The 72,089-nt window shown below is 36.6% G+C and overlaps 1 protein-coding gene across 1 annotated transcript; it reads right to left on the bottom strand.

Moving 5' to 3' along the window:
• Positions 1–22,577: 22,577 nt before the first annotated feature.
• On the bottom strand, positions 22,578–48,123 carry LOC131030831 (uncharacterized). The gene is made up of 6 exons (XM_057961751.2): positions 47,455–48,123; positions 43,946–44,145; positions 23,838–23,978; positions 23,671–23,751; positions 23,071–23,195; positions 22,578–22,912 (listed from the first exon to the last, which is right to left on the bottom strand). Exons 1-6 carry the CDS (start codon positions 47,684–47,686, stop codon positions 22,864–22,866), a joined length of 828 nt encoding a protein of 275 aa, XP_057817734.1. The 5' UTR covers positions 47,687–48,123; the 3' UTR covers positions 22,578–22,863.
• Between the last annotated feature and the right edge of the window lie 23,966 nt (positions 48,124–72,089).

Below are 72,089 nucleotides of genomic sequence, written 5' to 3' on the forward strand. Positions count from 1 at the left end.
TTATCTCCTTTGCATCCATTAGCTAGCATTCGTATCTCCTTTGTATACATTCAATGTTGGCCTTACCTATTTCGACATCCAAAAGCACCTTCACAATTTGCATATTTCCTTTTCTCCCTATATGGGAGGAAATTTGTCACCTCAAAAATGATGAATCTTGGAGGACAAATTAATCTGTCACTACCTCACTCGAACAAGCTCTAAGATGAGCTCGGGGATAACAAAACTAGACTAGTATCTATGTGAAGGAAAATAATAGATTAAAATGTAGAAACAACAAGATATAAGAAAATTGAATCTACAAAATAACACAAGATTGAAAGTAAAATATACCACTGAAGTGGGAAGCTCTCGAGTCATGGATGTCAGCACAAGGTGCAAACTACAATGCGACACGCTATCGTTTGTATGACCCATGAACACAGAAAGCTCTAGAAACTCTATTGTAACTTCCCTTCGACATGCAGAACTTGTTCGCCGCCTACACACATAGAGACGGGAAAAATGTTGGGGGTGTATAGGGGCTTGTCTCAATAAAATCCTCGTTTACATGTTTCCACTGCCACAGACGGCCGGATAGATAAATTAGAAGATAAATTGGTAAATTGGTAAAATGCAAATAGAAACTATACTCCACTTAATGGAAGCAAACCCCTATTGCAAATGATATAAAATTGGTAAAATTTGGTAAGATGAATGCACCTAGATAATAGATACACCCACAATGTAACAAGATAAATTGCATGCAATGATAAAGTGGAAAATAAGATAAACAGAAGACAAAGCATGTAGCCAAACCCCTCCTTTTGAGTTGCGAGCATGATGAAGCTCAAGATACGTGCATGTTGGTAAAATCTTTGCAAGATAGTTATAGCTTGGTAGTGTTGATAGAGCCTTCAAGAGAACATCAAGAGATTGAGAACCAAATGAGAGCTATGAGAACCAAAATGCAAATAGAACCCAAAAAGGGAACCTCTTCAAATGAGCAAAGAGGGGTTTTTAAACTCAAAACAGGCCTCGGGGGCTTCACTGGCCAGGCAATATTATATCACATGCATTCATGTTGGGGGAATTAATATCTCAAAAATGAGGGTACAATATATTGCATATTAGTGAAAATAGGGGATTTTTTAATTCAGGCTATGAAAAAATACAATATTTGGTGAAAATAGGGGAGCTTTTAATTGAAGCTATGTATTGGGACGGGTTGACAAAAAAGGAATTTGGGGCAATATTTTTTGAAAATAGGGGGATTCTTTAGTATGCCATGAACGTGCGTGCTATATCCTAGGTTCACTAAGTGAAGCCCCGTGAAATAGGTGCTGAGAGTTGTTACGACCAAATAAGAATCAAAAGCGTGTCGGCTAGTATTTGAGTCCCCACTAGATTCAAGATTCTATGAGCTTATCAGGACGTTAGCATGACGTGCGGACGTTGGCGTAGCGCGCTATCATCCCGTCAAAGATAAGCCCTAATGGGGTCTTAGGCTAAACCGAGACACTTTGTCTTTGGAGCTCATGATGTCAAAATGATGGGATGTTGGTCATGAGTTCACCATTAATGCACTAGGTGCCATGTATAAGTGTCATAAATGCACTAAGCATAATTTAGGATGCTATATTTTGCCCCCACTTAAGTGGACTAATCTCGCACACTAAAGGTAGTTTCAGAAAGATAGATTCATTAAGCTCATGTAGTACAATAAATGATTAGCCCAAAAAGGATATTGTCGAGGCCGCAAAGGTCGAGTAAACAATCATGGACAATGCCCCCAAGTCTCTGCAAGAAACCACAACGTTCAATGTGATGAATTTCATATTGCAAAATTAAAAAATTTATCAGCACGAAAAAACAAAAGAAACTAATTTAGCGACAAGAATGGTTAAGGAGCATTAGTATGGATAGAAGGGAAAATTTTGATAGAGGAGAGTATATTCCCCCTCGTGTTTTCCCCAACGAGGTGGGGAAAACACGAAGGAAAATGAGCCAAAATTATCCCAAAATGATCAAGAAAAATTTTGGGCAAAAATTAGGCTATATACTCGAGGATGGGCCCCAAGGACCTGGTCATTTTCACTATTCACTATGGGCATTGGAGATGAGATTTGAATAGACTTTAAGAAAAAATGTCACACAAACGAGAGCACAAAGCGAGTAGGATCGAGAAGTTACAGACCACAGTAGAGCAGGTTGATGAGCCCAACCAGGTACGGCTCGAATCGTACTCTAGCTTTTATTTTATGCATTTTTTTATGTTTTACCATGAACACTTGCATAGGCGTTAAGGAGACGTACAACAATCTAGACACCACATTGTCATCTCTGACTCGTGCTAATGTCTAGACTTCGTGTTAGGGTCCTCCATGGACATTGTCATCCATAAGATGCACTGGAGTCTTATGGGCACACAAGAATCGTGAGATAAAATGATGGGGACTAATTGAACTCTAATTTTGCATGCAGACATTGCTTGAGATGCGGAAGCATACTTTGAGACATCTATTGCAAACACTACGGGACCGAGCAAAGGAGTTGTCATCAACAGATAGGAAACTTCTTAGGAAGCGGGCCTATGGTGGACATTTCATCTACTATAGTTCCAGTTCCATACCTCAATGTTGTGAGCGCTCATGGAGAGGTGGGATACAGACACCATGTCATTTCATCTACTGATAGGGGAGATGAAAGTGACACTGGTCAACGTGTACCACATTCTCTAACTACCCATTCAAGAGGAGCGGGTGTCACCATGATACTATATGTCACAGAGTTGGGCAGCCAACAGGAGTGGGCCCTAGGACAGAGGGTCGACGCCACAAGACATGTGTACTTACAAGCATTGGGCCAAGGGTAGTTGTCGATTCCCCTATTACGGTGCATCATGATAGAGACCATCACACGGTGGGTATTGAGAGACGATTGAAGCTCAAAGCTCACTGTAGGGTTCATGCACCTGATTTGGGAGATGGAGGAGAGGTAAAAAATGTATGAATGGAGACACAACATGCTCACCCACCTATATCATGAGTTGTCGCGATATGTACATCATGAGTATCAAAACCTAACAGTGTGCAAATTGCTACAAGTTTGGGCTTTTGAGCACATCACCTACATGTTGCCAGTCAAGTTCCCAGTTTTGATGCCCTTAGACATGCTACAAGCACATGCGTATCCACTATGATGTGGCAGATGGCGCACAAGAGATCTGACCTATTGGAGGGTCACCCTGGACGAGCTTAGGATCAGGGATGTCATATGGTAGGCATACTGAGATGTAGGAGTCTGGGTCACAGATCGCACATAGTTCTCGTGGTTGCAGCGTGATCGCTTCCTACTCAATTGATAGGACCATATATGTGATGTCGTTCCACCTGGTGGTGATGCATACGACAGTTTGGAAAGGTGCAAGCTATTCCACCTATCACACCAACGTACAGGAGCGTAGTGACGCCACAAGATCTACCCCGCCCCACCCTAGGAGATGTGCAAGACAGCTCCAAGGGTAGTGACAATGATGACATCGCCCCGTAGCTGGACATTGACGATGTCAGAATCACCCCAAACTTTTGAGACTGGTGGGGTAGGGTAGGTCCTGCGTCGATATTTTCATTGGACGTAGTAGGAGGACACGTCGAAGCCCAAGGAGGTGATAGTGACGATGTGGCCTTCTCGAGTAATGAGGGAGAGAATCCCACACAGAGGTAGTGAAGGGAGAGTGTGATCCCAAAGAGATGATTTCCTGCATCTAGGAGGATCCCTCCATGATCTGTCACACCACCATCTGTACCGCAACACAACCATTGGCACTAACGACGGTCATGGAGGGATCCACTAGTGGGGTGCCTCCGCGAGATCCAGACTCATAGAGGGTCAATCCCGATATGTGCTTTGATTTTAGTTGATGTACTTCAATCTTTCTTGTACATATTATGAACTTATAGATGTAGAGATTTTGATGTTATGGATAATGATATAGAAATATTTTTTGTTTGCAGGGGGTGTCATCGAGTGGCTGCACTTCATTCATCAGGAACTCGCGGAGATTATCCTCATCGTACAGACTAAAGGTCATGTACTTGACATCTATCAGCCTCTCCAGACTACAGGTAGATATGTCCAGTTGTTTGAGCCTGTAGCACGACTACGAACAACATTTGAGGAAGGTCGGGTGGATCTATTATAGGGAGAAACACAGGTGGCCACTATGACAAGGCAACAGGATCAGGCCTTACTGGAGGTTCGCACTATTCTCGGAGAGAGAGACCAATTCATGATGCAAGCCGAGAGTTCCAAGAGAGCATGTGATGCTCTATAGAGAAAGTTTGATGGCCTTCATCAATAAGTCGATGTTGCCCAGCAAAGTGCAACTGGTCAGCTTGACCACCCCCGAGTGCGCTAGTTGATGGCGAATCTAGAGACGGCTCACTAGAGAGAGATGGTAGAACATGAGGAGCTCATGATGCAATGGGAGACCGTGGTAGAGCTATGAGGGGAGCTAAGGGGTTCACAGTCATAGAGAAACATTGTTGCAATATCGCAATCCACCTGATTAAGGTAGCCCTCATGCCGAGACCATGACCCTCCAACACCTCTGGCATTAGGGACCCATCCACTACAGGGGTCATGAGGCATTTTTTATCTATCATATGTACAACATTCTTTTGATATATATACAGATGTATTTATGTATTTCAGAGACACGTGTGATTGCATCATGTTTTTGTAGTGATGCAATACATGTACATTGATATTGACATTACACATTCACATATATATATATATATGAGATTCATTGTTCTGATCTTATCTTGTGTTATCATGGATAGATGTGCTTGTTATTCTGCATGCTCATTGTGTATGCTCATGTGATTGATGATTTAGATTAGATGCATATCATGATTTAATTTATATATTGTGATATATATGTGCATGATTAAATTTCATGATGGTCATCATATAGATGTTTGGAGATGTAGATGGAAAATATGCACACGTGCACACACATGTGCAGATATAGATATACATGGTCACTTCATAACACAAAAATGGGCAGATATCATGTTGATGAAGATATATATATACCACGATGTGATCACCATATAAATCTAGGTATCATGCATAGAGTGTATACATACAGCCTATTTTCTATGCATAGTATCGACACAACTATGTTGCTTTAACAGGCTCTTGAAGAGGTGTGTCATCCATATAAGATAAACCATAAGCACATGAACTATAAACAAAGGTAGCAATGTATAGACCTAACCAATTCAGACTAAATTTTCCTCTGGTCAAGTGGCGCACTCACATTTCTCTAATTCTCATAAAGAACCAAGTCACCTACCTTAAAAGTTCAAAGTAGTACACTTTGATTATATTGTTTAGATAATGATTTTTTATAAGCTTGAAGATGTTGAAGGGTCTTCAAACATCACTCATCCAAATATTCAAGTCGCTTGAGACGAAGAGTATGATAAGAATCATCATCAATCACCCCTTTTAGGGACACGCGCAATGATGGGATCTCCAACTCAAGAGGCATAATAGCATTGACACCATACACGAGGTTGCAGGGCCTTGTTCCTATATCCATACGAACACTCGTGAGATAGGCCCATAATGTGTATACCAAATGAATGTGCCAATCATTTCCATGCTTGATAACTGTCTTACTTAAGATCTACTCAATGGTTTTGTTAGATGCTTCCACTTGACCATTAGATTGAGGGTAGTAAGGAGTAGATAAACAATGTTGAATGTGAAAATTTTTGAGGAACTTCTTAACCTCTTTGTTCTTAAACCGTGTACCATTGTAGGAAACAAGGGTAGTAAGTAAGCCAAATGAGATATAATGTTATCCATGACAAAACCACAAATCATGTCAGCAGAAGTGGATCTTAGTGGTATAGCTTCAACCCACTTTGTGAACTAATTAGTAGCAATGATAATAAAGACATGAGCCTTAGATGAAGGGGGAGATATCTTGCCAATCATATGCAATCCCCATGTCTGGAAAGGCCATGAGAAATTTGAGTTCAGAGCTCTTGTGCGGAGGCTTGAATCAAGTGGTTGTGTTGTTGACATTGGGGGAATTTATTGACAAAGGCAAAGGAATCTTGTTCCATTGTTTGCTAATAATACCCCATGTGGATCAATTTATGGATCAAGGATTTCCCCCCAAAATGCCCACCTCCAAAGCCAAAATGAGCCTCCTGGAGGGAAAGGGGTATCTCAACTTTTGTTAAGAAATGCAAGAGGAGACCACTATATGATCTTTGATAAACAACATTAGATAAAAGGATATATTTAGCGGCTAGCTTTCGAATTAACACATGCGAACTTTTGCTAGCATCATCGGGAAAGCTTTCGATTTTTAGGCAATTATAGATATGTGCAAACCATTCTCCTGAATTAATATGAGCACACATGAAGTTGTCAATTTGGATTTGGTCAGTCACAATCAGAGAGCGGATGAATTGTACCACAAAACAATACTCGTCCTATCCAAAGTTTGATCCTACAATGGAAGAAGTGCTTGCCATTGCATCTGCATGATAATTTTCTCTTGGGTAAATAGTGTCAATCGTGTAAGTAGAAAAATGCCTCGGTATGGTGACAACCAGATCTTTATACTGAGATAATTTAAGCTACTTCACACGATAAGCACCTATGACCTGATTTACAATAAGCTCGAAATCTCCATGGATGCAGATATTCTTTATCCCTATGGAAATTGTGTCATGTAGCCCTACAATTAAGGCTTCGTACTCAATGATGTTCTTAGTACAATGGAATTCCAAACAGAATGAGAGAGGGGTTGTCTTTCCTTCAAGTGAGACCAAAACTACACCTACTCCCGAACCAGTCTGACATCTCAATCCGTTGAAATACATGTCCCATATAGATTCTTGATCAATGGCCAATACATCTTCAGCAGGAAAAAGATCTAAAGTAGGAAAATATTTTTCAGATGGGGCATTAGCCAATTGATCCACGATGACCTCCCCTTTGATCAATTTCTGAGTTATAAATTTTAGTTCAATCTAAGAGAGCAACATGACCTACTTAGCTAATTTTCTTGAGAGATCGGATTTTGAAAAGAGATGTTTAGGGATATCATTTTTAGGTATATCTCATGTCTCTACATGAAGGATATAATGCCTTAACTTTTGTGTCGCGAAGACGAGAGCTAGGCATTTCTTCTCCACAATGGAATATAGGGTCTTGTATTCTATCAAAGTGTGACTAACATAATAGACTACTCATTCTCGACCTTCATCATCGCACAAGGCTAACAAGGCTACTAGCGCATAAGATGAGGCAGAGATGTACAGAAAGAAAGGTCTATCAAACATAGCTAGCATTAAAATGGGAGGATTAGCTAAGTAATTCTTGATAGAATCAAAAGATTCATAGCATTCCTCATTCCACTTAAAATGAACATCTTTCTTCAATAGTCATGTAAAGGGAAGGGTACGATCAGCCAATTATGTCATAAAGCAGTAAATGGATAGAATCTTCCCTTGCATACTACGAAGCTAAGAGATGTTTCTAGGTGGAGGCATGTTCACAATTGCATCAATTTCACCAGTGTTTATCTTGTTTACTCAACGAGAGAATGAAACCCAAAAAAAATTAACATCGATGAATCTTTTCAATATGTGCTTGGCGAACAACGCATTTTATTAGGATCTTATGGATGAAATCATGAAATTTAAGGTCATGGCCTGTTGATAGGTTTCTCCTGCATTTTTCAACCCAAATAGAATGACAACATAACAAAAAGTTCCCCAAGGGGTTGTAAAGGCAGTCTTATATTGATCTTCTAGATTAATATGAATTTGATTCTAACCTGAAAAGTTGACCATGAAAGAGAGTAAAGAATAACCTATGGTTGAATCTATGATCATGTCAATGTTCAGGAGTGGAAAGTCATCCTTGAGGGACGCTTTATTCACATCCTGAAAAATCAATGCAGATGTGGATTCAACCATGGGCTTACTCACCGGAACAATGTTCAAGATCCAAGGCAAATATTCAATGGGATAGATAAAACTATATTTAAAAATCTTTTCTATCTCTGTCTTGACTAATAAGGCCACCTTAGGATTATTCTTTTAAATCTTTACCAGCTTAGCGTCGGGACTAAGAACAATGTTATGCACAACAATTGACTCATCAATGTTGGGCATTTTTTTGTAAGACCAAGCAAAGATGTCAGGGAATTGACGTAAAAGATTGGAATATTCCTTAAATTCTTCGAAAGATAGACATTTCCCAACTTTAATAGCCTTGTCAAGAATCTTATCACTCATGATGACATTAGTAGTCTCTCCACTAAGGAGTGCACTATAGTCTTCTAGATGAGATATAGATATTTGTTCTTCATTACAAGATAGAGGTTCTCCCTACACAATAGATTCCTTGAAATACACTTAGGTATTCAAACAATAAGGGAATCAACATTTATGATGATAAGAGGTAAATTCATCATACACGCCTAGAAATTCCTTCAAGGATTCTTCCGAAGGAAAAATACCCAGGGGAATTTCATTAAGCAATGCATTAATATCAATGAGTTTTGGATGAACGAGCTCCAGAGGAAGAGGATCGATCGAAATCATGTTAACGGTTAGCCATGGTTTTATTTTTTGACCTGTATGACGATATCGTAATCTGATGTTGTGGTGACGAGGTTTGACTTCCAAAGGGATTCAAATACCTTATTCATTAGGCCCATAACCCAACATACGAGTTCATATTTAGGACCATAGATGTCCTGTAATTCTTTAGATGAAAGAGGTTTCGTATAGAAAAGGTGATCAACATGATAAGCATCACCCGACTTTATGGATGCATAATCATCTTTTGTGATCGAAGTGAAAGAAATTTTAGGAAAACTCAAATGGACAGGGTAAACATTTTATTCTCCAACATGAGAGTCACAACAAATTTATTCACCACCTTCTCAACCTAGTCTCCTTTTCAACCTATTCACTTGAATTGGTACTAAGATGAGCCAAGGGATAATGAAACTAGACTAGTATCTATCTAAAAGTAAATAACATATTAAAATGCGGAAACAACAAGTTATAAGAAAATTGAATCTACAAAATAGCACATAATTGAAAGTAAAATATACCACTGAAGTGGGAAGCTCTCAAGTCTTGGACGCTAGAGCGGGACGCGAACTACAGCATGACGCGTTGTTGTCTGTATATCTTGAGAACATGGAAAGCTCTAGAAACTCTATTATAATTTCCCTTTGACGTGAGGAACCTGTTCGCCCCCTGCACACATAGAGACGGGAAAAATGTTGGGGCTTGTATAGGGGCTTGCCTTAGTCAGACCCCCATTTAGGTGTTTCCACTACCACGGACAACCAGATAGATAAATTGGAAGATAAATTGGTAAATTGATAAAATACAAATAGAAACTATACTCCACTTAATGGAATAAAACCCCTATTGCAAAATGATATAAAATTGGTAAAATTGGTAAGATGAATGCACCTAGATAATAGATACACCCACAATGTAACAAGATAAATTGTATGCAATGATAAAATGGAAAATAAGATAAAGAGAAGACAAGGCATGTGGCAAAACCCCTCCTTTTGAGTTGTAAGTGTGACGAAGCTTAAGATATGTGTGTTTTGGTAAAATCTGTGTAAGATAGTTGTAGCTTGGTAGTGTTGATAGAGCCTTCAAGAGAACATCAAGAGATTGAGAGCCAAATGAGAGCTATGAGAACCAAAACAAGAGCATAGAGCATACAATCTGAAAAGGGAACCCCTTCAAATGAGAAAAGAGGGGTTTTTTAAACCGAAATAGGCACTGAGAGCCATTATAGCCAAATAGGAGCCAGAAAACACGCATTGGCCAGCTTCTAACTCCCCACTAGATTCAAGATTTTGTGGTCTTATTGGGATGTTAGCGCAGTGCGATGTCGTCCCATCAAGATAAGTCCAAATGGGGTCTTATGCTAAATGGATACACTTTGTCTTCAAGGCTCATGATGTCAAAATGATGGGGTTTTGATCGTGAGTTCACCATTAATGTACTAGGTGCCATGTATAAGTGTCATAAATGCACTACGCACAATTTAGGACACTACACTCCCATAACGAAATGCAAACCAATCTTTGGGTATGAGTAGTTTCTATTTTTATTTTTATTTTATTTCATGAGATAAGTAAGGACCTCCCATCTTAGCAAATGTAGCAAACACATTTAACATAATATACAAACAACTATCTATTGTATCTCTTTTTTTATGCAAGTACTAGTATTAGTGTTATCAATAATTACTATATTAATTATCACGTTACATAATTATTAAAATGTTATATATAATATATTAATAAAACTATAATATTACATTATTTATTATAATATCGATATAATTGTAGTGTCATAAAATTGCAACCCTTACAATTTTTTACCACATTAGGGTCCTCAAATTGGCGAATTGGATCCCCAAGCCTAATCGGAGACCCAAGAGTTGCTCATCTTCAAAACTACACCTTTCATGCCCTCCCTCCCCCTGCATGGCATGAACCTGCTTCTTGTCCTAACAAAAGGGCAAGATAGGGGTGTGGCCAAGGACAAGGGTGTGTTACTCTTTTCCTTTCCCTATCTTAGGGCCTCTCCTTTCAAATTGTGCATTAGGCTTTACAATTTGAGCAGGAAACCTTCCCTATGTCGGCCTATGACAAAAAATCAGTCCAGTAACCCTAATTGATGAATATATAAGTCGCTTTTAACCTCTCATTTTTGTAAGTAAGAATTCAATTGATCACGCTCTCAAGCATTCAAGCATCCCTTTCAAGCATTGATCATCTCAAGTCTCCCTTCAAGGCTAGGTGTTGCATTCAAGTCAAGGATTCAACCATTAAAGAGAATATACCTTTCAACATTCACCTACACAAAAGAAATTCTATCTTCATTCCTATTGTAACCTTCCTTCAGGTGATTTACATTTCAGTCTTTCATTTACATTTACTTGCAAGTACTTTCTTTCATCATTTGGTTAATTCCAAAACTGGGGTTTGACCTAAAGGCAAACCCCCACTCCCAACCCCTTTTCCTCTCTTTTATGTGTGTAGGTTGCAGGTGTGCAGCTATATTTGCAGATTTGAACTCCATTCACAGAGGCAGAAAAACCCTTTTCATTTCGCGGATTTTTTGAAGGACTGTGTGCACTTTCAACACGGTCCCGATAACTTTTCCTCAAATTCGCAAGGTAGCTTTGTCTCGACATATTATATCCAGATCCAGATGCACGACTTCATCACACTCTTCTATCTCGAGATATAATCAGTTCTTTGCCACTTTTACACTTAGTCTCAATCTACACATAATTCAACCATCTTCCATTCTAAAAGAGGGGTTAACTTATTCAATCCATTTAGTATTTAATCTCTCTCCTTAGAGATTAGATCTAGTGAATTCTCCCCCACTCTTTTAAATGTAATGTGGGTAAAGTGTTTGAAGGTAAATCCATAGTGAAGCTTTCATCTCTCCTTGGAGGGAAGAAAAGCTTTCCTCTTGATCTCTCCATCATTCACTTTTCCCCACATTACAATAATATAATATAATATAATGTAGTATATGAATATTAATTATCTTATAATCTAGTATAATATAATTAATTATTATAGCACTAATTAATATAGAATAATTATAATATAATATAGTTATTTTTTATAACATTAATTATATTATATAACTGTTGTCACGAAGGATTGCACCTAATGCCAAACTTATGAGTTCAGCAATCTTGTGCAACATGGGATGACTTTCAAGCCTATGGGTTGCCCATAGTGGAAATCAACCTCTAGATGAAGGGGTGGTTCCATGCAAAAACACCTCCAAAAACTACTAACTTTGTTGGAAAAGGGATAGAAAGCTTGATAAAAACTGAAATTCTAAACTAACAGGAAGTGATTGCACCAAAAAATGATTTAAAGTAACCTATTTTGATTCACAACCAGCTTCAAAAGAACCCAAATTTGGTTCACAACTCAACATAGATCATACAGTGCATAAACATTTCACATGAAGGTTTAGATTTCAATCTTTGTTTGAAGGAAAATCAAGTTTTCACAACTACGATTGATTGGAAATCTGATAACACAACATATAACCTACCCTATCATGAAATATCTTATTCAACATAGAAAAAATGAGACATAAATAGAGCATTTATAGAAGGAATCACGATATTAAATCAACCACAATGAAGAAACAAGATAGTACTGAGAAGGAAATTTTCTATCTTTATTGAATGTTGAAAGGAAAAAATGTTGTTACAATGCTTGAAATCTGAAAATAAATGAGCTACAAAGCTTTCAACTTGTTGAAATGCAAGAAGAAAGAAAGAACCCCTTCGAATGGAGGAGAAAATTAGACTTATAGAGGAACTCTTGAATAGAAGTCAATATTGCACTACTTGTGCCTCTTTCCTTTTCTCTCTCTTCAAAATTGCATGATCTTTACTCGTTGGGTCGAATTTGGAGGAAAGTCATGAAAAAATTGACTCCAAACTACCTCAAACAAAAAGTTTGTGGGCTCAAACTACCTCTTGGCTCGTGTACTATCCATATGGGGTCTTGAGTTGAGCTAAGAGTGTTGCATTCACCTTGTATGTTCCATATTTTCAAGTCCAAACAAATGCATGAGTTGTTTGATACCTCCAAGGTTGATGAGTTAAATTTGGAGGAAAAGGTGCCATAACTGCTGGAAACTAAGAGTTTGTGGGCTCAAACTTCTCCTTGACTTATGTATGACCCATGTGGGGTCTTAACTTGTGTAGAACTATTGCAATCTCCTTGGAAACTCCTTTCCATGGCTTCCTTTGATTGCATAATACTAAGAAAATTATTAAAAATTAATGCTTAAACATTTATAAACACCCTCAAGGAATTTAATACAACCTTTGTTATAGCTTAAACTTTAAACCTTCCCAAAACTCATAATAAAACATAAGGCATCTAATAAAGCTATTTTTTGTCCTTAGAGTCAAAAAAATGGTAACATTTTGGTGACTTCTCAAAGGTGTTTTCTTGCTAAACATATAGAACTAGTAGCCTTTTACATCCATTAGGCATAGAGTCATCGCAAACCTTGAACAAACTCTAATTAGACTTGCAACCCGATTGTTAGAAGCATTGAACATCAACAAACCACCTGAATACTACACTAGAAACATGTGCAACTAGCACTTAAGAAAGCAAAACTTAGAAAACAATGTGCAAACAACAATTATCGAAATGAGAAAAACTTATTCTACTATGTACAAGGTAGTTCATTCATGTCAATAGCAAAGATTGAGATGAATCCCATTGGCAGGGAGTGGTAATTCCTCTCCATCAAGATTGGATAGTTGGAAAGCATTGTGTGGCTTACATTTTGTGATCACAAATGGACCACTCCACATAGCATCAAATTTTGTATGTTTTTCAGGTCTACTCTTCAACCCATCTCATTTCAAGACTAGATCTCCCTCATTGAAAACTCTTTGGACAACCTTCTTGTCAAAGGTTCTCTTCATTTGGGCATGGTGATTCTCCAAATTTTGGAGTGCTTGCCTTCTTGTTTCCTCCAACTCCATCAACTCCACCAATCTAATTTCCATTGGCTCTTCTTCTCTCATTTCCATCTCCTTGATCAAACTTAGAGTGGGAAGTTCAACTGAAATAGGAAGCCTATCTTATTTACCATATACAAGAATATAAGGAGAATTGCCTATAGACCTCTTGGGAGTAATCTTATCAACCCATAAAGCTAGCTTAAACTTGCTATGCCAAGTCCTCTGATTGTTTGCAATTGTTTTCTTGATGATCCTAATAGAACTCTTGTTAGTAGACTCAGCTTGTCCATTACCTTGAGGATAGTAATTGGATGAAGTATTAAAAAAATATACCATTCTTAACAGCCCATTCAGTTATTCTCATACCAAAAAAAGACAAAATATTATCAGATATAATGGATTCAGGAATACCAAACCTTGCCACAATATCTTCGTAAAAGTTTGGGACTACACTCTCATTTGCCTCTTTCAATGCTACTGCCTTTGTACATTTAGTGAAATAATCAGTGGTTGTCAATATCCATGTGTGTCCTGAACTAGAAGGTGGATTTATAGGTCCAATGAAATCAATAACCCATTTCATGAATGGTTGCTCCACTTGAATCGGATGCAATGGTAAGGTTGTAAGATTTTGTTTCTCTGCAAATAAAGCACAATGTTTACATTTTCTTACCCATGCATATGCATCCTTGTATAAATTAGGCCAATAGTAAGCAACTCTCTTGATTTTAAGAGATGTGGTTCTTGGTGCAAAATGGCCACCAGCTGCCCCATCATGAAATTCTTTCTATTCAAATTTTTTTGTATTCAAAATTTCATCCAAAACTACATAAGGAATTGCTTGTAGTCTGAAATACCTTGGCTTTGCATTGTTTAGGCCTTGAGGACACTCAATGGTATGAAGGTAACGTATTATATCTTGTATCCAACTTGAAGGAGGGGTTGCTTTAACACCATGACCTTCTTTTTCAAGCACAAGGATGGCCTCTTCTTTGACTTCTTTGTTGTTACATTCATTTCCACCGAGTTGTTCACACAATCTCTTGCCTCTTACCAACTTGGTTACCTTGATTTCTATGTCATATTCCATGACGTTTTTGATCCAACCGGCTCCCTTATCATTTAGATCTTTACTCAAAAAGAACTCTTTAATACTTGGGTGAGCAACCATAAGCTTAATCTTATTATTTGAAAAAAAATGCCTAAACTTTTCAAGGCTTCTAATCACATCTAAAGCATGATTTTCAACAAATGTATACCTTTGCTCATACACTTTCAAGCCTTGACTGAAAAAAGCTATTGGCTACTCTATTCCTTCATCATTCTACTGCACCAACATAGCTGAGATTGTTTCAATACTAACAAATGCATAAAGTATAAAATATTTATCAAAATTTGGATTTACAAGAGTAGGTGCAGTTGATATGGCTTGCTTAATCTCATCAAAATTTTGTTTAGCTTCTCTTGACTAGCTAAAACTTACATTTTTTATTAACATAGTTGTGGTAGGCTTCAAGAGATATGCCATGTTTGGAATGAACCTTCTAACAAAATTAATTCTACCTAGAAATCTTTGTAAGCCTTTCTTGTGAGTAGGTAATGGTAAGGCCAAGATTGCACTTACTCTTTCAGGAACTATAGTTATGCCATGCTTTGAAACTATATGACCAAGTAATTTATGTTCATGGACAGGAAAGATACACTTCTTGGGGTTAAGTGATACACCATATTCTCTGCATCTTTCGAATATTTGTCTCAAGTGCTCAAGATGGTTAGTAGCATTCTTTGATAAAATAGTAATATCATCAAGGTAAACCAATACAAACTTGTTCATGAGACCCTAACAGGCCATATCCATGGCTCTTTGGAAAGTTGCACTAACATTTGACAATCCAAATGGCATCTTCATGTAGTTCATGGTTCCCCATTTGGTAGTAAAGGTTATCTTATATTGGTCTTAATCGTTTACCAAAATTTGATTATACCTTTGATAGCCATCTAACAATGAAAATATGTCAGAACCTAAAACAACTTGCAAGATTAATTCCATTGAGGGTAGCGGATAGTGATCTTTTAGTGAAGCTTTATTAAGGTCTCTGAAATCAACGTAGTCTAATTTCTCCATTCTTTTTTCTCACAGGGACTAAATTAGGCACCCAAGATGTGTGCTTAATGGGAAAAATAATGTTACCTTGGATCAACTTACCTAACTCTACTTTCATGAGGTGCTCCAGCTTGGGATTCAAAAGTCTTTGCCATTGTCTTACTGGTTTTGCATTGGGTTCCAGCTCTATGGTGTGTTATGTTAATTGAAGGTTAAACCTTTCAAGTCTTCATATTCCCAAGCAAATACATCAGCAAATTCTTGGCAAAGTAAAACAAAAGCACGCTTCTCTTCATTAGTACATACCTTACCAAGTTTTAGGAGTTTATCTTTGAAAATCTCAATGGGCTCGTAACTATCTTCCCTCACTATCATGTTGGTCTTATCTTTTCTTACTTGATCATCAGTGTTGAAAATTGATTCCAAGGTAGCTAAACCCATTGGCAACTTATTTGACTCCAATTGAATAATCTGATTATCATACTGGTGCTGCAACTTAAGTTGATTTCCGTTAGAAAACTCAACTTCTTCAATCAGAAAATTAATAATTTGTTCTTCATTGTCAAACACTTGCCAATTGACATTATTATAAGGTACAGATGGCCTTACAGCCACCTTTACATATTGTTGTACCTCTACATTTCCCACCTCACTTGGAATATCAGATTGTGCACCTAAGGTAGCCAACCTATCAGCTTCTTTATTCTAATTTCTTGGAATGGACAACAAATTAAAAGGATCAAATTCTTCAATAAGGTCCCAAATTCTATGCTTCTATAACTTGAGAAAATCATTTTTTGTAACATTTATATTCCTTACCTGATTTGCTACTAACTCGTCGTCACCTAACACCTTCAAACACTTTATTTTTTCTTCCTTGCCCACTCAAGACCATGTACAATTGCTTCATACTCTGTTTTATTGCTAGTACATCTAAATGCAAACCTCGTAGTTGTGTAATACTTCTCACCACTTGGAGAAATCAGCATTGCACCACTACCTGCACCCACTTTGCTTCTAGAACCATTATAATATGATTGCCAAATCTCATTAGTATGTTGCTCACACTATTGTTTTTCATCCTTTATTAGGTTTGATACACCAACATCTTGTGCATGAATGATGTAAATTCCTAGACCTACTTCAGCCATATGGGTTAAAGGGTCCACCTTATGGTTCCCAGTTGCCCACTCATCTAAAACTAGATCAGGTATGCCTTCTATGGATGTATCTAGATCTTGAACCACGGGTAATTATTCATAATTATGAATGGAAAGATTTGCATTTATGGGGTTAGGAGTGTAAGGTTCAAAATGATCATTGGCTAAGGGCTCAGATTTTATGGTCACCTTGGTGCCATATCATGTCCTAAAAAATATGTAACCAATCTAAACAAAGATAATCTCCTAACTTTGCAATGAAATCTCTAGAAAGGCATATGGCAGAGAATGGTGGTAGATCTATAACATGAATATCTTGTGGGATTACAAAGTTTGGACATGCATGCAAAGTAAGACCAAGATTCTTAATTACTCCAACTGTGTTCATTGTTGTTCCATCTAACTAGACAACTCCTTTGGAAATAGGTTCATAGGACAAACCAAGCTTATCAACTAATTGTTCGGGCATTACAGAGTTGCTTGCTTCTGAGTCAATCATGCAATTATGGACTAAGAATTGGCCAACAATCAAGGTTACGTAAAATGGAGGTGGTTTAACTGTTTAAGTTGGTTGTTCACTCTTGATTTGGGTATCATTTACAAGTGCAGCTTTGGGCTGATTTTTCTGAGGTTCACATGATAATGACATCTTGGATAAGGCATCTTGAAACAAATCTTTTCTCCCAAGGATGTGCAAAGCATCTAACATTGACATAGAAATAGTGGCCTTTTTCATAGAATCAACAATATTGTAAACAGGACCATTAGCCTTTTGTTGTCCTTTAGGAACAACAGCATCTAGGTGTGTTTGAATTGGTTGTGATTGATCCTTAGGCTGATCTTTGCTTGGTACAAGTTGACCTCTTCACAAGATTTGAATTTTTTGAGTAAGTAGAGGCCCTTTGTTCACTTGTTGGCTTGTTGGCTTTTAAAAACTTGAATTTTATCTTTACCAGCTTGTTGTTGACCATTATCAGTTTGTTGTCCCATGTCTAGAGTCCTCTTTTTTTACCTTGTATAGAACTAATTTTGTGTTTATAGGTGATTAACTCCACAAAATTCCTCCCCTTTCCAATTCATTAATGCAACATCAAGATTACCTTGCTCTTCATTATTTTCTTGTCCTCCATCTTGAAAAGTCATAACATTATTTTGAACCATGAAAGATTGAGCTTGCATTGCATTCAAATTGGTGCCCTGATTGTGAGCTTGGTTACATGGAAAACACCAATCTTGTGCCAAATTATTTTGCACAGGTTCAATCTCTTTTGAAGAGATAGGAATGTTGGGATTGTATAGCGGAGAAGGTCTTGCATTAAAATTCCTTGTTTGGTTCTAAGAACCGTCTTGATAATTCAGCCTACTAGGTTGATATGGAGCTTGGTAAGGGGTTTGATAAGGCAGCCTATTAGGATTTTGACCTTGTTACTTTTCGATGTTCACTAACTTACTGCTAAAAGTTTGCAATTTTTTTTGCATCTGTTGGTTATCATCACCCAGGCTTTTCAACATCGCTTTTATTTCTTGAAACTGCTTTGAAGGGTCTAGGACAACTTTCTCTTGAGGTGTAGCTTGATAATTTAGTGTTGGTATAGCAGGGACAACTGTTAGAGGGGGTATTTGCAATGGAATAAGTGGTCGTGTCTTTGGAAAAAAGGGCATTGGAGGCCTTGGAGCTATTTTACCAGCATGAATCAAGCTATTTTTCAGTTCTAACAACAATATCAAAGGCTTGTGGTAAGGTGGTACCACCCATGGATTGAATCATCACTGAAATGTCACTATTAAAGGCTCTAAGATAATATAAGAAAGCATGCTTAGGAGAAGGTCTTACCATAGCAGGTATTTTGTTCCATGTCTTCTAGAAACAGAAATTGAAATTTGTCATGTACTCATGAGGAGCTCTCCTTTGGTGTTGAGTTGCTCCCCCAATGATATATGATCTGATCTATCTTCAAAGTGCTTCCAAAGAGGATCACCCAGTTGATCCCAGCTATCAATAGAAGCTACCGACAAGCCTCTAAACCATTGAAGTGTCTTCCCTTTGAAGGAGGTTGCAAGCAACCTTACTGCAACATTTTCTTGTGTAATATTATGGACTCCACACAAAGAAGCTACATCTCTAATATGCTCAATGGGTGTGGTTGAATCCTCTCTAGTAAAGAATGGCACTCTTTAGGGCTGCTACAGGTATATCATCATGTTGTGCAAGATTTAAGGGGTTGCCCTCATTGAAATGCACAAAAGGTTGAACTCTTGGAGGATTAAAAGCCATTGGATTAACTAGAGAATTTACTAATTGAATTGAGATATTGGGTATTGAATTTGAGCTACTGGATATTGAGGACCTAAGACTAGGAGGAGTAGATTGTGTACTCCTTGATGGAGATGGATTTGGATCTCTTCTAGTTGTTCTCCCTTTCCTTTTAGAATATGAAAGCTACAAATATTCAAAAGAAGATGAACTAGACCTGGTTTGGATCTTTCTCATAAGCAATATTCATCAGATTTGCTTGGAACCAAAGAGATTGAGTCGCCAGGTATGATGTTTTTCACCTCTGAAGGCTAGAATCAACGTTGCTCACACCAAAACAGTAGCAAGAATGGAACTTTTATGAGCTGAGATAGCTCAAATTGTCTCACAAGGTGTGCCAAAAACTGTCATCATGAAGGATTGTACCTAGTGCCAACCTTATGAGAGTTCAACAATCATGTGCAACATGGTATGATTTACACGTCTATGGGTTGCCCATAGTGGAAATCAACCTCCAAATGAAGGGGTTCTTCCCTACAAAAACTACTAGTTGATGGAAATGGGATAAAAAGCTTGCTAAAAACTAAAATTCTAGACTAATAGGAGGTGATTGCACCAAAAAATGATTTAAAATAACCTATTTTGATTCACAACCAACTTCAAAAGACCTCAAATTTGGTTCACAACTCAACATAGATCATACAGTACATAAACATTTCACATGAAGGTTTAGATTTCAATCTTTGTTTGAAGGAAAATCAAATTTACACAACTACAATTGATTGGAAATCTGATAACACAATATATAACCTGCTCTATCATGAAATATCTTGTTCAACATAGCAAAAATGAGACATAAATAGAGGATTCATAGAAGGAATCACAATATTAAATCAACCACAATGAAGAAACGAGATAGTATAGAGAAGGAAAAAATGTTGTTACAATACTTGAAATCTGAAAATAAATGAGCTACAAAGCTTTCAAGTTGTTGAAGATGCAAAAAAGAAAGAACCTCTTCGAATGGAGGAAAAAATCAAACTTATAGAGGAAGTCTTGAAAAAAGAAAGAACCTCTTCAAATGGAAGAGAAAATCAAAACTTATAGAGGAAGTCTCCAGTAGAAGTCAATCATGCACTACTTGTGCCTCTTTCCTTTTCTTTCTCTTGAAAATTGCATGATCTTTGCTTGTTGGGTCGAATTTGGAGGAAAGTCACGCAAAAACTTTATCCAAACTGCCCCAAACTGAAAGTTTGTGGGCCCAAACTGCCTCTTGACTCATGCACTACGCATGTGGGATCTTAACTTGTGTAGAACTGCTGCAAACTCCTTGGAAACTGCTTTACATGGCTTCCCTTGATTGCATAATACTAAGAAAAGTATTAAAAATTAACTCTTGAACTTTTATAAACACCCTCAAGGTATTTAATATAGCCTTTCTTATAGCTTAAACTTTAAACCTTCTCAAAACTCATAATAAAACATAAGGCATATAATAAAGCTATTTTTTTGTCCTAAGGAGTCGGAAAAAAAAAATGGTAATAACATTATACATTACATAATATTATACTAATTAAAATTATATTATATAATAATATACTAGTTAATATTAGAGTACCTTATTTTTATTGCATTGGGAACTGGAACCAGGCAGCCCCATTGCAATGTTGTACTAACTCAAGGCAGCACCATTGCAATATTGTGCTAACTCAAGCTCACATATGACATCAAGTGCTCATCATTTATGGTCACTATAATCACTTAATTTGTGTATTTTCCCAACTCCAATGAAAGAAAATCTCTCTATCCATTGGATGCACAGTTTTGAATTGGGGCTGATATATGTGTGATTCATAAAACACTCTTAAGGGGATGCATAGTTTTGAATTGGGGCTGATATATGTGTGATTCATAAAACACTCTTAAGGGGCCTACTATTGTAAGTATTCCTAATGCAACAATCAATGCTATTGTCAATAATTGTGTCTATTGATATGAGATCTTATTTTTGTTGTCATAGTGGAAAATGGTTCTTATGCTTAAAACAAAACAAAAAAAGTAACTAGGATTATTATTATTAAAACATATAAGCTAGATCCAAAAAGATAGTTGAATGAATGAAAGCCAAGCACCCAAGGGAATAGAATAATTGATTAAATCGTGCAAGCAATAATAATCATATTATTCATCCAACATTACTATAACTAAGAAATGGCATAAAAGCGTAAACTAAGAAATGGAAGCCAACAAGAAAGAACCCTAAAAATATGGACCCTTAGACCCATTCAAACAACATATTGAGCACGTCGTCTTCAAGGCTAATATTCATGACAGTTTAACAGCTGTTCCAACTTGTTTTAGGAACAAAGGGTGTTTCACTCTTCTATCAATCAAATTCTTTCAATAGCAACACTTTCAAACACATTCGAATACCTTTATTTACATAAATAATCCATCACGTTAAATATGTTTTTGCAATCACCCAATGTCTGACAGAATATTGTTGGTGAAACCACAGGGTTTTTAAAAAGTAGGTTTCAACCTTTGTGTGCCATTAACAACACTTCTATTTCCCTTGGTAATGCTTTTGTATTGAAATGGTCATGTCTTTATTCAATAGACTCCTCATGTCATATAGTTTCAATAAATTGTTTAAATGATCCAAATGATTTAATGGTTTTACTACAAAGCTTGTTTCTAAAATCTCAAGTATATGAGATTATTTTAGATTTTCAATATTTTATTCGTTGTTTTTAGAAGTAATTGTCTTTAAAGTTGTTTTCTAGCCACTTTCCCTAGAACTTAAAAAATGAATTTATTCTAAATCAATTTGTTCTGCGATAATTAATATTCATAAATCCCTAAAACATATATTAGTGTCACCTAAACATAAATTTTTAATTTATATCCATAAATCCCTAAAAACATATTAGTGTAATCTAAACATAAACGTTTTTAACACACTCGAAATGTTAATCGATAAGTCTATAGCATAAAAACTTATGTTCAACAGAAGTTATCGATCATATGTTTATAATCGAGTTAATTGGGTAATTTTGTCAGACTATATATTATTGTGCATAATGCCATAACTTTAGATATCATTATGTAATTTATTTTCTAAAGTTATCATATGTTCACCTATTTAACTCTCTACCTAAAATGGTTCAACTAATCTCTAATTCAGCTAGTAAATTATGCATTATTCTGAAGTAACAACATTCAATACCAGTGATTTTTCCCAAAGAATGCCTTCAGAACAACAGTGAGAACTATCATATTAAGTCATAAGAATTTTAAAAATGCCCAAAATAAATGATAGCCTACAAAGGAGCCATGAAGATAGCTGCTTTTAAGCACAAACTCCTTGCATGTCAAAATCCTCTTTGAAAATCAGGTTCGCCATATGAATTGAAACGTAGTACAGCCGAATGTGGTAGACAGCATTTGTTATGTCAAATCCCAGTAATAGAAAATAGACCTTTATTATCAGAAACAGATGTGATTATACTTAGAGCTTGACATTCTTTTAGATGATGACAACGCATGTTATCATTGTATCCAGCAAACAAATTCCCTTGACCATTTGTAATCTAACCTGCAAGTCCTACACTAAAAATATATGATAGGTGTATGAAATACAAAAATAATTGCTGCACAGTTTATCTTTCAGTGGTGTTTCTAAATTATCTTTGGTTAAGCCAGGCATTCAGATTGCTTTGCCATACAGAACAAGTTGTGCAAAAATACTTTTACACCACTCCAGCAGGTAGTCTCACCACCAGTTGACCACCTACAACACTGTTATAATGCATATTGTTAGATTCAACATACTCATTTCTGTTGTAAGCTATCATGCCAAATTCAACTTGTATGTTATAGTACTTCAATTGTTCAAATCAAAACTGAAAGATTCAAGTGCACCAAAATCTCAACAAATAACATGGAATATACACAACCTTTTAACATAGTAGTAACAGAAATCTGCCAAAATAAATGTCTGAACAACTTCCGACAAAAGCACCATGGGTGGCCATAGGCCATAGCCCAAAGCAGTCAATAAGACCCCATTAGTATCAAAAACCTGCATATACCATATTATTATTCCATGAGAAAGCTCTTATCAATATATTTTCATAGCGTAAAAGATATCATTATACATCTAGTTGCCAAGGAATACATTTCACAAATCTGTGTTTCCAATAAGGTATTATATGCCACTATAATTGTATCACCTTTCTCTCTCAAACATGGAAACTCTTTAGAAATCATATGCAAGGGATAGAGTTTTCCTTTTCTAATTGTTTGTTAACCTTTCTCATCATACGCTAATTTTTTAATAGCCCATTTCACACCATTCTATATGCATTTCCAAAGCATAATTTAATCTCCAGGAGCAGGCCGACCCAATTTGAAACTGGGTCATGGTGAGTAAGTGCTCCACCTCCCACATAGACCGCAGTGGAACATATAATCATAACCTCATGTATTAAAGAATATTTAAATATTTTCAATAAGATAATTTATTTTGGTTGTCGAATCAAACTATAAAGGCATACCTGGAGTATCCAGTGTGCACAGCTTAAGAACCTCACAACACCAAGTGCAAAGACATAATGAGCTGTAAATGGTTCAACGACCTGTGATCATAATGAAAAAGTGATCAGGCAATGATACAGATCAAAGAAAGTCCTGCTTTCAACTAGTAAGTCTGCCATATCCATACCTGTGTGTTCTGCATCACCCGAAGCTGAGGCAGGACTGACACAGCTTCAAGGTATACACAGAATGCCCAAAGCATTTTGTTTACTAGTGCATGTGATGTTGTTGGATGGATCAACAAAGCAAGCACAACACAAGGAATCACCTGCACTTAAACACAACTAAATATGAATTCTGACTAAATAATTAAATGCTCAATGTGAATCAACTTGAATAAAAGCATAAGATGCACAACTTCAGAAATCCATCCTATTTGTAATACCTAAACATACAAAATACATGGCAGATGCATCTGTTCTTGAAATGCCAATATTTGCCAAACCCTCATATTTTAATTTAAAAAGCAGCCTCCTGTGTCAATTATTATTGCACTCCTCACATATGAGTTTCAAAGGGAGAGAAACAAACAATGCATGCCACAAATAGCATTCTAACATTTTAATTAAGTAGCAAATTACTGATCACAAAATTTATGCTTTCATTTTGAGAATATGAGGCTCGGGGTTAAAACAGTAAGCTATCCTTACTAGAATGTATCAGTTCAAATTTCAGCTGGAAAAAACTCTCCAGCAGGAAATATTCACTGCTCACTGTAGGCAATCAATCATTATGACAAGGGACCACACATAATTGCAAGAGGCCCAGAGAAATCACCCCATTCCTGCAAATGTTAGAAGTCCAATAGTTTCAACTTTCACCTTCATGGCCCAGGAGGAAGATTTGCCCTCCCAACTGCAAAATGCCTAAAAATGGTAAAAGATAATAACAGATATTATATAGGTGAAATAGACATATCGGTGGTAGAGACAAAATCAGGAAATAGGCAAGCTGGAAGACGATGGGTTTCAATGTTTCATCAAGGACCATGTAATCAAGAGACTAGGACCATCTAATCAAGAGACTACTAGATTGCTTCCCAGCCACCAAATTTTCACTATTAAAAGTTTTGATTGGTTCATAACCAGCTCAATCCAAGTTGGGAAATAAGAACTGCAATTGGAGGAAAGCTTCCTGCAAATAGGCATATATTATCTTTCTGTTAATTTTCAACCACCCAATTTTAACATATATCTCCAATCCACAGTTTTTCTATGAAAAATAGATAATGTTTCATTAACTATATTAAAGATTAGGTTGCTTCTCACTGCAGATTACATCACATGATATTGATTTGGTCATCAGTGTACCCTGGGGATGCATCCCTAGGGTTTTATACACATCTGCTGAAATGGGACCACTGAAATGCAGGCACCCTGGGAGTCTAAGACAGGAACAATACATCCCCCTGTTGGTCCCTGACCCCAAGTCCCCAGCAAAGGATTGTCCCAAGGATGTGCTGCCTCTGAGATAGCCTAGGGGATATCTCGGTGTTCTTCAACCATCCCAGGATTGTCAGGGCAACCTTAAAAAAGAGATTTGATTTTTTCTTTAACTAAAAAATCCTACCATAAACCTAAACCTAAAAGAATGGCCCACCAAGGCCCCCCAAAACCTAAAAAACTTTTAAAACCCTATCCTGTGCTCTTTTGCAATAACCAAAGAGACAAAGAGGAATGGGGAAGAAAATAAGAAACGAAGAGAAACAAGAAAGGAGAGGAAGAAGACCAACACCGACTCGCTGAGGCATGTTCCCAATTCTCATTAATCAAGCATACTTCCCAGATTTAAACCTCTACTTCAAATCAAATCATTTACGAAGTTATTCCATTTTATGCCACATGGGAGTGCAATTTCCAAAATAAAACATAATAAAAATGTCCCTTCCCAAACTTGAACCTAGAAGGATGGGCCCCAAACCTAAAATGCCTTTTAAACCTTAAAACCGTCTTTGAAATATTCAAAAGAGAAAAAGAAAGTAAGAGAAAAAGAGCAAAGAAGAGGAAGAGGAAGATTAAAAACACCTATTTCTATGATGCAGAAGCATCTTGGGGTTCCCGTTTAAGCAATCAGCATCACCCAAAAACAATTTTCTCTTCATGTGTGTTTCTGAATGAGGACCTTAAAGCTCCTTTGGTGCAAATATCTCTAGGATTAAATTTTTAAGCATTTTTTTATATTTTATTTCTAGTAATTTGAGAAATCAAACTAGACAGGAATCTTGCAGATCTTCTTGTCATTTGAATGCCAGTTTAAGTCAAGTTATGATGCCTCTTTTAATGTGAGGGCTGCTTATGACAGCATTTATGATGCATCACAGAACAAGAGTTACATCATATGACATCTGTGACTTGTCAAAAAAATTGATCCATGGGAATGGATCACTATAACCATCTAATTTTAATTGAGTGTAAGAGAAATCAATGAAGCATCCTGTTGATATGTTTTTGTGACACCGTGCAACGCAGAATAAAATACCAAGTATTTTACCCTCTCTTGATCAAAATCTCCTCGGATGCTAAATTATGTGATCAACATAGGCGAATCCAAGGTTTCTATTGTCAGGTCTTGACGTGTGGTTAACTCAGTGGTTTGATGTCATTTTTGTTGGGTACACAAAGGGACTTATGTTGAACACGTATGTTGCTGGAACATGAAGACTTTTACTTGATTTGGAAAAAAAGGATTGAGGGTTAAGAAACCTAATCTAATCCTAAGAACGCAAGAGACTACAAATGACTTAGTGAAACTCTACTAGACTTTGCTTTGCCATACAAACAACAACTCCACAAAGCTAGTGTGATCTTCTAAGGTAACCTTATGATGTTCAAATCGCCACCAACAACATAGACGCCATCAATGTGATGCATATCAACGGGTGAGTAGAAATCGAAGTTTATTTTATACAAAGAGTTCAATTGACCACACAAAGTATCTAGCAATCAGCAAAATATTATAGTATGAACATGCGAATTTCACCATTAATCATCCACAATAACTTCCAACCATCTAATCAACATCAAAACAAATGAGAAGTAGAGACCATGCAAAATGTTGAATTAACACATGAAATTCACCATATCTTCAATGAAAATAATATGTTTCTTGCAACGAAGTCTTGGCAACAATCTCCTTTTCTCCTACTCTACTCTAGCTATCTGCTATCAACTATTAAACTTTACAATGAGAGATTTGAGCCATTTATAGTGCTCTCAATACAATTCAATGGCCTAGATTGATTCTCAAATCAATGGCCATACATGATAAAACCCTAATTAGGGTTTGTTACAACAAACTCCACTCCAGCCAATGAGAAAATTACATTATTTTGGGACACGTGTCCAACTTCGAATGTGAACCATTGAGAATTGAGGTTAGGTACATAAAATAGTATCTGATGAAGCGCCATGTGTCACCTTCTCCACTCTTGAATTCATCAGGTTCCATGAACTTAGACATACTAATTTAGAAAAATTGGATTGGTTGGTGATGAATAGGATGCCACATTAGCTACATCATCACAAAGTATTTGTAATTAAGCAATATCTTTTGATACTCCACTTTATCCAATTGCTCAATGTGGTGAAGATGTTGGAATGTATTCCCAAATTGCATCATCTTTGGATGATCAAGTCTTCTAGCTTTGATTAACTCTTCTAAAACTATCTCTCATCCTTGATCATGTTTCACTTTCTAATTTTGGGAATTTTCATTATTCATGATGCATTTCACTTTGAACCTTGCATTGAACTTGGACATCTTGACTTCTTCTTTGGACATCCTTCATGATGTTTGGAATTCCTTATAATTTTCCTTTCAACCTTTTGTTAGGGAATTTTGAACTAGTTCTCTCCTTGTGTTGTCTCTATCTCATCCTCATCTTCATCATGTCACTAATTTATCTTTCGTTGGTGTACTTGAATTATGGAATATGTTGCAATGTGCATCCCAATGCTTCCTTGATCTTGAGATTCCTTGCCTTGGACTTGTATTCCCTTTGTGTAATTCCTGACTTCGTGTTGTAGAATCTCTCTTTATCATTTTCTTGAATTCCTTGTCATAGAGCGATTTCACATGTTGTAGAGTCCCCATGTTTCTTGGATTTCCAAATCCAAGGTCAATGCAATCTCTCCTTATAGAAAAATATTGTCTTGATCCATTTCTTCACATTCTTGAGGTATCCTTAGATGCGATGAAGATACATTTCTTTCCTCGTAAGTCATTTGTTATGGTTGAGTCCTCTCTTTGAGCAATGAAGTTCCTACTTATATGTTCTATACACTCCCTCTAGAAACTAATGATCTTTGCACTAGCTCCCACCTTTGTTCCAGACATTTAATCCTACAAGCCAAAAAGTCATAAATCACAATTTTGCTTAAGGCCTATATTGATACAAAAAGAATTCAGTTTTGTAAAATTTATTATGCATCTTTGAAATTCCTTATTTCCAATTGTAAATTCAATCATATGAGGTTCTGATTTTATCCTTGTCAATTTGAGTGCAGAATCTCAGTCCTTAGTCAAATCTCGAAATGAATCCATATGCTGCCCAAAATTTCTTTGGAACACTCTTATGTTCCAACATAGACCAAGCCATTTCAGTGATTGTGTGGTTTCTCCGCTTAACAACACCTTCTACTGAGGGGTGTAAGGTGTGGTGAGCTGACGCTTGATGGCATGATATGCACAAAAGTTGGAGAAATCAAAAGAACAAAATTGCCCTCCCCCCCTCCTCCACCCCCATTGTCTAGCCTAAGAGTTATAATTTGTTGACCACACTCTTTTTCTACTAAGGCCTTAAATTTCTGAAACATACCAAACAGCTCTGATTTTTGTTTTAAGAAAATACACCCACTTTTTGCAACTAAAATCATCGACAAATAACAAGAAATACCTGGCCCTAGTAACTCAAGGAGTGTTCATCAAAGCACAAATATCAGCATGAACCAATTGCAATACCTTAGAAGCTCGCCAAGAATCACCATCCATAAATGGAGTCAGATGCTACTTTCCAGCCTGACAAGCTCCGCAAACCCCATGATTTTGAATCTAAATCTCAAGTAGACCAACAACCAGATCCTCTCGAACTAGCTAAGAGAGATAGTGAACCCTCCAAAGAGCAACACACACGATTTTGACAAAAAAAGCCAAAAATCTTGCAGGTGAGCACTGAGCACTGTTCGCTCCAGCAACAGATGTTCACCCCAACAACTCCAAGTGCGACCCAAAACAGACTGCAAGATACCACGATTTTTGTGGAAAAACCGTCAAACCCTAAAAACTGAAGTTACAAATCATTGTTTTTTGGGAAAAAAAGGGTAAAAATCCTAAAACAACCCTAAAACCTAGAAACCCCCGACCAAACAAAATCCTCCACCAAAAATGCTTCAGCAATTTCAACAAAAAACCTCCAACAACTTTATTTCATAAAAACAAAAAAACAAATTTCTATAAAAAATTTCAGATAAGAAGAAGCTAAGAATTTTTGTTTAAAAAATTCACCAAATTTTATGAAACCCCATCGACCTGCTCCAATATCATGTTATGGTAAATTAATGTGTTACACAAAGGAGACGCAAGGTCCTTAAATAGATTTTCAAAGACGATGTTTCTCAATGAAACAATCGTGAACTAAAGTTAAAAATAGAAACTAACTAAGATGACTATTACATATAATATTACATTAATAGTGATGTATGATGTGATTTTGCTGCAATCACAAGGGGACTTACGTTTATGAACTCTAGAACGTCGAGACTAACTTATTTCCCTTAGAAAATAAAGAGAAAAGAGATAACGGGTTTTGAGATTTTATACTAATCCTAAGAACAATGATGACAATTAATGGCACTTACACAAATTCCCTCAAACCAAGCTTCACTTCGCCACGGTAGCAACAACTATGCTAACTCGATGCAATCTTCTAAGGAAATCAAAAAATTCACACTGCAGATACATCATCCAAATACCCAATGCTGGTGCAACTTGAACAAGTATCCACAATTGAACTTAGCACAATGAATAGGCTCAGGCTAACTTTACGCTGTAGCTTACAATCAGCAAACTACAAAACGTATGAACCAAGGAATTCATAACAATATCTTCTAAGCATCCACCATGATCAATGAACTCCAATTAATCTTGAGAAGTAACAAGGAACCATGCAAAATGTAGAAACACAACACAATAGCTTCAATGAAAGTATTAAATTGATTTCAACATAACTTGGCAACATTTTCAAGCTTCCTCCTCCTACTCTACTTCTAGTTGCTTTTGTTATCTAATTACTAACTATGAACTATTAACCTTTAAAATGAGAAGATTAAGCCTTATATATAGGTCTCGTTACATTTCGAAGGCTCGGATTGATTCAAGATCAACGGTCGAGATTTATCAATAAAACCCTAATTAGGGTTTATTACAACAAACTCCTTCTTGGCCGATAAGAAAATTACATTGAATTGGACAAATGTCCTTCTCTAGATTCAAACCAATAAGAAATGACATTACATATGCTGATCAAACTTCAATGCACTACCATGTGTTGCTTACTACATCGTTAGATGAATTAGATTCATTATATCTGGACATGTTGCACACCCTGATGGATTGGATGATGGTTGGATGCCACCTCAACTACAGCATGCTAATCATAACATGCGAGAAATATCCAGCCAATTGCCAGATGTGATAATGTTGGTGGGACATATTCCCAATTGCATCATCTTTGGGTGATCAAGCATCGTAACTCTTCTGAAACTATCTACTTCCTCAAACATGTTCACATTTTCATCTCCATACATGGAATTTTCCATGTTAACGATGTCTAACCCTAACCTCATAATATCCTAGCTTGATCCTCTTGTATATGATGCCTCTAACCATGATCTCTTTGTAGCTCTATCCTTGATGGTGTTTGATGTAGAATTGTAATGCTTATGCTTGATGTAAAACCCCTTGTCCATGGTGGACTTGACTGTGATGCCTACACTTTACTTTGAAAAGCTTGCCTTGATGTGTGGGGTTCCCTCCATGCTTAGTCACCGCATTCGCCAAAAATTTGGCTTCAGGTTCGATATTCGGCGAACCTATGAAAAATTAATCAAGTATGTACGACTCAAGGTTGGCAAATTTTTAAGTGTATATTCACTTAAGTTTTGACACATTTCACAAAGGTTTGAAGGTTGCCATCTCTGCTCATTTCCGACTACTCCCTACACAGCCATGTTTGTCCATTGCTGACTACTCCTACACAACCACATCTGTCCATTTTGAGGGTTTTTTGTGCTTTTTGTTTGTTCATGTTGCTGCCTACCATTAAAGCTCTTTGTTCATGCTTCATGGGTGTAAGCCCTTAACCCACTGACGTTATTTCCCCGCAGTGCCGCCATCAAAGCTCTCTATCTGTGGCAAAATATTAAATTCATTTTGTTCTTTAGGTTTTTTGTTTTGTCCTCAAGTTAATATGTTATTTTAATTTACTTATTAATATTAAATAGATTAAAGATTTGTTGACGTGTATTTTGTACACTATCAAACACAGAATAAAATACCCAAGGGTACCTTATCCTCTCTTGAATAAAGCCTCCGAATGCTGAAGATGTCGCGAAAAGGATCAATCGGGATGACTTCAAGGTTCTTGTATGTAGGATCTCTACGTGTGGATAAGCTCTCTGTGGTATGATGTGATTTGCTGGAATCACAAGGGGACTTACACTTGATGCTTGAACTTCTGATTTGCTTTGAATATTGCTGGAACACAGGATCTTACTAGCTTTGACTTGAAAAAAGGAAAAAAGATGAGGGCGAGGAAAAGATCTAATCCTAACACTAAGAATGTAAGAGCAATGAATGATCTTTGATGAAATTCTAACTAAGTCTTGTTTTGACATCCCAGGACCATCTCCACAAGGTTAGTGCGATCTTCGAAGGAAAGCTTTATGATGTTCAAATCATCACTGTAGGCATAGACACCATCAGGTTGATGCATATCGATGAAGAAGCGACAATTGAAGTTAAGCTTAAGCTGAATGGTTCCAGTTGACTACACAAGGCAAGTCTGCAATCAACAAACTGCTAGTAGTATGGATATATGAATTTCACCATCAATCAAGCACATTTCTTCCACTCATCTAATAACATGAAATCAAATATGAGAAGTATAAAGACCATGCAAATTGCCGAATCGACCCATAAATTTCACCATTTCTTCAATGAAGTTACAAGTCTCTTACAACAACATCTTGGCAACAATCTTTGCCTTCTCTCTCTATTCTACTTTAATTGCTATTCTATCAACTAGCTAATCACCTTCTAACTACTCTCTATCTATCTTCTAACTACTTCCAACTATATTCTAACTCTCTAATGCCTTTACAAATGAAATGTCAGGGCTTATATAGTGCCCTCAATACAATTCGATGGCTGAGATCAATTCGAGATCAATGGCCAAGATTTTACAATGAAAACCCTAATTAGGGTTTGTTACAACCATTACATAACATTTAATGCTAGACCAATGAAATAATTGTATTGCTTGGACACATGTCCTCTCTGGAAAAATCGACCAATGGATAGCTGGGGTAGGTACATCGGAGTTTGTGCCACCTTCCATGAGTTAGGTACATTGAATCTGGACATGCTGAGGTGGACCACATTGACTGGAGAAGTGATGACTAGGATGCCACCTCGTCTGACACTTGTAACTTGGTAAATATTCAACTTGATGTTGTTGAGAAGCTACCTTTAATTAATTCATCTGGAACTATCTGCTTCTTCAACGAACCCTTGTTCTAACTTCTTGTGTCCTTGATGTGCAGGATGATTGATGTACCTCGCCTTGGAATACTGGATTGGAGAAGTCGCCCTTGATGACGTTAGTCCAAAGAAGGCCGTCCTTGTCGATGCTAGGTTGGAGGAGGTCGCCCTTGTCCTTGCTTGATCGTCCTTGATGAGAACCTGCCGACTTGTGGATCCTCCGGGCTTTGGAGTCGCCATCTTGATACCTACACAACATTTCAAAATTAGTATTATATCTTGAAATCTAAAAAAAATAAACTTTAAAAGGAAGATTCAAGATTTTAATTTAGGAAACCTCATGATAAATCTTGAGTTATCATTTCCTAATTAACCATGTAATACTTAGATTTTTCCAAAAAATGTCTAAAAAATCAAACCTTGAATAAGGTAAGGGTGTCAAGATGATTTCGCCATACCTCCTCTTGAGTTTTAATTCTAAAAAATGATGCAAAAATAAGATGAATTTGCTAGGCAAAATGTAGATCAAAGCTCTCCCTTGGATAAAATGCACCTCCTTTAGCTTGGAAAAGAACTCCACCTTCCTCTTCAAAAATCTAGAAATTCGCCTTCAAATACCTTCAAAACATCTGGAATTTATCCTCCAATCTAGCAAGAAATACGCCTCTCCAATAGCCTTCAAGATGAATTTCGCCTTCCTTAGCTTCTTCCACACTTAGTAGAAATTCACTCCATTCCTCTGGATTTCGCTCCTTAAATTGCTCTCCAATTTCGCACTTGAAAGGATGATTGAATGATTTGAATTGTGAAACAACACCTCCAATATATAGAGCGCTCACCTTCTACATCTCTCCATAGGCCGACTTGGTGGAAAAAATAAACAAAGATTAATAAAAGGAGAAGGCCGACTTAATTAAGCAATAAAAAAATGATACCTCAAGCGCTCTTCTTTTAAATTTTAAATTAATAATAATTAATTTCGAAATGCCTCAATTAATTTAAAAAAACGATTTTCCAAGGCTCAAAATTAATTATTAAATGCTATGCGCTTTTCATTAAATGCCAATTTAATTAGAATTTTTTAAAATATTTCGAAGTTTTTTGGCGAACTTGGCATCTAGTGCGATTTGCTAAAATAAGGCAAAAAATAATGAATTTTGATAACTTCGCTCTGGTCCCTTGGAGAGGGACAGGAGCGCCTTTTCATTTTTGGCCTTGTATTCCTTGCTCTCACGTTCAAAATCTCTTCTTGGACGTCCAAAATGGGATTTTCATTTGGAACTTTGAGTTTAATCTATTCGATCTTTGGAAGGAGTGCTCCTTAGAACATTTTCGCCCTGGTCCCTTGGTGAGGGACAGGAGCGCCTTGGCAATTATGAGCTCTCTTATGTTTTGCTAACTTTCAAAATTATCTTCAATGGAACGATTACGCCTTCCTTCATTCATGTCAAACTTGAAACTCGCTTTACCTTTGCCAAAATTTTGTCTTGTGAGAAAATCGCTCTGGTCCTTCAGTGAGGGACAGGAGCGCTTTTACCTTTGTAGACAAAAACTCCATCATTTCATTGTTTTTAATCAAATCTGGATGCTCTATCACGTTCATTTCGTCCTCCACCATGCCTTTGATGTTCCAATTTGACCAAAGAAGGTTAGGAATGACTCAAATAATCCTTTTCGCCCTGGACCCTTGGTGAGGGACAGGAGCGCTTTGCCTTGGTCCCTTGGAGAGGGACAGGAGCGAAATTCGCTCTGGATCCTCAGTGAAGGACAGGAGCGAAATTTGACTTTTTGAACTCTCTATCAGGATAATTTTTATGGAATATAACATTTAAGTATAAGAAAGAAGAACTTATACTTTAAGTTATATTCCATATATACTTTCAGGATGTTTGAGAGTGGTTTCAGACCTCCAGGAGTTATATTGCAAAATCTAGTTTTTTGAGGTTTTTCAGTTTCCAGACTTAGTCAAATTCAGGATCAGGGCATTCCAGACTTAGCCAAATTTCAGGATCAAGACTTTTAGACTTAGCCAAATTTCAGGATTAGGACTTTCAGACTTAGCCAAATTTTTAGGATCAAGACATCACTCAAGCCGGACTTGCTATCCTATTGATCTCCCCGACAACACTCAAAATGCAAAGGCTAACTAACAAAACCCTAAAAAACCTAGAAAACAAACCCTAAAAAGCAAAAAAGCAAGGGTCCCCATTTGCAATGGGGCGATGTGTGAAAACGTCACAACAAGATTCCATACTAAATTTACTTTTGTTTTTTAGGTTTTTTTGTTTTGTCCTAAAGATTTCATATTAAATTTATGTTATTTTAAATTTACTTATTAAATAGATTTGGACTTATTTATTGTTTAATCATTTTTATTTATATGATATATATTTAAAAGTAATAATAATTTATTTTTATTTATGTGAAGTAAAAATTACATATATTGAACAAGGTATGCAATGCGTCATGTTCCTGCCAATAGAGATGTGCAGGGGAGAGGAAGAGGGATATAGAAAAATAGAGATAGAAAGAGGGAGATAAGGAGAGAAAGGGAGATGGAGAGATAATGGGAGAATGCATGATATAATAATGTCATAAGAAATGTGATAATAGATATTTTGATTATGTCAAATAATGTATATTTAAATTTTGATATTTTGATTATGTCAAATAATGTATATTTAAATTTTAATATGAGATGAGCTCTAGTTTATAAAATATATTAGAATTAGTCCTTAAATACAACATTAAAGGAGACAAATGAAACATTTCAAACTTGAATTGACATAGTGGCCAATTGAATATGTTAGGTCAAAGCTAAATTTAAATTTAAAAACTAAAATTTTGAAGATTATTTTTACAAATCACACATTGACCTAATCCTTCAAGCATAAATCATGGATCTAACTTTAGGGAGACAATGGATAAATTTGAGGATCAAGACTTGTCCCTAAAAGTGACTAGAAATGGAAAGAGGCAGGGTTAGGTTTTGTGTCAACTTTAATTTATTATAATTTAGAATTAGAATTTAAATTATTTGATTATTCAGTTTTAAGATAAGAACATATATAAAAAAAATTAAATTTAAATTGGTATTGGCATGGTATGATAGCTAAATTGTAGTGTTGTGGTTCTTGCATTAATGTTCAAACTTAGTTGAGGTGTTATCATTGAGTGTTCATGTTGAGGATGAGGTCCCCCATTTCTAACCTCACCAATTCATACACCAAGTCAAAAGTTTTTACCCCCTTAAAAAATGCTTTCAAATAAAACCTATTCATCAGCTTGCTAGAAAGGGGGGGGGTGCAAAGGGCCAATAGTTTACCGAACTTGATTCTATACATAACATGTCCACCCCCCCAACCCCCATTAAGTTGAATAGTAGGGCATATAGAATAGTAGGGGCCCCTAAAAATTTATCTTATTTAACTTTAAAATCATGTAAGAACAATTTTATTTTACTATACTTGAGGATTATTTTACTAACACACTAATTTCAATTATGATTGTCCAATTATGCATAGTGTTGTAGTGTCATAAAATTGTGACCCATGCAATTTTACCCACATTTTGGGTCCTCACCTTGGCGACAGCATCTCCTTCCTTAACCAAGACCTATTTCTGCATTTTCAACCCTTCACTCTTTCTCCTTCGTGTCTTGTGCTACTTTAGACCCTGTCCGAGCCACAAAATAGGGCAAGACAGGGGCATGGCGCCCATGTCCCCCTAGGACAAGGGTGTGGCACCCCTGTCCCCACTTCCTAGGGTGGTCCTATGTGTGGGTTGCCCGATGTCCTATGCACTTCTTGTCTTCGGGGTTTGTTATTCCTCTTTGTCGGCCTTCGGTGGTTGAAAGTTAATCCTTGAGGCATGTATAAAAGGGAATTCAATACCCTCATTCAAGGACGGGAGGAGAGATGGATGGATAGCGTATAAACGGATAACGAAGCATAAGGGGAAGATACAAGATTTCAAGGTCATCATCAAGCATTCAAGTCTTCTTCATTCATCCATTGGAGCAACATTACAACATTTGTTTGCAAGCATGTGTGTTAGGTATTTGTCATGTTACATGCCATTTCATACAACATTTGTGATTACATTCAAGAAGCAAAGCAACCATCATCAACAAGTTGCAGATCTACAAGGTTACATCTCCATTGTTTACATTCAAGCATTTGCAATTACTTTCTTTCTAGGTTGATTCCTCAACCGGGGTTTGACTGAGGCAAACCCCTATCCACAACCCCCCTTTCTTCTCTTTTTTGTGTGTAGGTTGTAGGTGTGCAGCTGTAATTGCAGGTTTGGGCTTCATTTGCACAAACGGAAGAACCCTTTTCATTTTGCGGATTTTGTGGTGGACCATGTACATTCCCACCACGGTCCTGACGACTTTTCTCCAAATTTGCAAGGCAAATCCGCGTCAGTTTAATTAGCTCAAATCCGAAGTTACAACGCGATCCCGAACTGGTAGCACCTCATTTCACCCATTTCCTCTCTCTTTTCTGCATAATCAACAAGTCAACTTTCTCATTTACAAAAGAGGGTAAATCACACTTGCAATCCACTCAAAATTCACATCCTTGTTTCCCTTGGATTTGGATCTAGCGGATTCAACCCCTCTTTTGAATGTATAGTTCCTCTCCAAGTGAAAATCATCCTAGTGGCTTCCTTTCTCTCTCCTAGCTGGTGTTGACGTGTTTTTATGACAACGTCGAACAAAGAATAAAGTTACCAACGGTCACCTTACTCTCTCTTGATCAAAATTAGTCTGTATAGTAAGATTGCACAAAAAGTTCAAACGGCTAACTCCAAGGTTCCTTCAATGCGTGGACATGACTCAATTGATTGATGGGTTTGTTGTTAACCCAAGGGCCCTTACGTATTCACTTGAAGAGGATAACAAATTCATGCAAGTTCAAGGATTTCTATGTGAATGATTTGCAATGAAAGCCCTATTTTTTGGATTTTTGGATTTTCGAAATATGCTGAAAGTAAATAAGAATAGGGTAGAGAGAACTATCCTGAGTCTAATCTAATCCTAAGAATAGGAGACAGGATCACTCATGTTGAATCAAACCACGCTTCGCTTCGCCAACAGAGCACAACTACGCGAAGGTGGTGCAAACTTCAAAGGGTGTGTAGAGGCTTTCCAAATCACCAATATGGAACATTCGATCGAACAATCTTCACTGATGATCGAAGTTAAGCGTACACACATAACAAAAGGCTCAGGCCAACTTTGCACGGATACAACAATCAACTGCACACCAAAAGTATGAGCTCGGATTCTGCAACAAGTACTCCTATCAAATCCGGTTCTCCTAACAACATGTAAGCATATCTAATCTAACTGAAGAGAGCAAGACCATGCAAATTGCTAAAATAGAACAAGAATACACCATCAAAATCGAACAATGTATTAAGTTGGCTACTTAAACAATCCTGATGCAACAATCTTAGACAATAATCTCTCCTCCCTTTACAAATGAGGGGGGTCACCCCATTATATAGGCCTCAGGCCATGCAAACCCTAATTAGGGTTTCACCCCATAAGATTCTCCATTCAAGATGCAACAAGGTGGAAATCGGCAATAAATACCCCATAAAGCCCATATACAATTATTCCATGAGCCTAAAATAGCACCCACTAGTGCATTAAATGCACCCCACTATACCGATCACGCCCAAAATATAATAAACATCTCCATGCAAGGAATAAATGCCCATCATTCTTCATGCGACAGTGACATGCACGGAGAATCTGTCATAGAACCATAAATAAGGCGGCTGCATGCAAGAAGATTCCTCATGCGACGACGACATGCATTGACCGGACCCACACTTAGTCAAAATACCCTCAGCAGTAAATACCCCACCACTATTCAACTAAAAGATTCTCGTCCAAGAATGGACGACCATTATCCCATTCATTTATGGCGTATGCAATGAATTTGTTGACGACGGCTTCCAACTCTCCGATGGAGACACTTGGCATATTTTCCATGTCGAATTCCATCAAGGCAATTTATTCCTCTCTTGGAAAAGAAACTCTCCCACTCCATCATGATTTCCTGTGTCTTCTTCATTATACTGGAAAATGAAGAAACATTTGCAGAATGTTCCTTAAGGAACCTACGAAGAAGAACTCGTGCAACTGAGATTTCAGGGAGTTCACTATTATTCCACCGCCATTGAGTTTCCTTACGAACAATGCCTCAATTGCACTAATGATTTCCTCCTGCACCCCTCTAATGGAATCTTTCAAAGTAAAGGACTCTATGCTGAATTTATCGAAGGTGTTCTTTCCTGAGCAAACGGCGTAGAACCATCGGGGAAAGTCATAAGCTTCATTCTCCTGAATAACTTTCCCATCAATCACAATTTGCCTTGGAATCTTCATCAGAGCCCTAAGCCGCGAAATGGTTAAGCCCTGGTATATGTGCACATCCTCCCACAATCCCTCTGTTGTCTCCAATCTGCTCAAGAGGGCCACGAACTTTGAATGAAGTTGAGCCACGTCCTCGATGAATTTTCTCACTTCAGTGTAAACAGGTCTGAGTGCATTTGATTAACCTCTGATTTTGATTAAGTCAAACCTGAATTCATACCAATTCCAACCTTGGTCCTAAACTTGATCTTATCAATTTATATTCAACCTAGGGTACTAGTGAAAACCTTAGGTCTACTCCTAAATTTGCAAGTCAGCTTCTTAAAAAGTATTTGATGCTAAAATGAAGATCAGAAGTCGTCCTTTATATGCTCCCTTACCCTCTTGTTTTGCACACTCATTACTAGGTCAGCTAGCCTAAAATTGTTTATTTTAACCTTATTAATCTATATTTTCCCCTCAACCTAGGCCGACCTAGGGCTGGATTCACCCTTGAGTGGGTTTGAGAGGTCTGTTTGCAATAAAACTGAGCACATATGAAATGCCTCCTTGCATAAGTTGAGAGCATTTCAAATCGGCATTTACACAAAGTCAGCCTAGGGCACACTTGAATTTGCCTTTGCTCATATCTTTTAAGATCAAGTTGGCTAAGTGGGGTATAATCACTTAGGTGCCTATAAATACAAGGTAAATTCTCCCCCCACAAACACCATTTCAAAACAGACTTGCATTGCTCTCCTCATTGGCAAAAACTAGGCCTCAGCACAATCCTTTTTAAAGGTCTGATCTTGTATTTAGGTCTGATCTTGATGCATTCTAGGTCCAATTCCAACCTTTAAGGTCTGATTTTATGCATTGATTTTGAAATTTCAGTTCTGATTTTAGGTTGACTCAGTTTTTTTAGGTCTGACTTCAACTCTCAAGTCCTCCTGAGAGGATTTTGGAGGTCCCCTTGCACAAGATTAGGCGCATTCAAGGTAGGGGTGTGCACAATCAAGAGGGCAGATTGATGTGTATATATGCACAAGAGCATAGCAGGTTTGAGTTCCCTTGTGGGTTTGAGGAGTTACTTTGCACAAAGCATGAACTCATGACCTTTCAAACCCCCCCACCCCCCAAATCCTTGAGCACATAGTGCATACCAAAGTAGATCTTGTATATTCTTCCTAAGAGCAAGTTTTAAGGGTTCGGCTGCATAAAGATTTTGCCTTGGTCATTGCATCAACTAAAAGTAAGGCAAGATTTTCATGTTACCTTGCACAAAATCACAAGGGAGGCGTAATTAGAATGCAACCATGTAATTTAGCATTGAGCGCATATGAAACCTTGATATGTATTATAGCCTTAACCTTGGACGGAGTTGAAAGGGGCATGAGCATAAATACAAGATCACACTTCTAGGGTGCGCTTGCATAAATGAATGAGCATGGCGGATTCAAAACAAGCATTAGAATAGGTTATGAGCATGGGCACATTCTAAGGGGGTGCTTGCACAACTTGAGTGCATTATGAGACCATGCTTGCATAAGAAAAGGGTGGGATCCAGAGGTTACCCATGCATAACTTTATACATATTCAAGTGGGGTTGACTTCTTGCTTAACATAATTTAGATGAATTTTCCCTCTCTTGGGTGCATATTGATGAGTGCCTCGCACAACCTTTATACATGATTTGAGGGGGGTAAATTCCTACTTGGGATTTTCATGTTTTTCACCCCCCTACCCTTGCATTAAGCAAACTTTGAAATTGAAGACCCTGAGCATGTGCTTCCAATTCCAAACGGAACTACAAGCAAGTTTGCCACTATAGGCACTACCATCAACCTCTTGCACTGACCTGGCAACATACTCACAACATTGGCAACTCTAGCAAATTTGACAATTTGCACAACCTAAATTGGACAAAATATACCCCCCCCCTCAAAGCAAAGGTTAAAGGCTAAGAGACTACCTACCAAGCAAAAACGAACTAACAAAACACCTAAGCTAAGCAAAAAGTGGGGGTCCCCATTCATAATGGGGCAATGTGTGAAAACATCACAACAAGTCCTTATTTTATATGGTTAAAAGTAAGTTGAACTTCATTTTTACAATGCCAATAAGATTTATTTTAGCCTAAGTGGCAATGAGGAGGAATTTAACATGTTGAGGAATTCAAAAATTGGCAATGTTGATGGGAGAGGGGAAAGGTAACCAAAGGGAGCATTCAAAGTGGTAGTGTAATTGTGAGTATCATAAATTTCAACTGCCCTTTCCATTAACAAGGCCCCTTTACAACATTTCACAACAAGAATAGATGTCAACAGAACTATTAAATTTGAAATGACTCACCTATGGACATGTTGTCCTCCCTAGCAGCATTACAAGAGTGAATGCACACCTCCCACACATTGTTGGTAAAGATGTTGGTTTATGCAATCAACTCAAACTTGAACAATTGGCTGGCATAATGAAATTGTAGAATGTTTACATTTCCACACCTTTTACCTCAACATTGGCACTTTCTTCTAGAACTACTAGTACTCAATGTAAGTTCCTATTTTTGGGCTAGGTGAAATACAACCTAAGGAGCAATATAAGACCTTACATTCAACTCAAAACTTGGTGGTAGATAGTTTCAATGTAGTAGTCAATGGTGAAGCAATTTGTAATGTTCCTTTTTTGATATATTCCTAGTTTTAGGCTTGCATACAATATTAATCATTAAGACTGATATCGGGAATATTAAGTATCAAGAAATTATGATAATATTCAAATCCATACGTAAAAACATTATAATATTTAGATCTATAAATCATAGCATCATTAATGTTTCAATCAAAACATCATAACATGTTCCTCATTGAAAATCGCATCATGAATTTCTTGGAATGCTTGCAAACTGCAATCTCAAGGCTGGTCGTCCTTGTATTGCTAGAGTGTGGCGGGTGGGCCACCCATCCATCCCTCAGTCCACCTTGGAGGCTGCCCTTTCTCCTTGATCAAGTCCAAGGGCATGGAAGGCTCATTGTCCATTCCACCTCCCGTCCCACGAGCAGGGAAGTCTCGTCATCCATTCCAACCCTAGGTAGCATACCTGATAAGGGCCTGAAGGCTGGTCGCCCTTTCATCTCTCAAAAACTCAAAAGGTTGGCCATCCTTCCTATTTGCAATACACTTCACAAATCCAGACATGATTTCTCAAGGAATTTGCTAGACTCTCCAATTAATTGCATCTTGATGAGATAATAAACGTATTCTCAAATGGCTGCTACAATTATTATTCTTTACATTGTTATTTGTTGCAATCAGTTTCCATTCCAAATTAATGACTTCCATTCTTTGATGGATTGCTGTTGAATGATTGATATTTGTATGAATAATTGATTGATTAGGTTCCCTTTTGATTAGATGATTTGAGGTATTGGTGAGTGATGATTAAGTGATTGTTGATTAGATGAGTGACGATACAATGAATGCTAGTTTGGTATATTGGTGAATGATGAGTGAATGAATACAGATTTGCTAATAGATTGTTTGCTTGATGTATTTTCATGAGTGATGATTGATAAGCGATCCTTGAATACTTGGAATTACTTCTACTTTATACTTCATCGGTGAATGAGTCACCACCTTTCCAAAGAAATAAGTCACCACTCTTGATTGCTGCCTTTGAGAATAAAAAATTATTTTCGCAATTGATCTCCCTTGGATGTCCCCCTCAAATGAAAGCTTCTTCCCTTTATATCTTCTGATGTCAGGCAGAAGTCACATCTCTTCATCATATCTGCCCATTGTAAGAGTCACAACCTTTCACAATTACCACCCTTTGAAAAAGTACAACCTTTCATAATTTCTGCCCTTTGAAATACTTCCTTATTTTCTTCCCATTCCTTTCTTCTTTCATTAATCCTCCCTTGATTCACATGCTCCATTCTTTTTCCCTTGATTACTCAATTGATGATTCAATGTTGATGATCCATCAATGTCCTTCTCTCTCGTGTTTGAGGGATTCAAAACTCTTCATTTCATGCCTTTTGACCATTCACATAACAAAATTTAATTTCAGTTATACTATATTTTATTTTTATTTTTTATATTTTTATTTATTAATATTATTTATTATTAGATACCATTTCCTAAAGGCAGACATTACACAATTGATGCCATTGCCAAATTCTTCTTTGCCAATGGCATTCTATTTCAAGTTTAACCACTCTCATTTTAAAGATGCCATGCCCAAGGTTGCACGAGCAAAACCTTCATATGTGAGGCCAACATAAACATACTCCTGGAGGAAAAGAAGGGCACATTGGTTTCACATGAGTGTAGAATTATCATGGATTGATGGATGGACATTAAACACTGTCCACTCACCAAAATCCAGGTCACATGTATTTAGGCGCCTTACTTGACACAATCGATTGCTCTAGGAACTACAAGAATGCAAATATCCAATTTCAAAAGCTTAGAGATTCCATTGAGGAGATTGGCAATGACAACAAGTGTTGAAAGTTACATAAGTGATAAAAACAATACTTTCTAGTCAAATGCAAAATTTATAACCTCTGTCATGATGGGGAACCCTGACGTTCCATTACTAGTACTATAACCACACTGTCTTTAGAGATCAGAAATAAAAATAATACTAGAGCCACTTTGTATAACTGTACATCATCTATTTCAATACCTCTTTTCTTAACATGTTTGATTTATAATTAGGCACCCATGCTAAATTCATTGACTTCTCAAACATTTCATAATGAATTTACTTTTCCTCTCTACAAAGCAATGTAAGAAATGAGAACGAAATACTAGAGTTTCCAATTTTCTTCAACATATTAACAGGCTATTATCAGAAATGTGATTTATTTTGAAGAGCTTTGTGCCTCTCTAATTTATCATATCTCTTGAATCTAATTTTGGTAGAAGATTTTCTACCTATATTTTCAATTAAAACACCAAAAACATAAAAAACACAAGGAAAATTACTAAAAAAAATTCATACAAACAATATTTCCAAATTGAGAGTATGTAATCGCTGCATCAAAAACAATTCTAACAATGAGTATTAAACTGACCCACATTGTGTTGTATAAAAGACATACCACATAATATATTGGAAGATTGTCCAAATCTTCCATGTAGGATGATTTTAGCTTGAATCGAATCATATAGATAACCCATAAGGTTGTTGCTAATGTTGCTAAATCAAGCACTGTATGGATGTCATATTCCATTACAAAACTGCAATACAATCTCACTCCCAAAAATATGGCTGTAAGCTCCTGAGATTTAAGAGACAAGCCTGCAGAAAAAGATAAAAAAGGAATCCCAGAAGTTAAATAATCATGAAAAGTGAGCTCAAACTACAAAAATCAAAATAAAAAGTATTACAGTATTACAGAGATCCAATAACCAACCATGACTTATGCTTTAAATCTGATATCAACAGCTAAAACATTTAACAATGAAAAAATAAAGACTGCAAATACTGAATAATACTCAATAACACCATCTTTTTTCCTAAATATAAACAAGTTCTCATTGCCTCAGCCAAGTTTACTAATCTCTATAAATATCTGAAAAGCATGCTTGCAACTGCAGGAAGGCTATGGTAAAACAAGAAAGCACTTGATAAATAATTAAAGCATTGAGAAAAACGTATGGAAAGGAGGGTGCCAAATGTACAGTTGTGAAAAGGCCAATGGCACATTTGACATTTCCTTCACCATGTTGCACAATTCCATTCTATTCTTGAGGAAATATCATTTTAGAGTTAAGGAGCTTGAAAAGACACATTGCTCATTATTAGAGAATAAGGAATCTCAATATATGCACAGTTGCCTTGTAGAAAGCCAGCATTTCAATCACTTATCGCAAAATATATCAAGTCAAATCAAACTACCAACAATTCTTCAAAGAATCATAACTTAATTATCTTGTATTAACAAGTACCACCCTGATCTAAAAGGCTTGTAACAGACTTATCCTTACTCCTATGTGATCTAAAGTCAGTTGTAGACTCGGTGGAATCACAAACCAACCAATGCTAGCAACAAACAGAAATAAACAAGATGTCAAGACAGGTACATGAATGGTTTTGACAAATGTACATGAAGCAATGCCCTGCTCCATGTTACAGACATAAAGATATGCTTCCATTTATTTAACATGGGCCATACAATTTGCTATTTTAAAAGGAAAAAGATAATTGACTGCTTATTTTCAATGTATATTCAATTTTCAAACCAAAAATGCCATTCTCTTATAATCCATATTAGGCCTGATACAGGTCCATCGTTATGGCATTTTAAAACTAATAGATGCTCCAGCTACACCAACCTGAATGTAGACCCAACCATTCAAAGAAAAGGTAATATGCCTCAAGGAGCAAAACACGACCAAATACTATATAGCAATTAGCAGTAAGGTAACTCACTTTAATTAGTTAGATTCAGTTTTCATGGGCATTGTAGTTAGATTCATGCCATTGGCATGGTGCCACTTGAACATCCAGGTTCACATAGTGCCCTTTGGCAAGAGTGGCGTCATCTAACAGATACAGGGCCTGAGAAACTTGAATATCCCAATCTACATTTCTGGAGGACAAGAAATTTTGGGGAGAAAAGACTTTTCATGTCCGTTTTTCAAAATCAAAAGAAAGAATGTTTGCATAAGGAATCATCAAAGTTCACAAATCGGAGTTGTTGTCTGACCCATGCCAAGAATTTGTTGGATGCCGAGGATCAGGCTTGTTGCCCAACGCATGACAAGAACCTGTCAGAGTTCAAGGATCATGGTTGCGGCCAGACGCATGCCAAGCAACTGCCAGAGATCAAAGATCAGGGTTTCTGCCTAACACATGCTAAGGACTTTCGAAGGTCAGGGATAGAGATTTCTGCCTATGCTAAGGGCTTTCGAAGGTCAGGGATCAAGATTTCTGCCTAACACATGCCAAGGAATCGTTGAAGGTCAAGGATCGAGGTTGCTGCCTGACGCATGCCAAGTCAGAAGGAGTGAGAGACACCAAACCTCTTATGGGAAAGTTTGTGAGGCCTATGAGGCCAACATGCAATATAATGTGCAAAAGGCCCACTCTGTCATGCCCCCACCATGATACATCTACGATGTCCCTAAAAAGGATAAAATAATAAAATTTAGCTATGCAGAAAATGGCCTTATTCATAGAACTTCGCTATTGTCTATTAAGTCAACCACCACATAATGCAACAATCCCCATTCGCTTTTTCTCTCAGAACTGATGTCTCAAACAACACAGTATCAAATCATTGAATGGGACCATTCCTTTCTTTCAGCGTCAATTAACATCCCAAAAAAGACATCACTATAAGAAGTTACACATTTAGCCTCATGACAAACTCAGTGGCTCTCATTTTGTCGGTGGTGAAAACTGACTTTAACCATTGTTTAAAGCATAAAAGCAAACAAACCCTAGAGACAGGGGCATACCAAGACAGTCTACAACATATAATGAAACCCAAGCTAGACAGATTACAAACATACATACTCATACCCTGAAGTGTTGAATTATCAAGACAATATAGTAATATACAACAAATAATCAAACCCAAGCTAAACAGATTATGAACTACTTTCCTGGTGAAATTATACATTAAAACATACAATACAACAAAGTATAAAATGATAACAGACGACAAAATTTACAACAAATGATCAAACCTTAGAAAACATATTATTAATTTACAATCCATAAATGCTAAATTACCCATGCGTGTGTTCTGCACAGTCAACTCATACATAAAAGCATACCAGTAAGAAACTGATCAAAAGCTACCCATACAAATCACGAACATGAACACAAATTCCCCAGATGCTCAATTGCCTGCACAAATGTTGATCATATCCAGGCGAAACATTAAATGAACACACAATCCCTAAATACTCAATCACCACAACATGTTTTCTTCCTGGTCAAACTTACGGATTAAACCCAAAATCACAAGCAATCAAAGCACTAACTCCATTCAAATACATGCACGGTGGAAACAATATGTCTTTAGAAAAATGTTAAATTACAAAAATTATAAACACTAACTCTTCTAATGCTCAATTACTTCTTCATAGTTTCTCCTTCGTCAACCCACAGATAAGAACACACAAAAGAACTCTTGAAATAAATGACCTAAGCACCAGCTCAAAAATCATTAACACGCATTCCCTTAATGCTCAATTACTTGCACGTGTATTCCGCTCAGCCAAAGTATAGAATGCAACAAACAGTACAGTAAAATCCTAAAATGGTAACAGACTAAACCCTAGCTGAAAAAAGTGTGTTCCTGCATTTCCCTAATCATCAAGTACCGTAACAATTATTCTCCGTCGGTATTTTATACAGTAAATGAGATAAGCATTTAGACCCTAAAAATGACAAGTTGAAATAAAAAATGAATAAAACCTGGCTAAAAAATTATGAACATAAATCCCCTCTTAATATTCAATTATCAGCACATGTATTCTCCTTGGGCATTTTATACATACAGGAAAGTAAACCCTAACCAGAACAATCTGCAATGAAAATAAATCACCATTGCTAAAAGAAAATATGAACGTAAATACTTGATTGCCCAATTACCTGCACATGTTTTTTCCTTAGTCAACTTATAGATCAACACGGCGATTCCAAGCGCATGAATTGCTTCTGCTGCAACGAACAAATTGTCATGATCGTGCACAACAAATCTCAGAAAAACCAGCGTTAGAATGCCTGTAATTGTCGCCAAAAATGCCTTAATCTTTGGAGGCTGCCTTTTAACCCATCCTACAGCCATATGAACAGGATTTTTCGACCTTCTTAACGGACCCATTTCAGCTAGCACAAAAGCTCAAAGGCCTCGAAACCCAGATTTAGAGATCGCAAATCCAAAAAAGGAATCCTACTGTTTAGAAAAAAAATCAACGAATAAGTATCTAGGTGTTCTTTTTTCCTTCCTCTTTTTTTCAGGATTTTTGGGGCGAAAACAGGAGTAATTGAAGATGGGTTTTATACAGGAATAATCAATGTGGCTGCGTAATCGTCGCCGTTAGTAGAAACGTGTAGGTGGGATTTTGGATCGTTGAACTCTGTTGCGACGTGGTGACTTTCTTGCGATATGCCCGATTCAATGACTGAGTTTGAATTCTTGTTTCAATTGGATGCTTCCATCCTAGAGATATTGACTCCTCCGGAAGGATTTTGCGGGTCATTTACAGTTCATGGCACATAGTCCAATGTTTGACATGTTAGCGTTAAAGAGAAATTAGACGCACACACTTAAAAGCATTTATTAACCCATTAATAGATAACAAGATATGTGGGTATGTGGAATTTCGAAAAGTACATTCAAATCAGACAGGTGTAATTAGTTTTGAACTTGATGATAAGTAATTTTAATGTAATTTTAATATTTGGATAGTTTCTATTATAAATGAATTTTTTTTGTTTGGCTATGTTTCTTTCTAAATTAAGTCTAGGTTTATAGATTATTTTTGTATATTCTCATCAATCTAATCTCGTTGAATGTACATTTCTATTATTTAATTTGTTTGGTTTATTAATATCTACTATATTCTAAGGATCCGTGCTATTTAAATGTGTAGATCTAAAATTGACCACATATCTAACATTTTCACTTTTGACATAATATTAATCTCATTATAACCATACTCATAGTTCATTTCTACTGATTAATTAAATAAATAAGTTATATTTATATAATCGACAGGAATTAACCTTTCAACATTCTTTACATCATTAACTTAATTACATAAATCACATTTATTCATTTAAACGGTTTCTTACATTTCTCTCTATCAATTAATTGGGTAACCTTATTATTTGATTAATTAGTCCAAAGTCTCAAATCCTAACCTAATCCCCACCAATAAAACAAATCATGTCTCATCCACAAATAAAAAATTCAAATAAATACAAATCATCAATCTTGAATGGGGTCAATCCTAAATCATAGTCATTTCCATCTACTTTCTATTCAAATCTAAATCAACTTTGAATCTCAACCATCCACCTAATCCAATTAATTATAATCCTCTATACACCAACTATTGTCATTTAAATTATCCTCCTCAAATTTTAAATTTAAACATTTTGTCATTCAATCGTAGCCATCCATTCTAAATCAATATTGACCATCCATTTATATTTATCAAATTTATAAATTTCTCATTCCTCAAGTAATTTCCAAAAAGAAATGGGAATTGGATGCAAAGCAAAATCATGTTACTAAAATTCTAGAGCAACCACGTTCATTATCTTCGTCAATAAATCTTGAGCACATATATGACATCAAGAAAGTGTTGGTAAGAGAGTTTCATTGTTCTCTATTGTTTATATTTCATTTTATTTACTTTAACAAAAAAACAACTAGGTGTAGAACAAGAGCTTTGTCTATGGATTACTCTTTCACTTTATTCTAAATTTTTTTGAAAGGAAAAGTTTACTTCAAATTAGGAAAAAATTCATGATATATGACATATTAAAAGATGGTGAAGTAGATTGAACATAAGTGTTAATTACATAATCAGTTGGGATTATTGATGAACTTTCTTAGGTTGTATTATAAATTTTAATAATACAATTTTTGTTTCTATTTAGAATGATATCACCAAAAAGTATCAGTTTGTGTTATGTGTTGTTTATTATTGAAGAAAGACAAAGTGATCTCACAAGCACGAAATATTTTTTTAACTTTCCAAAGAATTACCCATATTCAAATTTGGTCTCATAGAATAACAAAATTAATCAAAGTGCACAAAGGTTAATTTGTGCATCACACAAAAATAACACTTGCCAATGTAAGAAGATGTTAAGCATTCTCGATCAAGTTAAGGGATTACCATATTCTATGTAATCACAATCCATGTAACTTTAATTAAGTTAATTTTTTTATAAGAAAAAAAATTTGATAGCTTATCAATAAAGGGTTAGTGAACACTTAGTTAGGATAGGTTGTAAATATTAGGAGGATTAGATCTTACATTATAGGGATCATGGTAACTTTGTTTTTGTATGATGGCACAAAACACATTGAATTAGAATCTTGCTTGTTTGATCTAGTCTATTTTCATTTGTGTATTTTTTTATGATTAATTGGGTCATTATGTCTAATCGAGTAGGGATTATTTCTTGTCACAAATCCTCTTAAATGTAGAGATTTTCATGCTATGACTTGACCAAAATCTTTAAGCTCTTAATTCTTTGTGTGTAGGTTTTGTTGGCTTATGATTGATTACTTAAAAAAATTATTTAAATTTTAAATCAAAATTAACATTTATTATTATTTTATAGTGTTTTCATGCTACAAGGGTGTGTATGCTCTTCTGTTGCACCACAAGGTGATCTTGGGAATCAAAAGCATCCTTTTATTCACTTTATTTTTCAAAATGGCATTGTTGTATATGCCCTTTCCTCGTGTCACAGGGCAATCTTAGAAATGAAAAGTGGTTAGTCTTTTCTTTATATTTTTTATTGGTCCTAGCTTGGATTTTTTCAACAAGTGGCAACATAAAACCATGTTTATTTTAAATGGGTGTATAAATTGGGAGGAGAATCAAAATTAAATTTTCCTCCTTTTAATATGCATTCCATTGCAACAATGATTGATGAAAAAGAGAGCTTGATATCAAAAGGATAGAGGCTAAAACAATAATGGAAATGCTCAGATTGATAAATGTTACCTTGGACATGAAAACCTTGGCTTGAATTCTCAAATAAGGCTTGTTGTTTCTTGAAAGATGTCAATGCATCCCTTCAACATGGAGGAACACATTATGATTGATCATGATTGCTAAAATAAATATGTAGGCTTGAATGTATCTTGCTCCTTGATTGTAGATTTGTGCTCAATTGTCTTTCTTATGCTTGATTTAATGCTCATAATAATACTTACAGCTTGAATGAGAGAAGGATTTGTATTTATATGCAACTTACACCTTTTCAGATTTAATTCCAGGGAGGTCTAACATTGGAAGGTAGTTTGCCTCTACTTGTAAAGCTAACATCTAAAATTCAAATTTCATGGCCAAACTCCCTAAACACTTAGGCATTGGATGCCCTAGCCAAAAGTAGGGATTCTAGGTGACCTATTCCAAGATGGGGGTGTTGGATTCCCTAGTCTTAGCCAATTTGGGCTAGGAAAAAGGTTGTGAATAGGGGAATGCACCAAGTTATCAAAATAAATCCCAAAACTAAGCACAATCAACCATGAATCAAGTATGCATTAGGCACAACTGCCAAAGTGGGTCCAAACTAAGTGCGAAATTATAAAGGGATACTACAATTTATGAAATTATATTTAGCCCTCGCTTTAGTGGGAATATGAACTTACACTCATTCTCTTGGTAAAGTATGGAGAAGAAAAAGATTCTTTCATCAAGACATCAAAGAGACAAGACACCACCAAGCTTGGCGAGGTGGTAGCTCATAATCTTGGCATGGCATATTATCAATCTACAATATCAAGATAAAGGTAAATTACAACATCTAGATCATGCAAAAACACAAGGTATGACATCTAGGACAAGTAAAATCCACATAAGCCTATTAGGATACATATAAAAAAAGGCATGGCATCTAGGACCAGTAAGATATTTGGATACTTACTTAGAGTCATGTTACAAACACACAAAACATGGCCTCTAGGGCTAGTAAGATCCTCGAATACTTACTAGAAGCCATGTCCACGAGGATTCATAACGTCATCGAGTTGTGTTATGCTAGGTGGCTCATGAACAAGTGTAGGTCTCACATGGACTAGCAAGTTGTGTTATTCTAGTGTCTTAAATTGTACTCCTTAATTATGAGCCCAGTTTCACACTCTCCTTAGAACTTTCTTTAGTTTTTATTTAAGTCAAATTTTAAATCTATTTGTAACCCTAATAAAGATCTAATCACTAACCTAGATCTACAAACTAATTCAACACAACATCAATAAAGATCTATCATGCAATGTAAACAAAATGAAATAAACAAAGTTATACCTTCATGTTTATGATAGGCTTGTCTCCATTGTTCTCCTATCCTACCTGATCTTGTATTGATGATGTTGCTCTTAGATTTGTGTTGCACTTGCATAAGAGCTCAAAGAAGAATGGACGTGGTTGTGATGTTGTACAACTATGATTGCATAGATAATGTGATGATGTATGCTAGAACGATTTCGATAGAATGTAAGTATTCTTGAATAAAAGATGATGAAATGAGAGAAGGAAGTCTCTTTCTATAGAGATACGTCCTAAAACAAAGGGTTATGATCAAGAGGTTAAATTATGAATGAAGGGCTAGGATTGAGAAGTAGGTATTTAGAAAGGTGTGTTATCATATGGATAAGAAGTAAAGGCTAAATGAATTAATTAATTAAATAAAAGTATTTATTTAACTAATAGAGGAAAGACCACATAAATTTAATAAATAAAATATTTATTTAAATTGGGAAAAAGGAAATGGTATTAAATACATAATAAATATTTATTTAATTAGAAAGAAGAGGCTTAGTGAATTACTTAAATAAATTAAAATATGTATTTAACTGGCAGTGGAAAAGGCTAATGAATTAATTATATAGATAAAAACATTTATTTAATTAATAGAAAACATTAAGATAAAATAATAAATATTTATTTAATTAAAGGACAATTTTAGCTGTCTATAGTTTCCATTCCCCTAAACCATTTTAGGACCATTTCTAGCCTTGAATTTACTTGACAACTCAAGGATATGTGTTATATCCTATTTTAAATCTTAATTATCTAAATTTTACATTTGATCGTCAAAAACCAAAATTAGGACTAGATCTAACATCACAAGCCTAGGTTCTTGCATCTCCCTTTCAAACAACTCATTTTGGTGAAATTTGGGTGGCCTATACACATGTTCCACCAAAATATTTCAAAATTTTAAATATTTTGAGTGTCAGCCTTGACATTACAAAATGTAGTCTCGATTTTTGTTTATAATCACTTTGTGTAGGGGAAAAAGTGACACTAAACAAACATGCCCTAATCTCACTTTCAATCACACACACTTGTGGAATACGAAAGAGCCTAGAGGTATCACACAATTGGCTACTTCTTTTTGTGGAAGAGAGAGCCACGGGCTACCTATTAGGATTTCTATTCCTTTGTTGCAATTGAAAGATAAAATGATGCAAGTTCAATCCCTAACCCCAAAGTGCAAGTATGAACTAATAACAAGATTGCAGAATTGAACTTAAACAATGGAAAGTTGTAAACACAAGGACAAGACAAGAATGTAAATGCGTACCCGGTGTTAAAATCTGAGTGAAAATGTTCGGGACGGGGGCGCGGGCGCCGCTGTCCTGATTCTACCCCTGAAACTGCTCTGGAAACTGTTGTTTTGCAACCTAGAAAGCTGTCAAAAATGCTGAAAACTGCTGTCTGTCAGGAGGACCAGGGCGCCCAGCACCCCTGTCCCAGGGACTAGGGCGCCCAGCGCCCCTGTCCTGGCAGGACCAGGGCGCCCCACGCCCCTGTCCTGGTCTTTTGCTCTGCAATTTGGTGTGTTGTCCCGTCTCAGTCTGCTTCCGTCGGATCTGCAACTTGCGGCGTCCTTCGAATTCGGAAATCTGCACTTATATCTGAAAAAGGTGTTTGGGCGGCTATATAGGGTTTTGCCTTAGTCAAACCCCCACTTCGGTGATTTCCACCTCCACGAATAGCCAATTTGTATTGTAAAAGTAATGTGTGCAGACCTTGTGTGTGTGCAAGATCTAAAATGCAAGTAAGCAAACTAGAGCAACCTAGAAAGTAAACCCTAATTGCTTGTACATGATAATGTAAATGCTCCAAATCAAGATGCAAAGTGATCTAAAGCATGAATACAAATGATATAATGAGACTTATGCAAAGACATGAAAACAACATGAAATCATACCCAACCCCAAGGGAGGGGTACAAGCCAATCTTCAGTCGGTAATCCCCTATTGCTCTTCAATGTCTTCAAAGCCCTAAATGGATGAATGAAATTGATGAATGCTCGATGGATGGATGTTGAATGTTGTTGAAGTCTTCAAAGATCTGCTCTTTCGCTGCATAGAAGGTCCTTGAAACCAAAAATTTGGATCCTTTCAAATGAAGAAAGAGAGCTCTTATGTATGAAACCCTAGGTCTTAATTTCAACTTTTGGCCGACCTAGAGATTGAATATCCCGCCAATTTCTTGGGGTTAAGCTTTATTTTATGATTGGATCGCGCTCCTAAAATTTCGGGAAAAATGTCCGGGACCATGTGCACTCCGGGCGCCATGGTCCTCTCCGGGCGCCATGGTCCCGACAACTTTTCACCAAATTTTCAGGGCCGTCGGATATGATGATTTTAGAGCGAATCCCAAAGTTATAGCTGATTTTGAGATGTTTTGACCCCCGAAATCAAGCCCCCAAGTTCAAAATAGGACCTAATTAGGGTTTTTGATTAAATGATGTATTAAAATGAAAGGGGCACACTTTAATGAAAAGGGCCCAACTTTATGATATGGGAGATGATAAAATAGAACCCTAGACCTAATTAATTTAATTAATTAAGTGCTAAAGGGGAAATGCAATGCAAAATGCAAAATGCGCCAAGGCGGGTGCTAAACTAGGTGTGAAATTGTACCACCCTAGCAAGTGCGTACAATTTACGACGCTACATTTAGCCCCCACTTTAGCGGTCATATGAACACTACGTGCATATGCAAGCTAAAGTACAGAAAAGTAAACATTATTTGAAAAAGGATATATCCATAAGTCTGTCGAACGAAGCCCCCAGCGGTATCTGCAGTACACAGTTAGGAACCGCACCCTACAAAACACACGTTAGATCACAAAATCACCTAATGCTTACTAAGGAAGGTGATGAAAATTCGAGGGTAGCTACATGCCCCCCACTATTTCGGCTTGCTAATTTTAGTGAGTTGAAACAGGGTATCATGTTTACCACTTCGAATTGTTAAAGAATATTGATGACAAATGCTCACAAGAAGATTTGATATGAGATCAAAAACTAATGGAGAATCATTTGGTAAGAAAGAGGACTAAATCTCAATTCCAACACAACAAAGAGTGTGAGGATTTGAGAGTTCTCTAACACAAGATGAAGGATGTAAATGGAAACAAAATGCAAAGAGAAGAAAAGAAAGGAAAAAAGCATGAATACACACATTGGTGATCCATGAGAAGAATAGTGAGAGAGAAAACATGGACTTCTCGCCCCTAGATCTTGTCTAGGTGATCCATGGGAAAAGGACATGGAAAACTAGCCCCTAGAGTCTGTCTAGGTGATCCATGTAAGGGAGGAGAGTGAGAAAGTCTAGCCTTATGCCGCTAGTTCCACTCAACCTCGTGCATGTGTGTGTAAGGGAGGTTAGAAGCACCTCATAGGAGTCTATGCCCGAGTATGCTACAACCTGTATATGTATAGTACAAAAGCGTGACATCTCGCTCTAAGAGTCTGTGCTCTGGTTCCGAGAATGACCCATTGCTCAAAAAGTGTAATGTTTATGTGATAAGAAAAGTAGAATAAGGATACCTACCTTCATCACAAAAGAAGATACCCCAAAAATGCAACAATGTCATAGATCCAAGCAAGAGAGTTTTGCACTCTTTAAGCAAGGATAAGATAGTTGAAAAGGGATATCTTGTAGTATGCGTAAAGGAGATCCTTAGAGGAGAAGAGATCTTTGTACAAAAGACACCTATCCCCGAGAGGAATTGTCTTAGACAACTATAACATCTTCTAGAATAAGACAAAGAAGAGAATAAGAATGCAATACTTCCTTCTTTTGCGAGGTGAAAGTGATTCTTAATGAAGGATGACGCTTTTTTTTCTTTTTTTTTTTTAACCCAATTGGGAGAGTGAATTCATTATGGATGTATTTTACCAAGTGCAAAAGAGGTTGTAGTCAAGGACTTACACCTCTTGTAAGAGAGAATCCTTGAACAAACAACAACAAATGCATACAAGGAATAACATCAAGTAATAAAGTTCACACCATCCACGAAATAGGAAAAAGTGGATCCTTAGATAACAATAAGGAAAGATCATTGCCTCCCAAGGATAAGGACAATGAGAAGGACTTACGCAACCTTCTAGGGAGAGATTTAGACATAAGCAAAATGTACTACATACTCACATGAGTTCATGCAAGCAAGACATTAGTGTATGTAAAATGCTCCTCACAAGAAGTGGGTAGGATAAGAAAGAGGATACACATCTTAACCCATATCTAGGAAAAGAGGATCAATATTTCCACATTATTACCCCATAGGAACAAGAGATAACATAGAAAATTAGGCTATTATGTTGCTTCAAAAATATGATTGCACTTGAAATTGTACCATCATGAATGACAATGAGCCCCCAGTAAATGAGCTACCAATGTCACATAATGATGAGCAACATAATAGCCGTTAATGTTATTTAAAGACATGATAGACTAAATGAGGTATTTGAATATGACATGCTAAATGCTCAACTATAAGTGAGATCAAAAACATGTATAAAATGATAAAAATTGAAGAAGAAAAGTCACAAGAAATCTTAGAAGAGGGATGAGTGTAATTTATTAGAGCCTTATCCCTGGAGAAAAGGACTTTATGATGAATAGGAGATAAAGATTCATAATTGGATTTAGAAATTTGAGGGGATTCATAAAGAGATTTGTTCATCGCCAAGATTTCCTTATGAGGGGAATGAGAGTTGATAGAAGTAGAAGATGATTTAGTTGAAGTGAGATCATCATCACTACTAAATATAGCATTCACATTGAGAGATGGTCTTTTAGATGCTTTGGTGGGCTTAGAAAGATTATATCCAAGTCCAAATGAATATTCATGCATGTTATGTTCTAAAGGAACTTTAATTCCTTGTTCATTTGCGCCACAACCATTTCCACTATAGCCACTCTTAGCCAAAATATGAAAACCACGACCATAGCGATTAGCCATTTCAGAAAGAGAAGGATGTTTTTCATAAGACAAAGAATCAAATTCTTCAGAATTAGAGGTGTGAGGAGAAGAAGTTTGAGAAGCAGCCACAAAATTATTGCTCATAGGTTCAGGTAAGACTGATTGATCTCTAGTTTCTTCCTTCTTTTTAACTTTAAGCTCTCTAGGAGGAACCCTATACTCACCTACAAAGGTGGGATTGAAATCAAGAGATCCCCAATCGTCTTCTGCGAGAACCTTCTCAGGATCAAAAGCCTTTTCATGTGCAGATTCAAGTTGAGAAGGAACTTCAGACTCGTCCAAAGAATTTTGATTATCAGAGGGTAATGATTCATCCATAGGTATCTTGTTTAACGAGTCATCACTAGAAGAGGAAGGCTTAGAAGAACTCCCTTTGGAAGTAGATGTTTGCAAACAAGCTTGAAAATTAGTATCACCTATCAAGGTATATGTCTTATTATTATAAATAAATTTAACTTGTCTATGCAATGTAGAGGGGACAACTTGCATACTGTGAATCCAAGGTCTCCCTAATAACAAGTTGTATGTTAGATTTCCAGACATAACATGGATAGGAGTAGGCAAAGTAACAGGTCCCACTGTGATGGGTAAGGTGATAATACCTAATGAAGACTTAGCCACATTATCAAAGCCTCGAATGGGACGAGAGTCAGGCTCAATAAGGGATGTATCCACATTCATCTTATGCAATAGATTAATGCTACACACCTTAAGGCCAGAACCATTATCTATCAGTGTTCGTCTTATAGCAGTGTCATTTATGATAACCACAATCATCGAGGGATCATATTGATGTTGAATTTCACTAGTAGGCAACTCATCTTGAGTAAACACAATTTGAGCTTTAGGATTCATCATAGAGTTAACCAAAGACACTATATTACTAGATGTATTAGGTGGAGGAACATTCAAATCTTTCAAGGCATCTTGTAACATTCCATGATGAGCGGAAGAAGTTTGGATCAAATCCCAAAGGGATATCTTAGCAGGGTAGCTTTAAGTTGTTCTATGAGATCATATTCCTTACCAAGAACTTGTGAAATACGAGGAGCTTGAGGAAAAATAGGTTGGGAAGGAGGAAGTGAAGTTGGGATAACTGGAGGAGGATTAGGTTGCCTATTGTTTCTTGTGTTATAGGTATGAGCAACCGCATTATAACTCTCGCTAGTCAGTTGCTTAGCATACTCATAAGGGCTCTTAGTAGAATAACCTCCTTGCACAGTAATAATAGGTTTCTTAGGAGTGCAAAAAGAATCATTAGTATAACCACCTTGAACCACTAAGATAGGCTTATTTAAAGGTTGAGAATTTTGAGAAGGACAAGCACCTTGGATAGTGAAGAGAGGTTTGTTAGATGTTTCATTTACATGTATCAAATTGATTGAGGATGGTTTAGAGGAATGAACAAAAGTGTTGGAAGAATTATTGATAGTCTTCTCTTGCACTAAAATCTTATCATGGATTAAATCAATTTTAGGAGAGAGACAAGGGGTAGGCATTGATGTTCTAGTAGGAAGAGTAATACTAGGAAAGGTCATATCATCCTCTATCATCAAAGGATCTACATGGGAATAAACTCTCTAGGAGAAGGATCAACATTACTCTCTAAAGTCTCACTCTTGAGAGGGAGATCTTTGAAAGAGATGTTAACCATCTTGCCTTGAACTAGGGTTTCCTTATGAATAGAACCAAGTTGAGGAGAGGGAGATGCTTTATTTTTAGAGGGAGAATAATTGAGATTCAAGGAAGGTGAGAAACTATCAAGGGAGTTTTCAATCTTGATTTCATCCCCTTTGGCTAGGGGTAGAGAATAATCTACACCCTCTTCTAAAGGTTCATCCCAAATAGTGAGGTTGTTGAAAGGAATGTTTGAAGTATTGTCAATTTCGGGAGAGGAGATAACATTGTTTATTAATTCCTCATCCTTAGGAGGGAGAGCATCAATAGATGTGTTAAACTCATCCTCTTTCCTCAAAATATGTTCAATATGATCTTTAGGGGAGAGAGAATTAAGGAAATTGCTTATTATTTCATCTTCTTTCTCTAAGGGATGTTTATGGGTAAGACAAACTTTAGGAGAAGGGTAAGCATTTATCATTAATTCATCATCTCTAGTGGGAATTTTGTTGGAAAAGGAAATGCCATCACTAGGAAATGTAGGGATAATGTCATCTTCTTGCACAAAAGGATCCTCGTGAAGAGAGTGTTTTTTAGGAGGAACATGAACATATTTCTCCAAAGATTCATGCTTAGGAAGGAGATCTTTGAAAGAAGTGTTCATAACCTCTTGTTGCACTAACATGCCCCCATTGGAAGGACCAAGTTTAGGAGAAAATAAGTCAATGTCCATCAATACCTTTTCACTTAGAGAGGCATTATGTAGGGAAGGTGAAGTAACATTGAGAAAGGTGTTTATGATATCATTCTCTTCCTCTAGGATAGCTAAATAGGAAGGGCACATTTTAGGAGAATTGTCAAGATCACTCTTAAAGTCTTCATCCTTAGAGCATGGGAGAGTCTCAAAGGGATTGGTAGCAACTCTTTTAAGCACTAAAATGGTATTATAGATGGGGGGAGGTTCTTTAGGAGAAGGAAAAATTGAAACAAGGGAAGCTAACCCATTATCACATCTATGAAATGGATGCATCATGACAACAATTTTCCTCTTTCAAATGATAACACATGCAAAATAGAAGGAAATGTTTAATTTTAACCAATGAAAGCACTTGGAATGTAGATTTAGAAAATGAAATTTATGATTCAAATGAGTTCCTAAATCAGATTTAAAATTAATTATGCTATCCACAAGTTCAACTTTGAATTTTAGCAAAAATTTCCTCTAAATTTTTGAATCTTGCAAGAAATTAAAACTTGTAAATACAAATTTGAATTTGAAATAGCATGAACACTCAGAATTAGAGAAGATCAGAATTCACATCGGGTTCACCAAAATGTGTAGGGGAAAAAGTGACACTAAGCAAACATGCCCTAATCTCACTTTCAATCACACACACTTGTGGAATACGAAAGAGCCTAGAGGTATCACACAATTGGCTACTTCTTTTTGTGGAAGAGAGAGCCACGGGCTACCTATTAGGATTTCTATTCCTTTGTTGCAATTGAAAGATAAAATGATGCAAGTTCAATCCCTAACCCCAAAGTGCAAGTATGAACTAATAACAAGATTGCAGAATTGAACTTAAACAATGGAAAGTTGTAAACACAAGGACAAGACAAGAATGTAAATGCGTACCCGGTGTTAAAATCTGAGTGAAAATGTTCGGGACGGGGGCGCGGGCGCCACTGTCCTGATTCTGCCCCTGAAACTGCTCTGGAAACTGCTGTTTTGCAACCTAGAAAGCTGTCAAAAATGCTAAAAACTGATGTCTGTTAGGAGGACTAGGGCGCCCAGCGCCCCTGTCCCAGGGACCAGGGCGCCCAACGCCCCTGTCCTGGCAGGACCAGGGCGCCCCACGCCCCTGTCCTGGTCTTTTGCTCTGCAATTTGGTGTGTTGTCCCGTCTCAGTCTGCTTCCGTCGGATCTGCAACTTGCGGCGTCCTTCGAATTCGAAAATCTGCACTTATATCTGGAAAAGGTGTTTGGGCGGCTATATAGGGTTTTGCCTTAGTCAAACCCCCGCTTCGGTGATTTCCACCTCCACGAATAGCCAAGTTGTATTGTAAAAGTAATGTGTGCAGACCTTGTGTGTGTGCAAGATCTAAAATGCAAGTAAGCAAACTAGAGCAACCTAGAAAGTAAACCCTAATTGCTTGTACATGATAATGTAAATGCTCCAAATCAAGATGCAAAGTGATCTAAAGCATGAATACAAATGATATAATGAGACTTATGCAAAGACATGAAAACAACATGAAATCATACCCAACCCCAAGGGAGGGGTACAAGCCAATCTTCAGTCGGTAATCCCCTATTGCTCTTCAATGTCTTCAAAGCCCTAAATGGATGAATGAAATTGATGAATGCTTGATGGATGGATGTTGAATGTTGTTGAAGTCTTCAAAGATCTGCTCTTTCGCTGCATAGAAGGTCCTTGAAACCAAAAATCTGGATCCTTTCAAATGAAGAAAGAGAGCTCTTATGTATGAAACCCTAGGTCTCAATTTCAACTTTTGGCCAACCTAGAGATTGAATATCCCGCCAATTTCTTGGGGTTAAGCTTTATTTTATGATTGGATCGCGCTCCTAAAATTTTGGGAAAAATGTCCGGGACCATGTGCACTCCGGGCGCCATGGTCCTCTCCGGGCGCCATGGTCCCGACAACTTTTCACCAAATTTTCAGGGCCGTCGGATATGATGATTTAGAGCGAATCCCGAAGTTATAGCTGATTTCGAGATGTTTTGACCCCCGAAATCAAGCCCCCAAGTTCAAAATAGGACCTAATTAGGGTTTTTGATTAAATGATGTATTAAAATGAAAGGGGCACACTTTAATGAAAAAGGCCCAACTTTATGATATGGGAGATGATAAAATAGAACCCTAGACCTAATTAATTTAATTAATTAAGTGCTAAAGGGGAAATGCAATGCAAAATGCAAAATGCGCCAAGGCGGGTGCTAAACTAGGTGTGAAATTGTACCACCCTAGCAAGTGCGTACAATTTACAACGCTACACACTTTATGTCATCTTTTTACCAAGAATCTACCTTGTGACTCATATAAAAGCTAATAATTTTCCTCATTTGGATATGCAATCTTGATGATAGCGAAACTCTACCAAATTGATCATATGAGTTTATGCTTATCATTGCTTGCCACAATCTTAGACACTCTTAAGGCTTAGGGCATACATACTTTATTTCAGATCTAATTTGGCTATTTGTAGAGGTAGAATTACCAAATGAAAGCTTGAATAAGGAACGATCCTATATAACCATAACCATATACAAGAAGTCATATTAATTTCAAGAGAAAAGACCTAGATAGGGGCGCCCATTTTTCTAGTCCTGCATATTTTGGTAGGACCTTTGAAGAACAAGATTGTTGTGTTTGCTAGTCCTAGATCTGAACAGTTACTGTAGTTTGAACACCCTCTAGACTAGGGCATCTAAGATACTCGTTTGACATAAACAAGCTTACTTTTAGTCATACATGCACCTTTATATCTTTGTTTTATTTTTATATATCTTTAGTGGCTTCCTATGTGTATGTAATTTTTTTTCAGTAGTTTATATAGTCATTTGTGTATACTTTTAATCTTAATTAGACAACATATCAATCAATTAATCTAAATTATATGCAACAAAGGAATTAAACTCTTTTTTTTACTCTCTTTGGTTAGAGTTAGTCAAACTAAACACCTTTGGTCCATTCTTATTCAAATAATTATGGGAGAGATTAGTTTTGCTTAAATTACTAGCTAAATTAGTCCATCACTTTTCCATATCAAATATTTTGGTGAACTTGACGTCTTTTACATACCTTTTAATTATAAAAAGCATAAAATCCAATTTACATGCATTTTATATGTCTTTTATGATGTTTTATTAATTTCTCAAGTCATTGAATGCTTTATTTCATTAGATCACATCTTTTAAATGCATTGGTTAAACATGTTTTTCTTTTCTTATCTTAGAAAACTAAAATTTAAAACAACATTCTCCTAGATCCCTTAATTAACTTTTTTATCATTTCATCATTTTCTTTTACATATCTCTCTTGTAAACTCTTCTATCAACACATATATTGGAAAAAGAAAGTTTATCCAGCCATATTGAATCTCTTTTTACAAGACTTTCATGCATTTAATGAGTTATTTAGTAGTGATGGTTTTGATATGTTAGATGAAACCCCTGATGACTTCATCTTGATTGAATCATCCTTTACACAGGTATTAAACCATCCCTTTTGTCAAAAATTAATTAACATGAGTCCAAGGGGTTGAGCTTAGTTGGTTAAGCATTGAGTTCTCAATGTGGAGACCCAAGTTCAACTCCCATGAGGGACACCTTTGTGTAGAATTCTAAGTTGTGACTCTTGGTCTTCCATTGGTTGTATTTGTCTCATTGTTTAAAGTGGATTTCTATGTTGTGACCCTTGGTCTTCCAATTGTTGTTTCTAGTTTGGTGCTCGAAAGGAACTAGTATTCGTAGCAAGTTTGCTCGAAAGGAGCTAGTATTTGTAATAAGTTTGTAACGTGGATGCTCGAATGAGCAAAAATGAGATTTGTGATTCTATGATACTTAATACAAAAAAATTAATTAACATGATACATGTTACTGGTTATAAGAATGAACTTGGTGTTACCCATAAATTTTTTAACTTCGGGTAGAGCGTAAATTTTTATTGACTTTCCTCCTTTTCCTCCCTTGTCGCGGCTTGTCCAAGTTTCTTAACCTCTATCACAGGATTCTTAACTTCTAGAACTGCCCGATCACCCAACAAGCTTAGGGAATTTTGCATGAAGTTGGTGCCATTAGAAAGTTGGACTTGTGGTTGCCTTTGAAAGAGTTTGATGGTTGCAAACTTGTCTGACCTTTCGACTTTCTAGCATCCTTCATGTTGTGATTAAGGTTGAGCTTCCTTGAGAATTTAAGGGACATCTCTAAGTCCAAGTAAGGACATTTTGGTGATGTAATTTCAAGTTAGTTCAGTACCCTATCAGGGTGGCAGCATGAGTGATGGTAAAGATATCATTCTTGGGTGCCGCCAGAATTAAATGAGCCTGTCAGGTTGATAAGGATAATGACTTCTTGTCATTCCTCTTTCTGCCTCGTTAATTGCCACATGATACACTGCTTCTAGGGAATAAATCAAGGGAAGATTTACAAGTGTCGTCATTAATGGCAATTAAGCAACCAAGGATACGAAAAAGGTGGCGGCATGCATTACTACATTTGATGCTGCCATTTTTGCAAAAAACATTAAAGAAAGCTAAAAAGAGGAAATTGACATGATTTTGCCCATATCATAATGGTTTTTCCTCATGACGGTGAGCTGTCATTTCACAACTCATATTTGAATTGGCTAGAGAAGGAGCATGAGGATATAGTCCGAAAGTTACGGTCTTTTGCATGGAAAGCATGAATTGATTTCAATGAATATAGGAAGGTCGTCACCATATTAGATAAGATTGTAGAACAAGCTGAAAATCTTGAACAACAATTACAAGGCGAGCTCGCAGTAGGAAGGAACTCGAATAATTGACTTTGATGAAATGGTGCTCCAAGCTAAGAAAGGCCCTGTGGTAAAACTAGACATCGAGATATTGCAAGGACGTATTCTTTTGGACCCGTCTGACTTTTTCTGAGCCACTATTTTTTATGAGGAAGAATTTGAAGATCATATTGATGCTGATTGAAGAAGAAGAGAATGCAAATGAGATTGATAAGCGAATTGCAAACTAGAACTCGACGCCCAATGCTGGAGCCTAAGTCCAAAGAGTTTATAGTATTACATGTTGTGAAATGGTCTATATTTTGATGTTGCTCTATAGAAGTCCTGTTTTGAAATAGTCACTTTCAAGATCATTACTCTAGTAACCATTTCTTGAAAACATAAAGACTTCTACGGTAATACTTATAAATAAGTGGATTAGTAGATCTTTATTGGATCTTTTGGGCAAACTTTGATTTACTCTTAAGAACAAAAACTTCTTTATGCATATTTTTGTTTACTGTTTTGAATATAGAAAATTTGTTGGTGGCTTCAGATGTTCGTAATCTTTGAATTATGGTGTGTGAATGCTTTTTATTCTTTTGAATGGCTATCAATGGATGCATATATTTGAGATGGTGAAAGGTTTCAGTTTTCTGTTGCTACAAAATATTATCTTTGAATAGTATTTCATAGCGATCTAGTTGATTCAAAATCTTGAAAAATCTAAAAAGTGTTTGTATTTTATCCATCCCTTTTCAAAGCTTTCTAGTTAAAATTCTTTCCTTATTTGCTTTCTGGTTAAAAGCATTTCAATTAATTTATATTCATTGAATATCATCCGAAGGTAGTTGTTATCTTGTAAAAAAAAGCAGAGAATCAATCAGTAAATAGTTTGTTCAGACTAGTTCAACTATGGTTACATTTGTCACCTTTGTGGAAGTGAGAATATAGAGTTAGGTGATATATCTATTAATCAACAGATTTTTGGCGACTCTGTTGGGGACAAACTAGAAGATTCATTTGAGCTAGTGGTTCTGGTTGCTAAGCCAATGCATGCTCGTCTTTGGAAACATTTTAAATGTCTTATGTGAAGAAGATTGGTGACTCTGTTTGTGAATAGACTCAGAGTAGGGTTCCAGTCTAGACCTAAGTTAATAGATGGTTAACATTTGAAAGAAAATTCTTGTCAAGTATTGTCTCACCCTATGAATATTGAAAAAGGAGTCTATCAGATTTTAACCGAAGAAACACATGACTCGTTCCCTTGATTCCTTCAGCCTCATAGGTAGAATTTCTGAAGCTACTTTGTCTATAACATTAATGTCATGGAGCTGATGTGAGCAACAAGAAAAGAAGTACACCTAATGGGAAGTGTAGAAGTCAAACCCTTTCTAACATGCACACCAATTGAGCCCAAGGAACTACTGTTAGGTACCTTTAAAGAAGAGAAAACATCAAAAGAATTCAAAAAGGCTTATGTTTCAAGCTGGCTCTGGTGAGGTTTTGAAGGAGACTTTCGATGTGGTATAGTTGACGATGAAGGTCACATCACTGAAGTTGAAGTGGAAAAGTTCATAAGCATTTTTGGTGGAGTTAAAAAGAAGGAAGAACCACCTCAAGTCACTCTTCAATATGGGCTCTTATATGCAAAGGAAGATGAAGTCCTCCCGAGGTTTGATCCTATGCTTTTGGCATATGACAATCAAATATCATCATGCACCACATGCATGGGTCTTATTCTGACTTTGGGTAAGATGAGAAGAGGGGCCCTTTCTGATTGCCTTCTATTTGACTTGGCTGGCTTTGAGTGAGGCATGGCACTCGAAGAGGATCTCCTCTCCTTTTCTAAAAATCAATCCCCTACCTAGGGGGATAGAGATTGAATGGAATTCTATTAATCCTTTGTATTAATCTATAGAATCCTATGAGAATACCAAGGCTAGGGATAACCCTCTTTTTGAATTGACAAATCCTCATCCTCTAAAACATATGTCATTCCCCCATAATTTTGATGAGCCTGAGAGATGTATTCTTGAAGATAACTCTAATGATGATGAGTTCCATTCTGTATGTTATGATGCAGAGATGGGAAGAAGAGGTGTTCAGTTCCTGAGTCCAAACCCGAAGGCCTGATAGGGAGGTAGGGCAAGGGGGTTGCCCAATTAGGCCTGTATTTTTACCAAGTGATGGTTCCTTAGCTAGTTTCAAGGTGTAGTCACCAAAATCAGAGTGCAAAAAGCTTATAGGCAACCTAGCAACTCTCCTTGATCCACCTCCCTAAGTCAAACACTCCCTAGTTGCTCAAGGGCTTCAACTCCATTGTTTTAGGCTTTGTAGTGTAACACCTTAATCTCTCAATTGGAACTCATTTCCTCTGTCCCTGACCTATTCTCTGACTTCACATGGTCTCCTCTTGTTGAATCACAAATTTATGTCAAGTTCTACCTCCTTGGGTGTCTTTGGTCTTCTAGGGTTTGGAGCGTAGTAATCCTTCACAAGTGCTACAAACCCACTTATGGAGTCTATCTTACCAAATGGGTTAAATGCATGTAAGGTTAACTTGTTTCAACTTGTTTTGATGAGTTTTATGCTTTACAACCTTCCTTTGTGTACCCGATTTGACAAAAAGACATATTTTAGGCCTAAAATGGGCTACAAGGAATTAGCCCTCTTTTGGGGGTTTTGTGCTCACCCCGCTCCAACGATGGACTTCTAGAAAAAAAGAACCTTATATTCGAATACCCTTTTGGAAGTTCTTGAATATTTTCTAAGTCTTAGGGTCCATTAGGCCTCCTCCATGACTGTCCCAAAAATGGGTGCAAAAAGAAGGGTTTGCAAGGGTTTTGATGGCAAGAATCAACTTGCAAGCTAGAAACCTTCAATGTGAAACAAGAAACCTTAGTTCTACCATGCCACATACTAATTAGGCCAAAATAAAATAGTTTTACACCTTCAAAGGTTAGAGAACAAAGTTTTACAAAAGATGCTCATAAGGAGTGAGCAACATTTACAACTTTTTCCTTTCTTGCTTTCCACAAACACATCATTGCACAAGTTCCAATTACATTCAAAACATGTCAACATGTCTAATATTAGTGACAAATGAGAATCACATTAGCCTTTCACAAAAAGGCATTAGGCAATTTACAAACAAATAGCTCATTCACTATCAAAACTTGTTGTCACTGCACTTTGCCTCCTTCACTGCATTTTCACTTCAACCTGCATTTACCACTGTCAGAAACTCCTTTTCAAAGGTTTGTCTAATGATTTTGATCAATGTTCTAACCTTGAGCATTTTTTGACCTTCATACCTGCTATTTGGGAGATGAAGATTACAAAAATAACTCAACTAAAATGCAAAAATCAGTCATAATTGACTGTTGCTGCCAGCTGGGCGTTTCAACTTTGCCCAAAGGATCATTAATTGATCTTGGCAAACTCAAAACCCATGGGCAGGGTCAAAGACCACTCCTTGTTCTTGTTTGTGAGCAAATAAAATAAGATACAAGGTTTTACAAGCACCAACATATGGTGGAGAGTGAGTAAATGAGTGGGAAACAACACCAAAACAGCGACTCACTGTTTTTTACACAATTTTCCCAAACTGAAAAATGTCACCATCTTTATCATGGCTTAGAAAGCCTCTTTGCTTTCACATACAACTTGAAATCAAGACAAGTCTATCCACCTGATGAATGCATTTGCTATAGAAGAGCAAAGCATCAAACTTCTTCAAAGACCCTAGCCAAATGGCACACTTGCCTAGGGCTCCACGGCCACAAAACTTCTTGTACCTGCATTTTTTAAATCAAAACATGTATTTACATATCTTACAAGTTGACCAACTGGTTCTTGGGAAGCCATGAACATTTAGGGCTTCAAGAAGCCAAGTTGGTCAAGCATCCTTTCCAAATTCCTAGACAAGGCAGTGAAACTATCAAAACCAAATAATTTTGCTTAAAACTCAAAACTTAATGAAATCTGATGCCACAAAAGGGAAAAGCTTCACGAAGCATAAGATAATTTGGAAATGTAAAAATAGTACGACCACGTACAACAGGTGTACGGACTGCTGCTCACATGGAGCTAAAACATAGAGAAAAACAAGGTAAAATTAGTGCAAACTTCCAAAATGCTTGTTATCTCCAAATGATCAACCCTTAAAATGGTTAAAGAAGGATAATAAATACCTCTACAAGTCAGTTATCCTCCTGTACGGACAAGTATATGTCCAAGAGCACTCAAATTTGACATTTTCATGTCTAAAATGACAACTTTTAATGCCTGGACGATGCAAGGTTGATCTCAAAGACTACTAATCACCTAAGAACACTACTCACACCTAAAACCAAACACAAAGCATGTCTAAAATATTTTCAAAACAAAAACACATTGAAAACTCACTTTTTACAACATTTTGCCAGGCAACTCCAAACTGGCAACTTTGAGCAAAAAGATGAAAACAGGGAACATGACCACACAATGAGTTCAAAACTCATCCAAACAACTTAGAACAACTCAAAAACAACTTAGACAAACTTTCCAACTCAAGACTAATAAAAATCAAACCTGCTATCAAACCTGTGATGAAAGTGAAGCTAGGTGCTCCTACACCAAGGCCCTTGTCGATGATTATTTGTCTGTTAATGAAATCATTGATAAATCCTCAACTGCTGAAAGTCTCAAGCTTTCGCCATGTAAAGTCTAAATACTGGACCATGATAGTTGCATTGATATCTTAAAATAGAGCTAGGAGGCGTATGACCAGAGACATAATGTACTGGTTAAATCTTTTCAAAAGGCTTATTTTCATTTACCCCAAACAAGTCATGAAGAGGTAATGGGTATGGTTCTAGAAGTCTAACATAAAGAGTGGTTGTTTGGGCATGAATGCATCTACACAAAATTTTTGTGTTGCCGTAATCAGAAGCCTTTTTTTGAAGTCATCATCAAACATTGTTCACCTTTCATCATGTCATATGTCCCAATCCTTTTGTTCCACACAAGTATATATTTCTCTCAAGCTATAAATTGTTTCACTTGAATAATATTGTGGTCCTTTATCATAAGGCCCTTATGGCCGTGTACATATTTAGGTTTTATTTTTAGCTTGTTATAAGTGTAGTTTGTTTTGCTTTCCATTTTTGTCTTGTTAGCCTTGAGTTTTGCCCAGTTGCCCCTCCACACTACTACTAAGCAACACGCTTTCCTTCTATTACACTCGACCATGTTGCCCAATTTTTCATGCACTGGTTTAAGTTCTGGAGTTCTCTGCATCCTGCTAGTCGTAGTCCCCATTCAGAGCCTATATGTTACCCATAAATTTTTAAACTTCAAGTAGGGTGTAAATCCTTATTGACTTTCCTCCTTTTCCTCCCTTGTTGCAGCTTGTCCGAGTTTCTTAACCTCTATCGCGGGATTCTTAACTTCTAAAACTGCCCAATCACCTGACAAGCTTAGGGAAGTCTATATGAAGTCAGTGCCATTAGAAAGTTGGACTTGTGGTTGCCTTTGAAAGAGTTTGATGGTTGCAAACTTGTCCGATATTTCAACTTTCTGGCATCCTTCGTGTTGTGATTAAGGCTGAGCATCCTCAAGACTTTAAGGGAAATCTCTAATTCCAAGTAAGGACATTCTAGTGATGTAATTTCAAGTTATTATTGTTTACTATTTTGAATATAGAAAATTTGTTGGTGGCTTCAGATATTCATAATCTTTGAATTATGGTGTGTGAATATTTTTTGTTCTTTTGAATGGTTATTAGTGGATGCATCTATATTTGAGATGGTGAATGGTTTCAGTTTTCTATTGCTGCAAAATATTGTCTTTGAATAGTATTTCATAGCGATCTAGTTGATTCAAAATCTTGAAAAATCTAAAAAGTGTTTGTATTTTATCCATGCCTTTTTAAATCTTTTTGGTTAAAAGATCTTTCCTTATTTTCTTTCTGGTTAAAAGCATTTCAGTTAATTTCTATTCATGGAATATCATCCAAGGTAGCTGCCACCTTGTAAAATAAGCAGAGAATTAGTCAGTAAATAGTTTGTTCAGATTAGTTCAACTATGGTTACATTTGTCACCTTTGTGGGTGTGAGAATATAGAGTTAGGTGATAAATTTGTTAACCAACACTTGGAAAACCTAAAATTATTGTACATATACATCCTAATGTTCCTCAATCTCAAAACCAATACAACAATTATTGTTAAATATGTTAATAATCTACCATGACCTAATAATTATTACTTAAACTTTGCACAAAAAAACACTCAAATTAATAGACCAAATCAACAAGTTTCATAAAAACCTCATTATAATGTACTTGCTCATACATATAACACTAGAAATAATTAAGCAACCTAATTCTATATCATTTGTTCATGTTTATTCTCTTTGATTTTGTCAACACATGGTTCCTTTTGCACCTCATCTTACTCAAAACTTTGGTAAGGAGTATTATTTTCTCTACATAAGAAAAGTGGGTGATAATGAAATTTTTGCCAATTATAAACAACTTGCGAGGCTTGCAGCCAAATTTCAGATAAAGAAGTTGTTTACCAAGTTGAATTTGTGTGTGGATGTGGTATGGAGGAAGGGAGAGAGGGGGAGCATGTTGGTTTGTTATTTTTGTAAGCAGTATTGGTACTACTTTTTATATTATAATAATGGTTCATCTTGCCACCTTGGGACACCCTATGACCCCTTAGGACATCATATTCTCCCAAGGGGTCATGTGGTGTTCTAAGGGGTCACATGATGTCATTAGGTGTTATGTGGGGTCCTGAGAGAGAGAGAGAGAGAGAGAGAGAGAGAGAGAGAGAGAGGAGCTCAGATTAAGGATATTCCATTGTCTTTTGTTTTATAATATATTGGCAGGTGAACAGGTTAGATGTTTTTTGGGCTATGTTTGAAGGTTATCTAATGGTTCAAAAGAAAGGAGTGATTGTGATAAAGCAGGTGGGAGATAAGATTATTATGTTCCAAGTGGTATAAAATGAGATGGGTAAACAAAATATAGTGATGAAAGAGGTGGGAGGAGAAAGTATTGTGTTTCAGGTTTGGCGGAGAATGAAAGAGTAGAAGTGATAGTGGAGGAGGTAGGAGGAGAAAGATTGAAAGTGTTTCCAAATTTTCTCTACACAAGAAAAGTGGGTGATAAGAGAGAGAGAGAGAGAGAGAGAGAGAGAGAGAGAGAGAGAGAGAGAGAGCATGTTGGTTTGTTATTCTTGTAAGCAGTATTGGTACTTCTTTTTATATTGTAATAATGGTTCATCTTGCCACTTTACGACACCGTAATGCCATCTTTCCATCTTGACCCCTTAGGACATCATATGCTCCTAAAGGGTCATGTGGTGTTATGCGGGGTCCTAAGAGAGAGAGAGAGAGAGAGAGAGAGAGAGAGAGAGAGAGAGAGAGAGAGAGAGAGAGAGAGAGAGAGAGAGAGAGAGGAAGTGAGTGAGGGAGGGAGGGATAGAGAGAGGAATACAAAAGGGAGGGATGGAGATGGGTGGAGAGGAAGAGATGTCACATGATGTATTTAAGGGTCACATGGGGTCCTAATTGAGCCACACATGTGTTACAACACTGTATGACCCCTTAAGATATCATGCATGGTCTAAAGGGGTCATATAGCATCATTGAGGGTCACGTAGGGTTATAATGGGGCTGCACATGTGCTAGAACATCATATGGTCTAAAGGGGTCATTTGTGTGCTAAGGGACCTTACATGATGTCATTAGGTGTTATGTGGGGGAGAGAGAGAGAGAGAGAGAGAGAGAGAGAGAGAGAATGTACAATAAGATATCAAAAGACTATATATCAATATACATGTACATATACATACACATAAAATATCAAAAGATAATACACACATACATATTATATATATTATACATGTATATATCATAAACATACATATATGTATACAAATGTCATACACCTATTATATACATATATTATGCACACACACATATTTTAAACATATATATTAATTTCTTTATGGTATAGTATCACAGGAAGAACCGCGTACGTGGTATTTTCTCCTTAGAACCGCATACACGCTGCTTATTAAAAAATAAAACCCATATGCAGTTCTTATTCAAAAGAAACCCTGTACGTGCTCTTGTCTG

The sequence above is a fragment of the Cryptomeria japonica genome, chromosome 7, assembly GCF_030272615.1.
Source record: "Cryptomeria japonica chromosome 7, Sugi_1.0, whole genome shotgun sequence".
NCBI lineage: Eukaryota > Viridiplantae > Streptophyta > Pinopsida > Cupressales > Cupressaceae > Cryptomeria > Cryptomeria japonica.

Excerpts from the sequence above, each read along its gene's own strand:
- LOC131030831 (XM_057961751.2), bottom strand. The coding sequence starts at position 47,686 with ATGGGTCCGTTAAGAAGGTCGAAAAATCCTGTTCATATGGCTGTAGGA. Across the intron at positions 23,196-23,670 it reads GTGCACACTGGATACTCCAG|GTTTTTGATACTAATGGGGT; the intron begins GTATGCCTTTAT and ends TGGTATATGCAG. Across the intron at positions 22,913-23,070 it reads TGTTACTACTATGTTAAAAG|TGTTGTAGGTGGTCAACTGG; the intron begins GTTGTGTATATT and ends GCATTATAACAG.